The 53041-nt window shown below is 36.8% G+C and overlaps 4 protein-coding genes across 4 annotated transcripts; 3 read left to right on the forward strand and 1 right to left on the reverse strand.

Annotated features, from left to right (window-relative positions):
- The first annotated feature begins 4335 nt into the window (after positions 1–4335).
- fscn2b (fascin actin-bundling protein 2b, retinal) lies at positions 4336–14987 on the forward strand. Its single transcript, XM_058405703.1, has 5 exons — positions 4336–6130; positions 12832–12988; positions 13454–13575; positions 13725–13892; positions 14057–14987. The coding sequence occupies exons 1-5, from the start codon at positions 5311–5313 to the stop codon at positions 14260–14262; spliced, it is 1473 nt and encodes a 490-aa protein (XP_058261686.1). The 5' UTR covers positions 4336–5310; the 3' UTR covers positions 14263–14987.
- A 385-nt stretch (positions 14988–15372) lies between these two features.
- On the forward strand, positions 15373–18480 carry birc5a (baculoviral IAP repeat containing 5a). The gene is made up of 4 exons (XM_058405765.1): positions 15373–15594; positions 15780–15889; positions 16735–16852; positions 18008–18480. Exons 1-4 carry the CDS (start codon positions 15487–15489, stop codon positions 18098–18100), a joined length of 429 nt encoding a protein of 142 aa, XP_058261748.1. The 5' UTR covers positions 15373–15486; the 3' UTR covers positions 18101–18480.
- Positions 18481–20773: 2293 nt separating this feature from the next.
- On the forward strand, positions 20774–25495 carry tmem235b (transmembrane protein 235b). Its single transcript, XM_058407323.1, has 4 exons — positions 20774–21230; positions 21361–21420; positions 21631–21768; positions 24638–25495. Exons 1-4 carry the CDS (start codon positions 21059–21061, stop codon positions 24871–24873), a joined length of 606 nt encoding a protein of 201 aa, XP_058263306.1. The 5' UTR covers positions 20774–21058; the 3' UTR covers positions 24874–25495.
- Positions 25496–27535: 2040 nt separating this feature from the next.
- On the reverse strand, positions 27536–34957 carry tha1 (threonine aldolase 1). Its single transcript, XM_058407322.1, has 7 exons — positions 34553–34957; positions 32146–32229; positions 30630–30718; positions 30180–30365; positions 29910–30047; positions 28703–28895; positions 27536–28127 (listed from the first exon to the last, which is right to left on the reverse strand). Exons 1-7 carry the CDS (start codon positions 34821–34823, stop codon positions 27820–27822), a joined length of 1269 nt encoding a protein of 422 aa, XP_058263305.1. The 5' UTR covers positions 34824–34957; the 3' UTR covers positions 27536–27819.
- Between the last annotated feature and the right edge of the window lie 18084 nt (positions 34958–53041).

Raw genomic sequence — 53041 nt, forward strand, 5'->3', positions numbered from 1 at the left:
AATAACCTTTTAACAAAATACAATAATATATTTTTAACTCTGGCAAACACATATTATATATACTATATTCTATACATATCTATATTCCACTATACCTAGTCTATCCATTATTATCTAGTCCTCATCATACTATTATATAATTTAACCCTTATTGGTTTTAGATTAGTATGGGTCCATCTATTTCTATATTCTTTACTTTTCTATATTCCTGTGAATAATCCAGTGTTGAGTCTAATATATGTCTACTGTTTTACCTCTGCTCTCATCAACACAGACTCCAAATAAATCTGGTGCTGAATCTGATGTCCTATATTGCTTTCATATTACTTTATTTTCCAGGCTCTAGATGTAATTTGATCAGGCTGGCAATAAACATTTATAAATGTTAATTGCATTTAGACTTACATTCAATTAAAGTCAACCACAATCCTTATACAACGCAGAGAGCTTGGCATCCACGTAAAAAAGGATTTTAAAATATTACAAAATACATAGATATAAATTTATACTTTGATATATTTTGTATATTTTTGTATATACAAGATTAATATAAAAATAAACAGATTTAATATTTAATCAAAAATTAAATAAATTTCAATATTAGGTTGTAAACAGTTGGACACTATTCTAAGCAACCTACAGAAAATCTATAACATGTAGACATAATTAAATTCACATTTTGGTTCAAAGACACAGTTTTTCTGAAATGTTTAATTGTTGTGTTGATTTGTTGCAGTAATATTTAAAATATTGCATTTTTTTGGATTTTGTAATTCTGTGCAAGGGCACATAATTACTTAAGAGTATTGCCCTAACATCTTTTTAGGCACGGAGGTAGCACAACTGACAAACCAAGCATTAGTCTGTTTTCTTTTTCTTTTAGAAGTTGATGTATTATCACTTCAACCTGTAAAGCAATAGTGCCACCTTTAGGTCAACTGGTGGCTTGTGAGTGTAGGAGAATGCTCTTGTCATTTACCCTCCATAAATATAGAAGAACACCAATTTGCCTGCCGCTGGTGTGGATGATGCGGTCGTGCAGGTTCTCATGGCTCTAACACTATAGCTTCCAGCACCTTGTAAAAAAACAAAACACTGTACACACATTTCAACTTCTTATCTTTTCTCATTTCTTTCTGCACAACACACCATCTACACAAGCAATTGTAAAATTGTAATCAATAAATGGTTAAGTGCATGAAGTTTATATGAGGCAACATCACTCATCTTGTGGTAGGCTATATTATGACTCCCTTCACCAAAGAGTACAACATAAATACTCTCTGGAGTCTGTGTACTCTGTGAAAATGAAAAAAATAAAAAATAAAAGAAGAAATCAGTAAATAACTAATCTATCTTGCACTGCCAATTATTTTCATTTTCGTTGCTCCATAAATCATGCAACAGTGAACAGGGTGGTGTGAACTGTAGGTTTGAGTCAGTGCACTGGTCATAGGTGACTGAGCGAACTGGACACTGGCCGTGTGAGCCATCTGCCCTTCTCAGCACTGCCACATCTTAATTGAAACATGTTACTGTCATACAAGTCAAGGGGGTGGGGTGGCAGGGGATAAAAAAAAGGCTACACGAATGGATGAGGGTGGAGAATTGATGGAAGGAGAAAGGGGATTCAGAGTCTTTGGCAGGGAAGGAAAGAAAAATAAAGAGCAGACAGAGTGATGGAAATGAATCTTTGGTTTCTAAAGGCAGGGATCATTGGATAGGGGGTTGAGGGGAGGAGGGTGAGAAAAATTGAGGATGGGGCAAGTGGGAGGAGGGGAAGAAAGAAAGAAAGGTTGTCAGAGGGTGGAGGAAAAGATCATGGGTAAAGGGGGATGCAGGAGACAGGAAAATGAAACAGATGAAGAGATGGAATGATGGAGAGATTGACACAGAGACATAGCGTGAGAGAGGTGTACATGAGTTGGTAGTGTTGAGGATAGTGCGTCACTCCCAACAGTGCAGAGGAAGAGCAGCATAGCAGTTAATAGGGTAGAAAAGGCTGGAGGCTGTTAACTCTCTGAAATGTTCATTTTAAACTCCTTTTTTTCTAGCTTTATTCTATTCACTCCTCCACCTCTCTCTCACTCACTATATGTCTCTCTTTCTTTCTTTCTCTCTCACTCTGTAACAGTCACACTCCCTCCCTGGGCTGCGTGGTAATGATAGCTATTTGAGTGTCATCAGAGGAGCAGGGTAATGGGCTCTAAAGCACCATTTCAGAGTGAACCTGGCAGGACTGGCCTCCCAAAAACATCTGCTTGCCTATCAAGAGCCACTGCTGTTGCAGCCACACCACACATACATACACATCACAACATATGACCACTCTGCACCATGCTGGATCAAGTCTAGGTAATGGGCCATGGCAATGCACTTGGTGCAGAACATCAACAAATAGAACAATGCTGGTAATAATTTAGTTGTACTAGTCTGTTGTTGTTGTTTTTATTTGGTGGGGTGGGGAGAATGGGACTCAGAGGTTCACAACTCCAAGGGATAATTTTCCTGTGTCCAACAAAATCTCAAGTTGTTGTGTTTGTCTTCATAGCAGTAACTAAATACTTTGTATCCTATGAGTATATTAGTCCGTTTGCTCCAGTTTAGTTTATGTGGTTCCTGTTATTATAGCTTTTGTATAGTCAAAGGGCTTAATTTATAATGTAGATGGGGTAGTAATATAACCACTTAAACTCCAAAAACCTGCCAAGAGATCCATACTCATTTCTCATTCCCATAACTATATATTTTTCCCCACAATAGTTTAACTGTAATTATTAAATAATTCATAGCAACTGAATAGTGGGCTTTATAAGGAATAACTGAATAATAACCAGTTAGATTAAGGGTCTAAGTGTTCAGTATAAATATTACTCTGTCTTAGTATTTGTCTAAAATTTAACAGGTCTGTATGTTTTTCTGTGTGTATAATATTCATGACAAGAGCCCTGTATGACATAAACATAACTCATGTTTAAGAGGGAGAACTAGATAAGACTTATGTACTTAACACAGCATATATAAACACTTATACTAATTTGTTTCATTTTTATAAGCTGGGTGAAACATCTTTAAAAGCCAACACAGCCAAAGATTTAATTCACTGACAAAATTAATAAATGTGGCCAAATGTCGAGGCCAAATTGTGTCTACTCCTCTCCACTCCTATAGCTCTACTGTCCTCTAGTGGTTATACGAAATATATACTTGAGCCGGTTTTATACTGTACAATTAAAAATACATTTTTTTATCATTGTAATACCTTAGATTATAGACCTATGTGTCAAATATTTGCCAGTGACAGTCGACAAAATTACATGAATGCAGTCAGATAGCATCAGATTTTATAATGTAGCTTTAATGCTTATGTAGTTTAAATGTTTTATGGAGGCCCCACATGTATGATATTGATAAAGTTCAGAAAAGTCAACTCTCTCATAATAGTTTGCATTAGATTGAATAATAAGTGCTCCAACAGAATGTTTAGGCATTGTGCCTGGTGGTGTGTACAGACTGTGTAATCTGGCTTACCGGTCACAGTAGCCTATTTGTCAAACAAGGTCTGTCAAGTGCGCCCTAGTTTAACCCACACAATTAGCAAATCTCCAGCCGTTCAAAAGAGAAAAGAGTTAAGCACATGAAAAAGCCATGGACACCACAATACACTTCACCATCAAATGGCTGTACTGCGTTTTTGGAGGAAATGTATAAGCAAAATGAGAGGCATTCCCATATGCTACTGATAGATATTAAATTTTGTTTATATGAGTGGAAACCTGGTATTTGCCTGTATGCCTATGGTTCAGTCTTATTCATGCACCTAAAGAGAGTCACTGTGAGATAGAAGGCCCTTTATTAGACAAACTAGAGAAGAGAGGATGGAGTAGAGGGCCGTTAGTGGATTAGATGGAGCTATTAATGTAGTGGGATAATTGAAAAGACGATTATGGTGTCGGTCTGATATACCAGTGTTTCTCCCCCTAAACTAATATGTTTGGGATTTTAAATGGATGGACAAGGACCTCAGTATTGTCCCTTCAAATCATGCAAGAAGTACCTTAGAAATGTAATGATTTTGGAAAAGATATAAATAGAAACTCACATGAAAAATAAAATACAGTAAAACAAAGTAACAAATTTCACTTTCTGCATTTTAGTTATCGTTAAAACTCCTTCTGTATAGTGCTACGAAAATGTGCACACACACATACAGATAAAGCCCCTCTAACCAAGAACCACGGAGCTTGAAATCAGAGAAGGTATGTAACTCTATATCAAGTGTGTTCTGGAAAACCGATCACATACTCAGGCCACCAGGGAGGGCTCTAGTTACCCAGTTTTCTGTCCAATCACCATCAGCAAAGAGCTGGAGACTGGGGAACATAATAAAAACACATGAACCACGGATAGGATGGATTACAGAGCCCAAAAGTGACTGTGGTATAAGAATAGCAAGGCGGAAAGAATGGACAAACAGAAATATTAATAGGGAAGAAGAAGAAGAGTCAAGGCTGACAGGTAATACACATTATAAGAGTGGTTACATTTGTGCTAAGTAACAACAAAATTGCCTGGTCATCTTCAGGAGGACAGAAACTGTTCATCTTGCTAAAAGGTCTGCCTGTTGAGATTCAAAGATGCCTTTATCTCAAGACCAACTTGAGACTGGTTGGAAAACTAAGATATGAATAAAGAAGATCTGCAAAGAAGAAAGGGGCAGGAATTAATCAAGCCGACAGGAAAGAAGTGTTGCTATTAAGTAGTACTGTTCAGCATAGCCCCAGACCATGTGTCTTTAGGATTCAGTAATCCCACAAGTGGTTGTTTGTAGGACAATCAGGTTAAAGTTGGTTGAATGCATTGAAAAAGAGGTATAGAGATGGAGAGAAGGACAGGAAGGGAGTGAGTGAGTCAAGAAGAAAAGGAACTGGTGGGATCAAGGTGACGTCAGCAGCTCACTGGATTGAGGTATTGAGTCCTGCTGATTTTAATCTGAGCTGATTAGGAAACAGAAAAACAGAGCCTTGGTAAGCTCTCTTGGGAAGAGACACAACGGACTTTATTAAATCACCAAAAGAAAACTCAAATGACCAACGAACAAATTCGTAAGAAAAGGAGATATATTTGAATTAAGTAAGTTACAAAAAAAACAACAGATTCTTTAGGAGGATTTAGGAGACTTCATGCTGGAGAATTTGTTTTCTTAGTGACAAGCTAGTCAAGACAGGGAGGAGAGGTAATTAGTTTGGTAATTGGTTTCATCTCTGAACTTTTATTATTCTGCTTCTTTCACCTGAGTTCTACGCCACAATGCCTATAAATGGCAATAAAGCCCTCAAGCTTCAGTTTGGGCTGATTAATTATGAAAATCGCTACCTGACAGCAGAGGCTTTTGGATTCAAAGTGAATGCTTCAGCTCCAAGTCTCAAGAAAAAGCAGATCTGGACACTTGAGCAAGATGAGACTGATGGCCAAGTGGTGTACTTGCAGAGCCACCTGGGCCGCTACCTGGCCTCTGACAAAGATGGCAAGGTGAGTTGTGAAGCTGAGACACAGGAAAATGCATGCAGGTTCATAATTGTGGCACAGTCAGATGGCCGCTGGGCCTTGCAGTCTGAGCCACATCTGCGCTTCTTTGGAGGATCGAAAGACCACCTGTCCTGCTTTGCTCAAACCATTGGTGAGCCAGAGCTCTGGACTATGCACCTGGCCCTTCACCCACAAGCCAACTTGCTAAGCGTAGCCCGCAAACGTTACGCTCATCTGTCTGCACCTGACAGTGAAATAGCTGTGGACAGCAACATTCCATGGGGTGTTGATGCTCTTCTAACTCTGGTTTATGTGGATGGCAAGTACTGCCTAAAGACTAGTGATAGCCGCTTTTTGAGCAATGATGGGAAACTGTTATTTGAAAATGGCAGAGGAACGGTATACACATTGGAGCTGAAATCTGGCAAATTAGCTTTTAAGGACTGTGAAGGAAAGTACTTGAGCCCAATGGGACCAACAGGTACCCTACGCTCAGGACGCTGCTCCAAACCAGGCAAGGATGAGCTGTTTGACCTAGAGGAGAGTCATCCACAGGTGGTGTTTCAAGCTGCCAATAACAGATTTGTCTCCATTCGACAAGGTAAGTTGTACTGACTGCATTCTCAGTCTATGTGTCTAAAAGTATTAGGGATTATTATTATTAGGTAACCAAATCGAATACGTTATTTGGAACAAAAAGATATGTTTCTTAACAGATACAAATACAGATATGTTTTAATTACAAATATACTTGTTTTTTTTGTTTGTTTGTTTGTTTGAAAGCTTGCACAAACAGAAAGTCTGGGTGGGACTGTGTGCATCAGGAATGGAATTGGGCGGTTATTTATTTACTGTGGGTGAATGGTCAGGTATGAAGCTTGTTGATGTGAGTTTTAATGGTCAGTTATAAAACTTTTGGGATACTTTAGTTTATATTTTGGGAAACATTTCAATCAAAAAATTGTTTTGAAAATATTGTAAGCAGTTACAAATATTAATAATAAGTGAGTGGGCAGGGTTAAAGAAAACCAATTCTTCACACATCACTGGGTAAAGTTGAGGAACTTTCATATTTCACCATTCTGCCAGTGCTGGCATTTCTCCCTCTGGGATTTTTAAAAGTATTTATTCTGGTGTTTTTTATGTTTCATAATGCAAAGTTCATATTTCATTAAAAACAAACTGATTTAGGCAATGCCTTTGTCTGCTTAAAATCTAAATATAGATATAAATAAGAGTATTTGGAGTTCAGATAGTGATACATTGTGCTACATCTCTAAATTAAATACATGGAGTATTCAGGTAATTACATTCTGCAAAAAAGTAGAAGTAATATAAATAAAGATGTATAAGGTCCGACTGGAAGTTTAAGTTGAAATTAAATGAAACAAGTTTTTATTTTGCTGTCTTGTCAGTGATCTTTCCAAATGTTCAGAAGTCAAGTCAGACATGTCTCTCTCCTTCTCTTTGTCTGTTCTCCTAAAGTAGTTTTATGTGAGTTCATTACCACAGTTTCAGTCACCATCAACTGACCAATGTACAGGATAACTGAGAGAAAAACTTTACAGGATGTTGTCTATTAGTTACGAGCAGTACAGGCCACCTTCATGCATTAAGCATTCTTGGGGTAATCTGTCTTATAAAAACAGGTTTTCTAGAAGGGGTTTTCATTTTCTTTATTTCTATTTTTATTTGCTTAATCTTACCGTTTGTGCCATGAAACTAATAGCAATAGCAAAGTCTAAATGCAAAGCAAACCAGATGCATTAATCAACAAATAAAGAAAACTGTTAATTGTTAATAATTATTTTTGAAAAGACAATTATTCAGCCACTGGTAAATAAAATGTATTATATAAATGAATTATATAAAATGTATTATATTAAATAAACTTCACTGTACAGTTAGCCAAACTGCCTAAGATTTAATGTCAGATATTCAACATGGTCTTGCAAATTTGCCAAAAAAAAAAAAACACTTTCCTTTTTTCCATTTTTTATTGATTTTTCCATTTTTCTACCACAGCCCAATTCTCCCACACAAAGAATAATTTAGTCCCCTACTTCTAGTTAAATAATGCACGTGAGAGGAAAGTTATTGAGACCCTGTAAGTATAGTAGGAAGTTTTAAACTGAATGGTGTAAAAAGGTGAATTATTCTCTTACATTGTTGCCATTTCCAGCAGCTAGTTTGTGTATTTTGTATTTAAGTGCTTCTTCAGGTGTTTCAATCCTGATCATATGGTGCAGTGCCTCATGTACTATCACTTATTCAATGTTAGAATTAGCATCCTTAAACTGTTCTTGGAAAGCCTTCCACACACACACAATGAATATAATTTTCTTTCATGGCTTTTTAAAGTGAAATAGTATTACTAACATTCTCTCCGAAAGTGCATAATTGATAGACTTCTTTGTCTCTGTGTTACCCAAATCATTTTATGATACTCTAATCAGTTTAACAAATTTCCTCACTCTACATCGCAGTTTTATGAGTATTCCAGAATGCATGGTTTTAGAGAACAGAAATGAAGAAAGAATAATACTAAATCTTCTTAGCCAGCATTCTTAGAAGAAATAGATCACCACATTAGTGCAAGGCAAATGTTGCAGTTTCATGAATTGTAATGATATTATAAAGCTGGTGGGGGGAAAAACCCTGTGCATGAGCTTGACCTTAGCAATATAATTTACTGCAACTGTCTCTTCAGCTGGGCATTGCTTTATTGTTTGGCCAGATGCTGCTGTTTTATATTCGCTGGCTAAGTAAACTGATAGCAAGCACACTGCACATTTTTTGTTTTCCTCTTTGACCAGGCGTCTACATTGACTTGTTTGTTGCAGCGATAGTGTAACGTATACTTTGCATGCTGCAATGGTTTCCACTATCTCCAGAATAGTGTTCCTGGTAAGCACTTTGAGCCACCTGCAGTAGATAAATTACTGTAGCAACTCATTGCCTCTGAATATGCATTGTAGGGAACAGAAGCTGATTCCATTCTCTCCAATTCACTCATCTAGAATTCATATAGAAAGACATGCATTCTTGCTCATACATCCTCGCTGAGCAATGGCGTCACTTTCCCTTTTCATCGGCAGTAGGATGATGACCATTGACACAGTAATAGATAAAAACCTGCAAATGCGGACACACACAAAGACGCAGACACTCACATACAGACACCCGGCAGTGGCAAGGTGCAATAAATAATTGAGTGGACAGGGTCATTTCAATGATGGTGGAGTCAGTTTTCAGAAACACAAGCCTTTCACTGCTTTTCTTTATCTGGGGACCATGCTGTAAGAAAGGCCACAACAGGGAGGCAAATCAGAGAATCCTCAGGGAGAGCTGGTCTTCTAGGCCGACAGGCAAAAAACCAACAGGGAAGGAAAAGCAATGGAGAGTGTGATTGCATATCATACTAAATAGAGGCAAGGATGAGAAAACGCACCATGAATTTTAGAGGGTAAAGCTGAATCATATATTGAGACTTGTGGTTTACTTACAGTTTACAAATTACAAGTGAATTTTTGTTAATTTGTCTGTCCTCATTCTATCAACCCATCACATTTTCAGACAACTATGTTACTCATGACTGCATTTTTCTCTCTACTCGGATCAAATTTGAAGCAATTTCTTAGAGGATTTTATCATCAAAACATGTTACAGTGTTTCACTCATATTACCTTTGCATAATTAGCTTTGTTGAGCCACAAACTATCAAACAGTTAGTTCATGATTGGAAATATGTACCTGATTAATACAGCAAAAACATGGGAGGATACATAATTAAGGGTTGTTAAATATCACTTTCATCAAATCTGCAAATAACTTCACAAACTGTAATTTCTTATTTTGAAATATTGACAATGAATACAAATTCTATATTGTGAAAAATGAGGCAGAGATGCATCACCAAAGTTTAGATGTTTGGTAGTAGGAAGGAGAGAGAGAGAGAGAGAGAGAGAGAGAGAGAGAATGGTGCACAGCAGATGGAGTAGTTGTAGCTAATGGAAAAGAAGCATCTCTATCCATCTACTGCATATTCATCCCATACAAAAAGCAATTAAGCAAAGTAATTCTGCTAATGGATGCAGCAGTTCATTTCTCCCAGAGAGTCTGTGCATGATGAAGGAAGGCCAAGATGACTTCCGACAAGTCCTCCAATCAGCACTGCAGGTCTGGGGTTCATTAAGCCCTGGGTGCCTCACTCTAGGATGCAATACAAACTCAGATGATCTTGTAATCAATAATGAGAAGTGACACTGGGCGGCTTTTTTTTTTTTCAAAACCATTTCTCTGATCATTTGGAAGAAATTTGCTTGGTTGGAGACTTTCTTGTATGTGTTGGATTGTAACCAAGATTAGGAGGAAGTGGGTTTGTGGGTAAGGTGACAGGGAGCTTGTTCACTAAAACAGCAAATATGGCACACATTCTAGCAGGAAAATCTGTTTTCAATGTTCTGTACCATATCCGAAAAGTGAAAAGCAGATGGACAAGTAGGTCAAGGATGAGACATCCTGGCTGTTTGTTCATAGTTTAGATAGTTCTCTACTATTTACTGCATTCTATTATTAATTAAGTCATTGCTGAATCTGGCACTTTATTCACACTAGAACTGTGTATTGGTCAGAGCAGCACTCTCTTTTACTGTGCCAGTTGTCCAGTTTTAGTAATTATTGTCTTTGAGTATTAAATATCTTTGATATCACTAACCACTCTAGCAAAGGATGTCTGTCCAGAGGATGGACTCCATAAAGTGCTTGATTCAGGCTCTGGTTTATATGTGTAAATGAACAAGCTCTACCAAGTATGCTCACTATTTGAATCACTTTATTTAATCAAGCTGATGTCTGAAAGGGTCCACATTTACTATTCTACCTGCCCCAGTTTGCAGAAGGCTCTCTCTGTGTCTCAGTATCTTTGGGTACTGTTACATTCCTCAGAAAAGGGTTAGTAAATTGAGAGGGAGTATTCTGTGATGGGCCTGAGGTCATTCTGAAGCGTGCAGGATTGAGCTTTGTGGTCATCACATAGTGAAGGAAAACTGATCAAACGAGTAGATAAGGGTAGAGTCCAGTCACAGCTGGGCTCTCACTTTCTATCTGATGTGTAAAAGTAAAGCAGAATCAGACATGAAATTGGAAAATGAAGTGTAACGGGACACTGAGATGAAGAGTCTGCAGTGAAATGATCAAAAAGATCAAAAAACTTTTCACTCAGATCATTGTAAGCTGGGTTGTGGTTGAAACAAGCAGTCCATGATAAATATAATAAATAAGCAGTTTGTGTTCTCTGTGCTGGCAGAAATAACATAAATTCCTAATTGTAACAGCATGCATGAATAATAATTTGTGATACACTGCTAGGCAACAATTGCACGGAAAGCAGCATACACACATGCATGAAACATAAACATAAAATTGTGAATTGTGAAAAGGCATTCCATGGGTGAGCGATGGATGCCCGCAGGTTGTGCTGATAGCACTGGTTTCTGTCCCAGCATGTCTCAGAAAGCCTGCTGTGTCCCATCAAAACACAGGCATCGCTTCAGCCTCCTTCTTTTCTTTTCTACGCTGCTTGGGAACCTGAGTGTCAGAGCAGAAGGATTGTACATACACCACTCAAAGCTGCTTATTGGGCCCCACGGTGCAGCTTTGCATTTCTCTACAGACGGCATTATGGGAGCACAGAATGAGATGAGGGGAGGGGTTGGAGAGGGGGAGGATTGAAGAGTGGAGGGGTAAGGTTCAAGATCTGGGCTGTTAAAGGATTAAGGAAATAATCAAGGGATATTTTAGGATGCATCTACTTTGGGCATGAGCAAATGCAATCTATTTGGGCCATTTTTACCAAAGTCTTTTGTTTCCCAAAAGAATAAAAGTGAAAACCATTGTGCAACAAGGTTTCAAGTCCCTTTTAATGTGCAGAGCTTGCAAAAAAAAAAATCAAGGAACCAAATCACGTAGGCAAAATGTTATGAATCCCCTTATGGGTTATATGGAATAAATACACTCACATATGTTTGTGGATGAGATTGAGTGTGTATATGAGAATGTATTTGTGGACGCTTTGCTTTTAATAAATGAGCTTCTATTTCTACAAAACAGAAGGAAACCTTTTATTTGAAAGAAACCTTTGTGTGAGCACATTGTTAAAATAATATATTAGATGTGACCCTTTTTTAATTATTGAAATGTAAATGTATTTTTATTGTTTTTAATTCTTAAAAATATTTTTATACATTTTATTATACATATTTATTTATACATTTCTATCTATATATTGTGGTATATAATTTTACTATATTAGCAAGTAATTTTAGTCCTTAATTAAAGTTGAAAAATTGTCTGCTAATGGAATACAAATTAGTAAAATGTCCAGAAGTAGGTTGAATTATTTTGAGAGAAAGACATTATATATAGTTATAGTACAAACAATATTTTTACTCCTTCCTAAGCAGCTTGATTAGAATAAAGCTAGGTGACTGGACCGGTCATTTCAGACATCACTGCCTCCTTGCAGAGCTTGTTTTTAGGTTTATTAGAAACAGTTTATAAAAGTAAAAAAAAAAATCCCAGACTTTTAACAGGGACTATAGATTCTTGTGTGTTTCATGGTTTTACTATACTAAGGATTGCTAATAAGCCTCCTCACTTGCACATGTCACTCAGATAAGTAATAACATAATGAACTCCCATTACACAACTCTAGTTTAATTGAATTAATTAATTGAAACGGCAAGGCTTCTAAATATGCCGTGGTCGCCAACAGCAGATGTATCTATGTAATAAGAGTTCAGCTCTACATTAGAAATAAAATTAAAAAAACATTAATTAGAAACAGTCAAGAAGCGACAAGCCACATGACTTTATAAATCAGATATTTCACAGACATGATACACAGCTAAAGAAAATAGGTAAATAGAAGTGTGGATATAAAAAGTATTTTATATTGTCACTCTAGATATGACAACTGCAGACTGAAATTTAGGATTTTCCTCAGGAGATGACATTTTTCTGAATTTCTATTTCTATGTATTGTATCACAGGTAGTTATGTGAGATAACAAGGGTTTAGGTGGTGATAAACAAAAACCAACCTTTATGGCAGATTAATCTACTTTCTCAGAATTAAACAACAGAGGATAGGACAAGAGCAAAAAAAATCATATTGCAGACAAAAATTAAATGTGTAATAATGTTTGTGTGTGTAGTGTATGTGAAATAGTAGATTAGGGCATTGATGTGCCTGTGAATAATAGAAAGTTTTAGTCAAACAGTCACTTTTTTTTTCGGACAGGGGTAAATATCTCCGCAAATCAGGATGATGAAACAGACATGGAGACTTTTCAAATGGAGATTGATAAAGAAAGCAAAAAATGCAAGTTCAGGACAAATGAAGGGAACTATTGGACGCTTGTAGCTCATGGAGGAATCCAGTCCACAGCCAAAGAAGTGTAAGTCTGACCATTATTATAAAAACAGCCCTCTTTCACAAGTAGTCTCCTGTCAGTCATCAGACATAGTTATTACTTATTTATAACTGTGTGTTAATTGCATAAGAGCTGCACTTGATCTTATAGTGTACTATATATGTATATATATATATATATATATATATATATATATATATATATATATATATATATATATATATATATATAACAAAAATGATAACAGGAACAAACTTGTTTTGTGGATGTTTCACAAAGCTAAACATAGCTATATACAAATATATATACAAACACATATATAATATATATATAAACACATCATTCTTCAATAATTAAAAGAAAATGCACCCCCACAATCACTGATTATTGTTTGTGAATTTTTGTGCATGTGGCTCATTAGAAAGTTTTCCACTAATGGCTCCTAAATGCAAAACTGTAAAAAGTTTATTTCTTTCTCTGCCTTTGCAGAAGTGCCAACACCATGTTTGATATTGTGTGGCTTGGACGACGTGTGGCACTACAAGCTAGCAATGGGAAATATGTGTGCACCAAGAAGAATGGACAGCTTGCTGCAGTTAGCGACTCAATAGGTGGGTGCTGGCAAATACCAAAGCAAAACTGTAGCAGATCCAACAGATTGCACTCAGACATGTTTTTGTTGTTATTAAGTAAACATAGCATAATATGTTATTCCCTTAGAACTGAAAAAATGAATTTCTTTTATCTTTATGACTTGCAGGCGAGGATGAACAGTTCATTCTGAAGCTGATAAATAGGCCCATCCTAATTCTCCGGGGTGAGAATGGATATGTGTGCCACCACAAAAACTCTAACACTCTAGATGCAAACCGCTCAGTTTATGACATCTTCATGTTACAATTCAGTGATGGGGCATACCATGTGAAAGGTGAATGTTTGATTTATTTGACTACAGTGAAACAAAAATACTATAATTATTTATTCACTAAATGTGAGTATTAGTTTTTGGACATTATGTTGAAAATGCAGGGTTCTGACTTTCGGTCAGTGTTCTAATGCAGTTTTCAGGTGTGATAGATATGTCTCTTACAGGTGCAGGCGAGCGGTTCTGGTATGTGTCCAGCACTGGCTTGGTGTGTTCAGATGGAGACACACCTGAAGACTTCTACTTTGAGTTCTTAGAGCATGGGCGCATTGGAATAAAGGGCAAAAATTGCAAGTACCTGCGTGGAGACCAGGGCGGCACACTGAAATGTGATGGAGAAACTGCAGATAGCTCATCTCTCTGGGAATATTGACACCTAGTGGTCATTTTAAGGACGTTCTGTCTCCTGACTCTCAAAAACCTTGTTATTGGTTATTATGGGGCACAGGGGACATGGTATTTTTGAACATGGATTGCTGGAATATTACACCAGTGGGCTAAAACAGATGTTTTCTTTGTATATTAGCATATGTCAATACTTTCTCAATAGCTAAACGCTAATCTCCCAGATTCTGAACATGATAGATTGTAAACCAAAGACTCTTAAATTGAAATATTAAGTTTTTCATTTCTGCTTAATATTTCTAAAATATAAAGTATTAAATTAAGTTACTTAATGTAGCTTTTATCCTAATTTTACACATTACATGTTGTTGATTTTTATCTCTAATTACATTTCCCAAATGTTTATACAGTCTTAAAATCTTAAGTCCTGCCAAAAGGCCTTAACCAATATTGTTCTTTTTAATCATTTGCTCCACAGGCTTAGTTGCCTTTCTCATTTGTTTTATTCTTGCCAATCCTTAAACAAGTGCTAGTTTAAGTATTGTAGATGCAGCATGCTGTGTTTAAAATATTTGGCATGTAGTGCTTACACAAAAAAATGGTTTTATTAAAGGGCTTGTCATGTTTTTACTGAAAACACTGTGATTAAATTGCTACAGACAAAACTAGATAAAAAAAAAATTCCATGAACCATCTGGTGTTTCCCCCTATAACTATATTTATGATTTCTGTTACTCTATGCCGTCTCTGTTTTTCCTTTCTGGCTAGGTAAGAAAAATAAATAAATAAATGAAAAACTATGACTGGAGTGGATTTCATAAGTTGTTAGTACAATAAATGTAGCTTAATTAAATTTAAGATAATAAATATTAAAGTAGAACTTATAAGATATATAAGATATTAAACTATTACCTTTATTAACAGCTGAAACTTCTCAGACAAATATTAATTAACCACGTCTCTATTGAACATGCCTAATGAGTATTTCATGAAGTTTTTGCTGTTCATCAGAAGATAATAAATAATTTGCATCATAAGAAAACCGAGATCTTCCCGTGACGTCATCTGGACGAATTTGCAACGGCTCCACTAGATGTCGCTGTGTCCCGAAGTGTTTCTACGCATGCGTGCCATGCGTCTCAGCTTGACCAATCAAATCTTGTGCTCGGAAATTTAAACATTACCAGCTGACCTTTATCGTGTCCGTGTCTTTCTGCGAAACGTCGTTAAATTATTAAATTACGTTGTAAATATGGATCATATTAACGACGAGCCCACAAAGTTGTATTTTTATGAAAACAGGCTTTTAACCTTTGATAGCTGGCCATTTCAGGAAGACTGCGTTTGTACTCCTGAGAACGTAAGTAACACCACTACAACACCTGTATGGTTAAATATGTAGGCTTACCTAATGAGGTTGTACTAATGAGGTTATACTGATGAGGTTGCTGTTTGCTTAATTATTTGAAGATATGTTTGGATAGTATTTATGTAATTGTTTTTGGAAGGAGAGGACTTAAAGGTTCAAAGTTCTTCCTGTTGTAGATGGCTAAAGCAGGATTCATTCACGTGCCCTCTGAGAACAGTCCTGATATTGCACAGTGCTTCTTCTGTCTTAAAGAGCTGGAAGGCTGGGAACCAGAAGATGACCCTGAGTAAGTACTTTCGCAGTTTCTATCACTGTCAAAGAGTGAGCATTATGGTAATAATCTGGATACTGCAATGAATAATTTGCAGAATGTGGTAGTAAGTGATCCTGGATTTGTATGGCTGACCTTTGTACCAAATATTATTCTTTTTCCAAATGAAGTAAATACTTTTTAAGCATCCGATAAAATATTACTAAACCTTACGTCTGATTTGGCTAGGATTATTTCAGTCTCAGTTTAAAATGTGAAAGTAAACACTGACCTAAATGTATGAGTCCTCTTTCTGACTGTTGTTACTGGGGGGTAAAAACACCCTTTTTCTGCAAGTGGCAAAGAATATTAGATTTCTTAAATTGTGAGGTTTTTTTTGTTTGTTTTTTGCAATCCTTCCTTTTTGGTTTACATTGTTGCACTTTTGTATGTACTTTAGGTTTGTTGATCTGCCTCATGCTGTGTCCTGATTTATTTATTTTGTAAGACCTAACTTTATGACCTAAGTTGCATTCAAAATAAAACAAAGAAACGCATGTATAGAAATTTAAAACATTCACTTTGTAAAAGCATACTTTCCCAAAACACTTAAGAAAAGTGTTGGTTTTAAGAGCTTATTCACATGTTTTGTCAGATACTGAAAGCAAGTTTCTGTCTGACTAATCTGAGACGTGTTTGTTTAAATGCATTTGATAAAATTGTATTTTTGAAACAGACTGAAATGGATATCTGTGAATGGGGCTTTGTTAGCAAACCTAACTATCCTCACATCATTCTACATGTAGTTTGGGTTTTAAAATGATTATATTTATTTATTTATTTATTCATTCATTCATTCATTCATTCATTGATTCATTCAGAAAGGAGCATAAATCACATTCACCCAGCTGCAATTTCATCACATTGAAGAAGTCTGTGGAGAGTCTGACTGTGGAGGAGTTTCTCAGGCTTCAGAAAGAGAGGCAGAAATTTATTATTGTAAGTATCAATGTACAGTTAAACACACCTTGCATCCTTCCCGGACCAGGAAAAATATGATTTGTGATGGAAACTAAACTTTTATCCTAAAATCAGGCACAGATTCTTTACCAAGAAAGATGATTTTGTTTGTTGCAAATTCACAATTCTATTCAACATGGCATAGTATTAAAGACTGGTACTTGCCTCACATTTTTCATAAATCCACTAACGTCCACTGCACCTTTTCTATGATGTTATGCAAAATGGTTCCTTTATGGGTGCAGTTGTGGTCATACAGATTCATAAAAGACACACCAAATGTACACACTGATGTACAAAAATGTAAAGAAACACACAAAAGGTACTCTATACAAACTACCTCTAAATAATACTGTTAGTCATGGTATTTCATTATTTTTCCACTTCCCGGTTTTTGTTTACTTTTATGCTTTTACTATCTTCCCTGATACACTGGTTGATAGAGTATGACATGAATCACACAGTTAATAATTTATATAATTATGTACATGTATAATTTTGCCTCTGTACATCACCACAATGGACTTGCAATGTCCTCAGGATGCAATCCACTGTTAACACTCAAGAACAGAAAGTACATATGAGTTTTTTAGAAAACATTATTTAAAAAAAAAACACCTGGAACAAGATTTTTGGAAAGATGAAATTGTACCAGAATGATGGGAAGAGAATGGAGAAGAAAAGGAAAGGTTTATGTTCCAAAGCATACCACGTCATCTGTCAAACAATGTGGAGGCAGTGTTATTGCATGGCTGCCAAAGGTAATGGGTCACTGGGGATTTTTGATGATGTGACTGCTGATAGAAAAAGCAGGATGAATTCTGAAGTGTATACAGCTGTACTTCTGTTTGGATTCGGTCAAATTCTGCAAAACTGTTAGGTTGGCACTTTGCAGTACAGGTGGATAATGACCCAACGCATACAGCGAAAGCAACCCAAGAAGTAAAATTGAGTTGTCATTGAAAATGAATAAGTTGTCATTGTCCAAAGCTTTATTGACCCAACTGCAGTTCCTGCATTTCGCCCCTGTGCCCTGTTGCAGTGCTTACTGTGAATTATTGTTGCAGTTAAATCTAGAAAAAGCTCTAGAGTGAAATAAAATGTTTACATGAGTCCCTTTTTTTTGTTTTATAGAAAAAGATGTGTGGCCAGGCCATTGACAAATTTGAAGAAGCAGTGAAGTTGAAACGAGGACAGATCATCCAGTCTGCCATGGGTGAAGAATGAGGATAATAAATATGACGCTGCTGTTGTTATTGCTTTCACAAGACATTATTTCCAATTATCCATAATTTGATCTTTTTGATAATCAACTCATTTGGAGTAGGTGAAGTTTGTATATATGTATATAGCCTGTCTCTGTAGACTTTAGACTTTATTTGGACCGGACACTGGAATGTTTCAGTTTGGGTAATTTTATGCATTCTTTCCTGGAAATAAACCTTTGTTTTAAAGTCATGGCTGACTTCTGAGTCATTTTAAATTCTATAAGGATGTCACATTGTGCGTAAGTACTTTTCCTAATCACAATAAAATGGTGCATTTAGAAAATTACAGTTTGGATGTAGAGTCTGAGTTATTATAATGTGAGATAAGAACTAACTGAATGAGCACATGTTTTCTAGTCCTGTGCTTTATGTCCTGTCAGTGGTTACTGGTAGACTTTTGGAGCCAGAATACCTGAGCTAATATACCAAATACTTTGCTTGTCAACACAGCAAATAAAATAAACATGGTGAGTTTGTTCTGTTTTTGACTAGTCTTTTAATTTGTTACAGGGAAAACCTTAGGGAGAATTAATGCATTTCTGCAACCTACTGTTAAGTTATTGTGCAATTGTTTCTGTATAATTTCTGTTTTACACTACATGCAAAAATGTTTGTGGACATTTGAGAATCAGATCCATATATAGACCTTCCCTAAATTGTTGCCATAAAGCTGAAACCACACAACTGACTGAAACCCGGACATCAGTAATGGTCTTGATTAATGTTCTTGCGGTTGAATGGTAACAAATTTCCTCAGCACGTTCCAAATTATAGCATAAAGCCTGTAAAGAGTAGAGGCTATTCTAGCACCAAGAGAAGACTAGCTCTGGAATGTTCACCAAGCACATATGCATGTGATGGCCACATACTTCAGATGTAGTGTATTCTGGAATAAGTTGGTCATAAGCATAAATATAGTACATTGCTGAACTGTTTGAAAACTGCAAAGCAAAATAATATATATATTTCCATGGAAGCAGATTTTTGAAAAGATAGGTTTGAAGTGGAGCACTCATAACATTTTAGGTTGATGCAGGTATATTATGTCAAATACATGTCAAATACATGTGAGTTAGCATGATAAAAGCATTTGAGGAAAAACAAAAGTTTGATAATTGCTCATGAAGATTCAAATTAAATAACAAATCTTAAATTTGCCATTGTATTTTCCATTGCAAGCCTGCTAAGATGTCTTGGGTTGGCATTTAAATTTGGGAATGAAAAAATATATCAGACTTATCAAACCTATTATTGCAGCTTATCAGATCTGTTCAGGTTACAGATAAGAATTGGAATGATGATAATGGAATCAGCCACAATAACAAATGTATATTACAGATGGTGTGAGGAGTACCTATGTTAAATAATATGAGATTTTAGTAAATACAGCTGGATAATCCAGCTGATGTATGGTGTGGTGTGCAGTCAATGTTTCAATTTATTCCAAAGGTGTTCAGTGAGGTTGCGGTCAGGGCTCTGTGCAGGCTACTTGAGTTTCTCATAAACCTTGCAAACCATGTCATATGAGATTTTATAGGTGTTGTCAAGCAGGAACATGGTAAACAGGTTCCAACATCACTCCTTGCTCTTCTTGCTTCAGATCAGTGTAATATCTGATGTGTCCTCAGATTCAAGATGGTACTGGTGATGTCAGCTGCTGTATCTATCTAGACTATATTGCCAAAAGTTTTGGGACACCCCTCCAAATCATTGAATTCAGGTTTAGTTTTTCAGGGGATGAGCTTGGCCCCTTAGTTTCAGTGAAAGAAACTCTTAATGCCTCAGCATACCAAGACATTTTGGACAATTTCATGCTCCCAACTTTGTGGGACCCTGGCTCGCAGTCTCCGCCTTAATTCATCCCAAAGGTGTTCTATCAGGTTGAGGTCAGGTCTCTGTGCAGGCCAGTCAAGTTCCTCCACACCAAACTCACTCATCCATGTCTTTATGGACGTTGATTTCTGCACTGGTGTGCAGTCATGTTGGAACAGGAAGGGGTCATCCCCAAACTATTTCCACAAAGTTGGGAGCATGAAATTGTCCAAAATGTCTTGGTGAAAAACTGTAGAACAACCCCTGAATTCACTGATTTGGAGGGGTGACCCAAAACATTTGGCAATATAGTCTATCTATCTATCTATCTATCTATCTATCTATCTATCTATCTGCCTGCCTGCCTGCCTGCCTGCCTTGTCTGTCTATCTATCTATCTATCTATCTATCTATCTGCCTGCCTGCCTTGTCTGTCTATCTATCTGTCTATCTATCTATCTATCTATCTATACTGAACTGAAATGTGTATCTTTTTTTTTTCTCAGCCACAGGTAAAGTAATGGCATAATAAAGTTTGATTACTCCCAAAAGTAATTAATTTCCACTTGAATTACAGAGACAATGCAATGAATGTCTTAAAGCAACCGCTGTTTATTTACGATACAAAATGTGCATTCACACTGATCAAGTTAAATAAGCTAATCTCTGCCTTTAGCGCTATGGGAAAGACTTCCGTAAAGAGGGTTGGGAATTGAGGCTGAAAGCAAAGGAAGGAGCCTCGGCTTAAGTGCATCCTGTTATGAATATGCATGCGTTTATACAAATATAATGCTCACCATTGGCGGAGAACTTTGAAGACGATTAAGTGTTTTCTGTGACGTTGTGACGATCAAATTGTACACGTTAAAAATGCACAAAATGAGCTCAAAGTGCATGTTTTAGGCAGCAAAATGCCTTCGATAGGTGGTGCTCATTATCCCTGAGATGTTTGACGTTTTTACCCGCCTCGTGTCACATCGTCTTTAATAAGCAGAAATGCATGAAGACTGACTTGAGTGCACTTTATTATTCTGTATGACAAGTGCTGAAGTTTTGCCCCTGCTTTGTATTTTGCTTCTAATTATTATTTATTACACTGATCGATATGAGAGTTGGTTTTGGCTCCGTGGTCCTCGGCGCTGGATTAAGCGCCATTCTCAGCTTCATCTTTCTGGCGCTCGCCGTCGGAACCGATTACTGGTACATTATAGAGGATAAACGGACGAATCACACAGAACCGCAGCATGTGCATTCTGGACTTTGGGGAGTGGAAACTGGTAAGGCACTTTTCTTCTAAATTCGTCAAAAAAAATCATCTTTTATTATTGACAGTGGGCTAACTTCAAAAAAGGGATTTATTTACTAACAGTAAAGTCAAATCATTTCTGAGGTGATGTCTGATTGCAGATGAACAGCCCTTTACAGAAGATCCTCCAAAAATTTCAGAATCAGAAAAACACATGCAGAGTAAGCATTTCCTCATATCTAACTTTATCAATGAATTACCGCAGCTGAATTCATTTCATTGCCACTGATGTACAGAAGCAGTCATTTAACACAAACATGCTCTCTTGTCCATTCTGCTCTGACTTACCTACAAGTAGCATTGTTAGGCTGTACATTATTCTTCACTTGCGAGTCATTTTTAATAATCAGTTGTAATTCTCTTTCATGTAGATATGCATAATGTGATTGCTGTCCTGCTGCCTCTCAGTCTGGTGCTCTTAGTGTTTGGAGGAATATGTGGTATGGTCAGCTCTCTGGCCCGGAGTAGACTTCTCCTCATGGGAACTGCATCCTATTTTCTTCTTTGCAGTAAGTTTGTGCCATGTACAAGTCTGCATGTCCGTGATAGACTAATGTTGTTTCATGTTATTGATTTACATTTGACGCAACTGCTGATATTCAGCATAACATCAAAGCTTATAATTGCGAAGAGCAACACTTCTCATAACTGGCCTTCTAAGGAAATGGTTGTCTAATTACAGCAGCATCTAATTGCTTCACATTTCCATGATCTCTTTATGAGGATAGTGCTTTTGCTGGCTAACTCAGAGGAAACCAAAAGAGTAAATTGGCTGTTTTGAGAGCTGTGTTTTGGGACCAGTGTTATTACAGTACATTATCTTTTAATACCTGTGGGCAGAATTAACAGCTTTATTGAATTCTTTTTTCCCTCCAGCTTGTATATTAGAGTCTTACTGAGTAGATGAAAAAGTGAGGAGATCGGTGCTCCTCTTGGACATTTCTGTAATGCCCCAGAGAAGGTACTAGATTATCCTTACCAACTAAATATGATAATTGTACAAAATTGTATACACCAATTCAATTGTTTGGTTCATGATTTAAGATTGGAAGTGTGGGTTGTTAAGTGTCCTGCCCTATTAAAAAAGAGCACAACAGCTGTGACTACTGACTGTCTGCTTCAGAGTTTCACATGTGGACAATTCCCAAGTCAAAACAACTTTTCTAGGACCTCTATAATAAGAATTGTATGGATGCATGAACATTTCACATGTGGGTGTTCATCATACCACAATAAGTCAAATTCAGCCATTTTAAAAATAAAAGTAGACTTTTGAGGATCAGATTACATTTTATGAATAAGTAATGCAGAAATCAAAGTAAATCTGAAGGATTGAAATGTTGTAACTGTAATATATACTAAACTCTAGAGACAGAACAGTCTTTGGTTTCATGTCCTTTCACGGGGGAATAGGCATAGTGAACTTTATTAACAACACACCTAATAGTTATCCAAAAGCAGGAGACATGCAGTATGCAGGTCTCCTTGCCTTGAAACACAGGAAGCTACCAGAAAATAATCCTTTGCACTTCACAATGGTAATCCAGATCATCTAATAAGTATTTAACTATCTAAGCTTTTAACTAAAGCTTTAGGTGAGCAGTTAAGTTCCTAGTCAAATATTTCAGCCCTCAGTATTTATTCCAGACATGAATTGGATTTGATTGATCTAAATAATCTATATGACAGCGAATTAGGTGTTTACTGTGCATGCAGGAAAAGGTGATCATGATTACAAAAGGTTTACCTTACAGTTGTCCACCATTGCATTTTCATAAAACATGAATATGGAGATGTCAAACTCCTCAGTATTTAAACAGAATGCTGATATTAGCAGTGTATATCAAGTATGTGGGTATTTGGGTAAATATATTTTCAAATATTGTTCATTTTATGGCCTGTGAAGAATTCTGATTGCACCCAAGGTATAAAAGCAGGCCACACACACACACACACACACACACAGAGTCTGTTTAACTGAGCAAATAACTAATTCCTGAAGTCTACCCCTCTTTTTCTTTCCTTTTACTAATTAGAACCTACATCAATTTGACTCTTTATTGCCTATTAAGGTTATGTACTTATTCTGTCTCATTTTGTTGTTGATGGTAAAGACCTGCAGTGACATGCACTAATGTTGATTTGGTTCTAATGCCTGCTGTCTGAGATTCTGAGCGCTTTAGTGATGGGCCAATATGAGCCTCTCTGTGCATGTGATTGCAGCTGTACAAGACTGGTTTAAAGCTTTTGTCATTTTCTATTAATAAATGGTAAACCAGTTTGTTAGACTGTGTTTGTTTTGTTTGTGACACAGCATACCACTGAGACCATCATTTCCTGTGTGTAATTATTAAACACAGATAACTGGCAATTTGGCAGAGTAATAAGTTGGATTGAAGGTGGTTGTATCTGTACCCATGTGGCTCAGTAGAGATGTAAAAAAAAATTAGTTGTAGTCATCTAAAGGCAATTTTAAGCAAATAGAGCAAACAGTACCAAGGATCTCAAATTTATGAGATGTGTTTTAAGCTTTTTAGAATATTGTACAGATTTGTTGAATATCGTTGTACACCCTATATTTTAGATTTAACATCATGGCATTTATTGTACCTAACTGTTAATGCCCAAAACAGTTCAATTAAAAGGGGAATGCATGCAGAATTACAATTTTAGGCATATATTACAGCCTTTGCTGTAGCACAGGTAGATTATATTAATTCTAAATTACATTACAGCTCCTTGATATTCCAAGCTTATTGTCTACATTTGGTTTGAGGCCAAGGGGCTCATGAATCCTGTATCTGAATTAACACAGAACAAATTTATAGGAAATGATTAATTTTAAGACCCTAATGATACTTTAATGTTTTAAAACAAATTACCTTGTTAAGATCGTAATGATATATTTATTTAAATAAAAAAGAGCCAAACCAAGCAATACCAATCCAACAATAGGAAAGCAATAATATGCAATTGCAAAGCAATAATATACTTTACTAAACTGGGAGGGCCTCCTGTAGTCAACAGTGTTTAAAACAAAGAGTCAAAAGGTTTTTGATTATGCAGTTATGGCATATTCTACCATTCCCCAATGGCTTAATAGCCTAATAGTGCTAGTGTTCAGCAGAAGGTAGGAGGCACTATTTTCACATGATTTAAACATATTGGACATGCTTTAGGGTTAAAGGAACGACAGGGAGACAAGAGTGTTAGTACTCTTCTCTACTGCCCATCTGCAGTCAGGGTATAAGACAGCATCTTTGCTCATGCTGGCCTTGTTTTTCTGACATGTCTTAATTGAATATAGCAACTGTTCTTTAACTAACTATAATAATTCTTACTATCTTCCTATACACTCCATATGTTTTTTTTTCTCAGGCCTTCTCACTGTCTCTGGTGTAAGTCTGTATATCAGTTATTCCCAAAAAGCTCTGGAGGAGGCAAAGATAAGGATTGGGTTGGAGCAGATGGCCATGGTTCACACATCCTTCGGCTGGTCAATGGGCTTGGCCTGGCTCTCCTTCATCCTGGAAATGATAACCGGTCTTCTCCTACTGCTTGCTGCCTGGATGGTCCAATTAGTCCAGTACCAGGAGACTGTGGCCCCTATATAATTCAGATCTCCAGTGTGCATGGGTTTGCCAAGTTAAAAAGCAATAGTGCTGTCATTCCAGTAGCGTTAACATCCCATCATTTATTTATTTCACTTGGGTACATTTTAAAGTACTTTTGTTTGATTATGATAAATCAATAATGTTTTTTCTATGCATTTTACACATACTTTATTTAAATTTAAATATAATTTTCTGGAATGGTAATTGTGGAAGTTATTTTTTAAGTATTTTTAAATAATTTATAATTGAAGTGTTGACCAAAAGCATGTTCATAGTATATTGCACAAAAACAAGACCATTAACGTCCATTTTAACACCATTTTTCTACACTTTAATTAACCATAAGCCTAATTCAAAGAGACCCAGCAATGGTTCATGTCAACATACTGGACTTGAGGTGTTCCAGATGCAACACATATGAAAGTTAAGAAACTTTAGCCATCAAAACAACCTTTAAATTATTGCTTTTGTTAAAGTGTATGCAGAGTAAGTACCAGGCCACAGTAGCTTATAATTTTGAGATATGTGCTTTACCTAATGTGCTGGACATTATTTTACTTCATCACCTTTTTAGGATCATCTTTATCTGCCCATTCATATAATTATAGTTATACATGCAGTGGTTGAGACATTTTACAATGGCTTACCCTTTCTGTTAGGTCTACAAGCAGTATAACATATTGTTTATCTCAATGACTTGATAAATAAAAACTTTATAATATAAAATCATCCATGCTGTAAGCGTTTTTCAATGTGTGTTTTCCAAATGATGAATGAAAACACTTGAGATTATTCAATTATGTTAAAAGAGATGTTTATTCACATGAATGTAACACTGGAACATTGTTTTGCTGTGGCGCTCATTGTTGCCATAGGCAACTATTGTTCTAACCATCAAAGTTAATTGAATTCCGTTCATGCGTCCAAGGTGTATTCAATTAGAAAATAGATACAGTGCAATACTATTTATGGACAATTTGTACATAGAATTTTTATTAACTCTGACACTTGTAAAGCGCCTCTTTGTGCAGCTGCTCTCGAACGCTGTGACTAGTGTGTGGCTCAGGGCTCTGGATTGAGATGCAGCACAGCAAATGCAATATCCTTCTGGTCATTAAGGCAATCCATCTTCAGAATGAGTGTGAGTGTGTGTTTATGGGGCATGTGTTACATGTACTTAATATGCAAACCTTGGTGACAGACTCATTATTCCCAAATGAAAAATGTAGCATTACATGTGCTAAAGGACAATCTTATTACAGCCAGAGATTTAGAGACAACATTGTTTATATTAATTTATATGTGTATACAGTGGGATCCAAAAGCCTGAGACCACAATGAAAATTGGATATAAACAGAAGGTTTTGTTTAAGAAGGTTTTAGTTAAGACAAAGAAAGTAAATGTGCAATATCTAGAATATTTCATATGCAACTTTCCTCATTCTTTCTATTAAAGCATGTGTTCAGACGTAACACTGATGGATTTCATCTAAAGTGAATCATAAAGTGAAGGTTTTGCCCAAGCCTGTGGAGTCCATGTCAGTTCACTCAAGCGCACACTGCCATTAAAGCAAAAGGATCAAAGATAATAGGAAACTGAAATTAATGTAAATATTTCAAAGATTCTATTTTTCACTCAAGTTGTTGCCATCAGTATAATTTGTAATGAAAATGATTGGGAAAAAGTGAAAATAGAAGCATTTTCACTAGTGCTTTCAGACCTTTGGTCCTCTCTGTACATTTAAAACATGGACCAATATAATTTGAAGCTTGCAGTAATAGTCACATAATATGGCTGTTGTGTTAAATATATATTGTGTGATATATATTTTATTACAGTAGTAAGTCTCAAATTACAGTATTTTATTGTGGGATTTTTCCACATTTTTTAAATAATTATTTCCAGCTTTGTAATATATTCTGGTAGTTAATGGATACATGATTTATTCATTTTAAGATCAGTTCAATTTAATGTCATTTCTATAATTGTCTTTGTTCACTCTTCCTGCTCATGTATTTTTTCTGTCTTAGCCTTGGGTATTATATGGTCTTGTGTGTGTGTGTGTCTGTCCTCTTGCACACACTGTATTAAAACCTGCTTTGTCCAACTTATATTTAGACTATAGAACGCCCTGGTTGCCTTTGTGCATGCAGTTATTATAATCTGGCTCTTGTTCTCCTGATTCTTCAGTTATTTTACTTTTGAAGAAGCTGCAGCATTTTGATGGTCATTCAGAAAGATTTACAATAATTCTCTAATAATTGTGGGACAGTTATGTTCTCTGTTTGTGCGCTGTGACTGACAGGAGTCTTCAGGGAGGGGGGGGGGGTTGTCATATTTACCCCAACAAATGAACAATCTAGGTCATGTAGGTATTCACAGTATTGTTCACGGGACAGGAACAGACATGCACTTGGTAAAATCACTGGTTAGGGTTTTTTCCCCTCAACTGGACTGCATTCATTCAGACTCCTGATCTCACTTTTTGGCCAAATTGTGCAGGAAGTTATGTGAATGTTGAATGTTCAATGGAAGCTTCAGAGTTCAAAAAGGCCTCCAGCTTCTGGGCAAATAAAATCAGATTTATCAAAATCAGAATTGTGAAAGTCACACCATAGTGGGGTGTTTAGGGCAAATTCTTATTTAAATAAGCCAATGAAACAATGTTTAAAATTCTGTTTTATTTCAAATCCATATAAATTGTTGCTTTTATAAATCAGGACTGAAGGATTTGTAAGCTTTATATAATTGAAATTCACTATTCCAATCAAAATATAAATTACTACTATACAAGTGAAATGTAATTGATGTGGATTGAGTTTAAAGTGCTGGAGTGTAATACAAATGTTTGCTTATTTAGTTCAAAATATCTTGTAACACGTCTTGATTCAAAATGTCTTGCAACATGTAGACAATAAAGATGATTGAAGATTTTTCGCTTGCTTTCATGTACTTTCTGCTGATTTCAACTCAAACTGTCGTGCCACAAACTGAGCTTTCTTTATAGCCAGCTGCGTGTCCTCCTCACTGACATTGAGGTGCCACACAGCTCTTACTGTACCCCCGACATGAGGAAACATAAGCACACGCACTCCCTTGTTCAGAGCAGCAACCTCCTCCTTGCTCACCTCCTCCATCAGCTCACAGAAACGAGCCGGACTCAACCCAGGAACTCGCAAACTAAAGCGCACTATGTTGGTTTCAACAGAAGACAAGTCCACATGGTACAAAGGAGGATCACACTGGGTCAGAGCTGTAAGAAGAGGCAAAGACTTCATATTAGACAGGGAATATTTTATGTTGATTTGTTTGTTATCTATCTTGAAATCAGTTTGAGCAAATAACAGTATCAAGTCCAGTGCCACTGTCTGACAAGTTGATGTAATCACAATAGGTTGAGGTCAGGGCTCACAGGGCAAACTTTTTTGGAACTTGTTTTGTACATTGAGGCATTGTGGGCACATTCAGGCATCATAGAACAGGTTTGAAGGTGTTTTAAACAATTATGCGTCAAAAGTTTTGGGGAAGGGTCACATGCAGGGGTCATAGACAGGCATCCACATACATATAGTGTCTTTTGGGTGGATAATTGTGAGTGAGTTGTATGAAAGGTTAACAGGTCGAACAATTAAAAACAACAAGCATGTCCTGAACTGCTCTCTCTAAAGTGAGTTTCCAATTATCACAATTTTAAATTAATACAGCTTGTCATGTAAAAAAAAAAGTCCTCTTAAAAATAGGCAACTTTTTTTTTAGCTAGAGGAAGTGTAATTTTAGATGCACACGTATTTAGTAGTCACAGAAATGGCTTTGCGGCTCATACATCACCTTTGGCAAAGGTCCTGGCATTTTTGTGGTCCTCCTCCAGTCTAGCCATCATGTCCACAAGGGCGATCTTTCCAGCTGCTGCTAAAAAGCCTGACTGGCGCATTCCACCTCCCAGTGCTTTACGAGCACGCATTGCTCTCTGGATGAACTCTTTAGACCCAGCAAGCATGGTCCCAGCAGGTGCTCCTAAGCCCTTTCAAAGACAGTCTGTAAGCAATCATTGCTAAGCCACAACTATTGCTAAAAACCACTTCTCATCTCTCCCTTACAATTTTTCCTAATCAGTATCTTTTTCTCTCTAGAATTGTCCTCGGCATTGAAATTGTTCTCTCACTGTATTATTTTCTATAATTTTTTATATTTTCCTCCCATGTATTTCATCCTGTTTTGTTGTAACATTGTGTTTTGTAAGTATTACGTTATTTTGAACACACTTTGGTACAGCTTCTGTGTATTTTAGAGACTATAACTCATATTTTTCTGTGCATAGTTTGTGTTAGTTACTGCTGTGTGAGTAGATCCACCACCCACATAGTCTCCGTAGTGGTCCTTTGCTCTCTTTCCATTAATAGACAACAGAGATGTCGCTGACAAATCACAACAGAGGGAGGACATTCAGTAACTGTATAACTATAATATGCATCTACATATGGTACATATGGTGTTACCTAATAAGACGGTCAGTGAGTGCACGTACAAGAGAGTTATAGCTAGTAAACTGGAAACTTGTAAAGTAATTAATTAAAGTCAATTTTAAGAAAAGTTATTTTGGTTTACTGAAAATAATTTTTTTGGTACTGATCATTCAGTACTATTATAAATATAAACTGTTAAAAACTGAAAAGGCATGTCTGCATGCTGATATGTTTTGCATTTCTTATATGAAAGTACAAAAATTCATCTAATGTGCATCTGTCAGCATAAAACCAGTCACGTAAGTCATGTAATTGAAATGCAAATATCTTTACTGGCACCCTGACTCTCATTTACATTATGTTAAAAGTAGGTCTACTTCACCTGGGGGCCAATTCTGGACAGCAGCTCAAGCAATGCAAGTTGGACATCATATCAAGCAAAAATATCTTGAATGTAGTGATATACGTGTGATACGATACATGAACAATCTTGTTTGGAATATTATAGAAGGTTTTATGGAAGATTACATACAAAAGCTTTTTTATATGTTGGCAGTGAGTAGAGCTCTTACCTTAGATAGACACACACTGACCGTGTGGCAGTGTTTGAGTAAGACAGAGGGATGCACACCCAGTGCCACTGCTGCATTCATCACCCTAGCACCATCCATATGCACAGCAAGTCCATACTTATCTGCTATAGAGCGCACCTGACAGGAAAGATGTTGCAGGTCAGATGTTTATAACACCAAGAATAAACTGATTTATGAACACTCGATGCTAAGCTATCAGTCCATTAAAGTGAATAGTGTACATGTAGTATGGAATATAGTGTCTCTAACCTGCTGCAGGAAGGAGACAGGGAGAACACGTCCACCCATGATGTTGTGTGTGTTTTCTAAACAAACCAGCCGTGAGCGGGGATAGTGTTCATCAGGGTAGCCATGGCGGATCTTTGATTCCAGCTGCTCCAGATCGAACGTTCCATCAGCCAGAGTCGTGAGTGTGGTGGAGTGTACACCAGCAAGCTGAAGAAATGTGTCAGAACAAGTGCCTTTCATTAGCAGCCAACACACAACAGTCACACACTCAGATAATATGGCATACTTCAGAAAACACATGCATGCTGGAGCAACAAAAGGATCAAATGATAAAAGTTAGAGGGAAGCTTATTTAATTATCTAGCTACCAAATGATGCTTTAGAATAGCAAGGCAGAAATAACACAAACACATTAGGAAAATTAAGCACATGGTACATACATGTATGCTCTCTGATTTGTGTGAACCATACCTGTGCACTCCCTCCCTGCTCATAGATGTGCAGATGAGAGAGATCTCCCACTATCATCTCATCCCCCCTCTCTCTGCAGTGCACCATGACTGGAGAAGGAAAAGAGAGATAATGTGTAACAAGAGCTGTAAAGCTTCAAACTGTTGAGTTTAAAATACACCTGAAGTCAGAGCAGGGTTTTTAGATTTGGGGGGAATTTGATAACACAGCACTGTTAACACATTTCTGTTTAAACAGAGACTTAAAGAAAACTGAGAGTGAGAACGATTCAGGAAGAAGTAACCTATCTGTTCTGTTTAAGTCTTCTGCAAAAAGTAGTTTGGAATAATAATAATAATAATAATAAATAATAATATTTATTATTATTATTGTTGTTGTTGTTATTATTATTATTGCCTTGTAAGCAACCACATTTCTTGTAATAGAAAAAAGCAGATTTGTACTCCTTATCTCACATACATGAAATTATGCCACTCACTTATGAGAAAATATCCACACTTGTTTTATTTGGAGTACATTAGACCTGAGGAAAACTTTATTAAATGATTATTAAAGATAATCAAGTTAAAAGATAAAATTTCTAAAGAGTGGCCTAAACAACATAACTTTATTTGCTATGCAAACTGCAAAAGTTCAATCCTATTATGAGGCAAATGAACGGTGCCTCATAAAAAATTAAAATAAATTAACAATTTTCAACATTTCATTTGCAAATATATCCAACATTTGCAATCACAATGCTGTGTGCAATGCAAATATATGTCTAATTCATGTTGCTAGGGTTTTTTCCTTGTGTGTGAGAATATGAGCTCAGCTGTAACCTGATGGCTTTAAATAGACCGAAAGGGCCTTAAATTCAATTTAAAAAAAATCTTTACCTAGATACCATAGATGCCATTACTGTTATTAGTGAACTAAATTGGTGTGACTATCCTGCTCTACTTTGACAACTGAGACACTAAAACAGACACTCTAAAATCTTTTGAAATGAGGTAAATGTGTGGAGATGGTGTTAGGCCATTGTAGTATTCAAAATAACATGTTAAAAAGCAACTCCAACAACCTTTTGTTTTCTGTCTTTGTTGTCTTTAAATGCAAGGTGATGGGGTCATGTACTTATATTAAAGTTAGAAGCCCACTGAAGGAGTGATGATGCCTCTATATTCTTGTGGTAATTACAAAAGCCTCTTATAACAGATGCACATTCAGAGCACAAATTACGCAACTGTGCTAATAATCTAACGATATACATGCGTGGGGATTTAATGAGATTTTTTTAAAATATGACCCTAATATAGAAAACTTAGAACGAGAGACTTTATGTGAGTTAGGCCAAACTTTGGAAAAATTTAAATGCATTAAATAAACAACAGGGGAAAAAAGAATTGATTTAATGTAACATGATACAGATTCAAAGAAGCAACCTTGCCAGAGACCAAAATCATTTCAGTGTGTAATCTACCAGGAAAATGCAGGAATATATGCTTTATTTTTTTAAATACATTGTACAGCTTACCTGCTATCAAATTGCTCATGGTTCCTGTGGGTACAAACAAAGCTGCCTCCATGCCAAACATATCAGCTGCCACCTTCTGCAGTTCTGAAATCAATCAATCAATCAATAAATAAATAAATAAATAAATAACAACTTACATGCAGAAATTTCACAGTTTCAAATTAGGGTCTATAACATCGATATTTTGATACCCTATAAGGAACTAACTTGTTTTGTGGCCATTCCATACATTAATTGTACCTACAAATGGATAAAATGCAAGATATCTAGTTTTTTAATAAATACAAATAGTAAGTGTTGGCAAATTATAAATAAATAAAACAAAGTACTAAAACACGTACTGCTATAATAAAATAATCAACTGCAGTGTGGTAATGGCATCACATCACAGTGGTTTATTATTATCCTAAAATGACATGCTATGTTGTGTTTTATTCCTTACATACTATATTTTATGTACTACAGTATTATAGTATCTTAAGTCTTATTTTGTATTTTTTTTTGTATGTGTACAGTTAAAAAATATAGCACTACATGTCAGGTTTTGGTGGACAGTTTATCTTATTTCTCCATTACCCTTCACTCAGGATTCATCTCAGTTTCTTAGGTAGGTCATGATCCGTAACATCTGCTCAACGTTGATCCTACGATGTTCTCTTAACATTGATAGATAGAATAGGGGCTAAAGCAAAAGATGGCCTACAGTTGCTAACTATATACCAAGGTTATCTATATGGAAGGTGTATTTGATAAAATGGTCAACAGGTGTAAATGGGCCACATTAGATGATTAGAAATGAAATGCACAATTTGGCCCTTGTCAAACTCGCTCAAATCCTTACGCTTGCCCATTTTTCCTGCTTCTAACACATCAACTTTGGGGACAAAATGTTCACTTGCTGCCTAATATATCCCACCCACTAACAGGTGCCATGATGAGGAGATAATCATTGTTATTCACTTCACCTGTCAGTGCTCACAATGTTATGCCTGATCGGTGTATGTTGCATATTGGATCCTATTATTATTGCCAGATACTGTAAACTTATGAATGTTATTATATTTATTATTACGTTATTTATAGTTATTAGCCGGTCTGTTTGGGATTGATAAATCTTATAGTAGGTTTATAAAAATGTCAACTATGACATATCTAATGCCTTCTGTTGGTCTAATAACAACCTGGAACTCAACACCAGGAAAACAAAGGAGGTCATCATGGACTTCAGATGTGCTGGGAATCACACTCATGCTCCCAGTCACATCAACGGAGCTGCTGTTGAGCGTGTACCCAGCTTTAAGTTCCTCGGGGTCCACATCTCAGAAGACCTCACCTGGTCCATGAACACCTCCTTCCTAGTTAAAAAGGCACAACAGCGGCTTTATTTTCTGAGGAGACTGAAAAAGGCCCATATCTGCTCCAAGATTCTTGTGAACTTTTACCGCTGTACCATTGAGAGCATCGTCACCAACTGCATCTCAGTCTGGTAAATGCACAGCTACAGACCATAAAGCCCTTCAGCGGGTGGTGAAAACCACCCAACGTATCATTCAGCTACCCACCATCAATAGCATTTACAATAAACGCTGCCTGCAGAGGGCTAAAGGCATTACCAAAGACGCCTCTCACCCGAATCATGGACTATTTACCCTTCTCCCATCCAGAAGGCGCTTCCAGTGCCCTAGTGCCCGCACAAACAGACTGAGAAATAACTTCTTCCCTGTGGCTGTTTTCTTACTGAACAGCTGATCACACTTATACACTGTACTATCTGCGTACATTTACTTTACCTCACTGTTATACACCTGGCATCTTTGCACTATAGAAATAAAAAAAACAGGTTTTGGACTACTGTACATTTTTATTCTGTACATAACAGTACTATACATAACTATACACACTGTTATACATAACAGTGTTATACATGTTAATTCATTACTATACAGTGATTGTACATACATATATACACTTTTTTTTTAATACCTATTTATATTTCCCACTACACCAGTACATAAGACATCCATTGTCTTGTACATTTCACCCCCATAGCTGTATATGCTTATTGTAATTTATTGTAAATATGCCACTTATGCACCTCTGGTTGGATGCTAACTGCATTTCATGGCTCTGTACATGTACTCTACAATAAAGTTGAATCTAATCTAATCTAATAAATAGCCAAAAAATGAGGATCTGTTCAGGTTAGTTGTTTTACATTTAAAGAGGCTATTTTAAGAACTCCTGCTGTAGACAGGTCACTGAGCTATTCCACAATCTTTGGCAACCTTGTGGAATCTAATAAATAATCCGTCATTATATCAATTTAATTTTGTGATCGGGTTTAAGGTCGTGCCAGACCAAGTAAAACGAGTTGTTGTTTAAAAAAAAAATAATGACATCCTCTAACCATTTACGGTGGGATCTTCCCCGAACACATCATCACCGACCCTGGCCTGTACCATGGCAGTGCGCATGGCTGCTCCAGGTTCAGTCACCGTGTCACTGCGCAGATCCACCGTGTGCATGGGCCCGGGGTCTCGAACCGCCGTGCTGCTGTTCCCGTGATAAAACCGGACCTGATTCACTACACGCAAACAACATCCGCCATAACGGATTCGCTCTGAGACCCAGCGGAATTTTACACACCGCACAAGGGACCGAACTGACACGGACATCATCTCTGCAAACTTACAGAATGAAATCTACTCTTTACTAAACCCGTGAACTTTGTGTTGTTACACTCGATAATCATTCACCATACAGTTTAAAATCAAGACATGCACAATGGAAAGTGAATCATCGATGATGCGGGTTGCCATCCCGATTGGATTGAATCCTTTTTGAGTGAGTCGTGTAAATGAACCGGATTATGTTGTGTCTAAAAGATTACTTCAGTGCTTTGCAAAAAAAAATAAAAAATCGCCAAGTATTTACTATGTATAAAATATCATAGATACACAATTTATCCTGCTCTAAACGATTAATCATATGAATGAATGAAAATTCACGTAGTTTGATTCATCTGAACTGGTTGTTCAAAAGAATCGAATCGTTCAAGTGAATTACTACTTCAGATCACTGATCCGTTCAGAAGCCCTATAAACTGTGGCTAAAAAAAAATGAGCTTGACGTGTTCAAAAAAAAAAAGCGAAGTAAAAAACTGACCAGTCAGTAAAACCATTGTATTGCACACACTGGGCATCACAGTTCCACCGAAGTTTCACAAGTTTGGCAGCTCTGTTCCTCTATTTGGAGAAGAGTGGATAGGGTGTTTCTAGCTCTGTCCACACGATGACGCCATCAGTCCACTTCCACACCACATTGTCGTCATCTATTCCTAACCCCAGAGTTCACTAGAATTGCATTTGCAATAATAAATACTGTAAAATCATATGCATTACAGCCATCCTATTCAGTGATAAGCTTCCTTAGGTTTGTTCTTTTTGGAACTATATAACTTTCTGAAACTGTCACAAGTCATATACAAGGAACAGACAGACAGATAGATAGACAGGTCAGTCTTAACATCTTGTGATCACGTCACAGATCATATGACAGCAGAAGTGACATGCCTGCCTTTTGTGACACATTTAAATAGCTGGAGTAATGTGTTCTTATTTACAAGCATACTGGCCAGTCAGGCCTACCCGGCTGATGTAGTGATGTCACACAGCCTGGAGTGAAGGATTCCAGGCCTTTGGAGGCGGTGTGTTCACAGGCGTGCTTTGTCTGTTTGATTCTAATAAAAGCCAAGAGGAGGTGTTCGCCTCCACTGTGAATGTGAGGAGAACAGCTGCCCAGGTTTCCAGTAAGAGGCATGACGACAGGGGAGTGGAGCAGTGGGTGTGCCGGCTGGCACCTTGTGCTCAGATTGTATTCTAATGAGAATGTTTGTCCTGCTGGTGCAGTACTATGGCAAGCTCCTTTGCTCATGCCTCTGTAGGCTGGAAATGACCCAGAACTGCAACATAAAACTTTAAATAGCTTTTTACATGAAAGTCATTTAGCAGTGAGGTAAATTCTTTTTTAAAGTTATATGCAGCATGAGTGGCAGGATACTGTAGCGTGTGTAAATAGTGCAAAAAGTCATTTTGAGATAGTTAGGACTCTAAAAGCATTGTTGTTTGTTTGAGATAGTTAGGACTCTAAATCTCTCTGCTTGGACAACTCATAAACCTCAGCATACTTTTTAAACTGCAAAAGCCTTTTATTTCATGCAGATAAGGTTCATGAGACTGAAAGAGGATCCAGGCAAAAAAAAAAAAAAAAAAAAGATAAGGTTCCTTTGCACTATTTTTTTTTTTTTTTTACCCCTGACCAAAGTTTATCCAAAATGATGAGCTGCTTGAAAAAAAGGTAATATATTATTGTCAACTTGCTGTATGTGTGTCTCTCCATGTTGTCTACATAATCATTATATCACCTTTGCGATATAAAATATCACCTGAGCTATAATTTTTTTTTCTGTTAGTTTGTTTGTTTATGAATTGTTTTTGCATTGTTAAATGATTTCACACATAAATGCAGAAGACAAAACTTGTTAAACAGAAGATGTTTGCACAGCACTGTAAGTGGTTAGCCTTTGGGGAGTTTCTCAGTACATTGGCTTTAGTTGTTCTCCTTCCTAAGATCTAGCTATGCTTCTGAATTTATACTTGTGCAACTTACTACATGTGAAGGAATTAAAAAATAATAATATTAACAGTTTGCTGTAAACACTTTCATTTCAATACAGTAAGACAATGGTTTCAGGTTTATCTGAATAATGAGATACTCTCACTCTCACTCAGATTGCAATGCATATTTGTCTAAGAAAAAGATATTGTATATTTGACATATTTACCTTTTTCAGTTTGTTTTTCTATTAACTCTGTAGAAAAGCCTTGTGCAAACTGGTAATAGTTACTTTACTTTTTGTAGGTCATTTACTTTTCCTGCGGCATAACTATTTGTTCACTGAGTTGTCCAATCAATATAAGATATATGACTAGATTCTCTACTGCATAAATACAGAAGACATTATGTTTAGTTGATTATGTTATCTGTTATAGCTGACCAGCACTGTGAAACCCAAAATGGACAGTGTGTTCTGCGGTGCATCATTTCCCACTTAGAGACTAATACAGGCTAAACATAGAGAAGATGTGTGAGCACTTTCTAGATCATGACATAGCAGTGGATGGAATCTAATGGATCTATTTTTGTGGAGTGTTTACAGCAACACATACACAATACAAACACAAATTTAACCCACTCACTTTTCTAATACCACGGTCGAAAAATTACTTCCAAATTAAAAATTTGTCACATCATTGCTATAATGATACAGAACATAACAACTGAACCATACTTCTACTCGCACAACAATGAGCCATAAAACAATGCTGTGCCTTTTACAGTGCTATGTTCATGGCGTAACAGAGGAAGATCTTTTTTAAAAAATAAATAAATATTCTAATTAGCCTGTTTTAAAGCCATATGCACATTGTTGTACTTCTCCTCTCTTGTGGTGCTTTTGCAGATGACAGCTGCAGAATGGATCTTTTATTACTGGTAGACCTTTGATGATATCAGTGTGATAAAAGGGTAAAAAATAATTTCCTGTCACACTGCTTACAATGACTGTCACCAGTTTTAAAAACAACAATAAAATACTCCTGTCATATTGTTCCATCTAGAAAATATTTCCCCTTTCCTTTTGGAAAAAAAAACGTTTCTCTCTCTCTCTCTCTCTCTCTCTCTCTCTCGTCTTTTTCCCTACTTTTTTTCTCCCTCAAGCCCTGATTCCTGGCAGTACATGGGATTCCACAACAGGTATTCCAGTAAAGGCTGGACGGCATTGTTCAGTGTTATAGTTATAGTAAAGCCCAGTGTGATAGCAATTCAGACTAATGCTTTCAGACTCTGATTATTTATTTTATCAGAACTCTCCAGGAATGTTACATAAGTAACACTGACTTTCACAGTCCTTTTCTTCTCTTAAAACTCTAATCCCTTCTCTCTTCTCTGTGGGTGGGTTTGTGTACTTTTGCATGTGTATGTGGGTTCATCGTTGAAAACTCTGCAGAAAGCCTTTGTCTGCATCTTCGAATGAAACAACTTTCAAAATTCATCTGCTTCACTGTTTCTGGAATAGGATCTGGATCCACCTTGACTCCCAAGAAGCAGTTACTGAAGATTAATGAAGGCATGAATATTCCATTATAATTGCTTTATTAATTTATTGACAAATGTCTTTGCATTTTTTACATTTGCATTTGCATTTTTTATTGTTAATTTTTTATTTTGCATATACTGCAGATAACTGATATACTGCAGACACAACAGTGTCAAGGAAAAACATCCTCAGATGGCATTAGGAAGAAACCCTGAGAGGAAACAGACACAAAAGATAATCCACCCTCTACTGGGTGACCCCGGAAAGTTGGATTATAAATTATTACAGTATACAGTGGAGAAGAGGAAATTCAAACAGTAATAAGTGTGTTGAAAAGAAGTTTAGTGTAACATATGTCTTGACATGAGTACAGGATAGTCTTTACGTTATCAGAAGCATTTATTTGGTGTATGTCTACATGAAATTATCCACTGAAGAAACAGGGTTGGATTTGGAAATAAGCATTTCTGTAGAGTTCAGTCTTTAAGCTATGTGGGACCATCCACAACAGCAGAAGGGACAGAAGCTTCATGTGGATGTAGAGGTAGAAGATGATGACAGGTTCCTTTTAATCAGTTATATAAGTGAGGAAAGAAACCCACAGTTACATAGTTTCTTGTCTTTGTGTGTGTGTGTGTGTGTGTTTGTGTGTGTGTTTGCCCACATGCTTACTCTGTACATGCTTTAGAAATGTGCTGGACCTCTCTCAGCTGTGCTGTTTTTTTTTCTGACACAAAATTGGATTAACTGTGAACAGAAGAGACAGAGAAATATTGACTCCTTCTCGGAAAGCAGAGAAGGGATGACGCCTTTCCAATAACCATAAACCCTAGGGCTGAAAATAGACCATACAATTGTATATATCACATATGAGCACAGATGGAGGCTGGTGCTGTTCCACATTCTGTGTCAATGAGGAAGTTTTAAATTAACAAACTCCTGGCAATCCTCATGATCAAAAGCAAATATGATAATTAGTTACTAATCATAGCGCACTAGGGTGCATGAATAACATTGTCATTGCTGATGAATGGTTGTGAATGTAATGGTATAAAGTATTTTAAACAGTGAATGTGATGTGAGGAACAGTGATGTTGGGAATCTTACGTATGTACACAGGGTGTTTACGCAGACACATGACGAAGCAATGACATGCTATTCTAGTAAAAGACATTTAATAGATGTTCTGTGTGTGAGACATCTGCTCTCTCACTGTTTATGTCACAATCATACTGTGCCTCATTTCTCCGTTTATTTAACAGCCATTAACCAGATCAAGGTTTTCCGGTAGAACCCTGAGGCATCACAATCAGTCACCTGCCTAATGAAAACCTCTTTTCTCAGACTGGAACATACACACAGGTCTGATGCTAGTGTTTGACACCTGCTGTTCATCAGTAATGCTGTCCATCAGTACTGACTGTAAATAAGGTAGATAGTTTTCTGTGGTGGACAAATAAGCTTTTTAGCATTATACACTTCTTATCCAACAGAATAAATGTTACTATCTTGCCATGCATTTGCTTTTGACTGTATTGTACTGATCAAACACTTTAATATCTCAAAAAGGAGTGATTTTACAAAAGGAAGACCTGCCATCTGCCAGGACCTGCTGAGCCTTTACTATTTTTTTCCCCCTCCTTTATTGGTTCCGAGCAGGAAGTCAATCTCCAAGGACAATGACAGTGCCAAACCCAGCTTTGTTTTGCAGACAGGTTTACGGTCAGGATTGTCTCTCAGCACAGAACCATGTGACTGCTATGCTACTATGCAAATATTTGTATTTATACAGAATGCGCATATTATATTTTCATAGCACTGCTTATTTTACCAGAATGAGCAGACGGCTCAGCTGTAGGGTTACTGAAGGTCGTTTCTCTAGAGCAGTTTTTTTTTTTTCAGAATTGCTTAGCCAGTTTTAGATTTTTGTGCTACTTTGTAAAAGAAAAGTGGTTATGTATAGCAGTAATTGCTTTCCCAACAACAGAAATATTTGTTCCTCATACAGGTTATATTTTCCTACTGTAAACCACAAGCACCAATTAAAAGACCAGACGTGTTGAGTTACGAGCACAACACACCTGTCACACCAAAGCAAATGATCATTCATCAAATTATTCCTAAGTCTTTTTAAAAGCTCACCCAGCCACATTCCTACAGCATATTTATTTTACTAGGCCTAATTTACCAGATAGCAGCTGTATAACCTTAGCCTTAATTTACCTTACAGTAGACAGTACAGAAACTGTAAAATCCTTGCATTTTGTCAGTATCTTGTACAAATTTATTATCTGCTCAAAGGATTATCATTTCTCATAATCACTTTCTTTCTATCTCGAATTCCTGCTTCAGATCATATTATCACACACACACACACACACACACATACGAAATAAATAATTAAAATAATCTTTTTTAATAAAAAAAAATGATTATTTTTATTTGATCTCTCTGTTTGTAATCATACTGTGATCCTCCAAGCTGTAACATGATGTAATGAAAGCGTCTCTCAGCTGTGCTCCTTTCCGGTATATGCTCACCTTTCACACAGTCTCTTTGTCTTCTTTCCTTCATCCTAAATTAGGTATTGCACTGTGACTCTCCTGTCTCGTCTCCTCTCCTCATCATTTTAATCTTTCTGTGTTTTCACACAGAATACCTAGCTGTCAAAGGCGTCCTTGTACCTCCATTGATCCCCTTCCCCCTTTTCCCCCTCTTCTCCTTCTGTTTTGCTATGTGGGAAAGTCACATGGTTTCCGTGAAGTCGTGCACCATAAAGCACTGAGTATGGGGGGATCGGTGGGGGTCTCACTGGCAGCATTGCTTTCAAACTCAACAGTAGTAGCCTTCCAAATGGTTCCCATGTTGCAATGCCTTAAACAAGACTGCCTGCTGCATCTGTACATATTTGCAGAAGAATGTCGTACTAAATAAAGTGCAGCACAAAAATGGTAGCTGTAAAACTTATAGCCAGTATAGCACAGGGAAGTAGCATGCATTAGAATATCTCTAGTGCAGAGCTATAAAGGATTGATGATTGAAATGATGACTGAGACAAAATCAATATGGACACAGTTTAACCTCTAGCTTGTCCTGTTGTTGTTGTTTTTTTTTTTAAATATCGCACTGTCTGATGCAGGACCTACTGAAATATTACACAGATTGGTTAATATAGGGATTGGCTGTTTGATCACTGTTTCACATCTGTCTGTTTCACACCCTGGGTAGTGTACGGGATGTATATCAACCTAACAGGAAATAGCAAGAAATATTTTTGTTCACAAAACTTACAAGAGATATGCATTCAAACTGCATGTTTACTTTGTGATTTAACACAACCGCAAAATAGTTTCAGTTATTCATTCATTATTCATTCTTAGATGCATATGAAATTATTCATAGATGCATATTTTATAATTAGACACTCCATGTATTGCATCAATGTATTTTTGCATTATACAGAAACTATAATGAATTATTGCCAAAATCATGGCCTTATTGTGATTTTTAATATATAACAGGCATCTTTGTATCATAAAAAAGTCTACTCCATAAGTATCTGTAGAAGTTACAAAACAGACTAATCTGTGGTTTAGATATAAGCTAAGATCAAAAGTCAAAACTAAAGCACTAAAAGCCTCCAATCTTCTCCTTATCAGCACTGTGTATGTTTAAGAGCATTGTATTACAAAATAAAGTCGCCAAAGGCGTTTGAGTTTATATATGGTTTCATATTAACATAAACTGTTATTACGAACACATAAAGTACTTTGTAGTTTCTACTGAAAACTTATCTCCATACCATCAAGCAAAAACCCTGCTAGAGAGACGTTAGTATCAGTTAGTACACCAACAAAAACTGTACAGTATTTATTTATTTATTTATTTATATTCAGCTGTGACTAGGTTTACTGTAATATAGTGTGTGTGGCAGGAATGGGATAAAATATTAAAATCATTAACAATGCAAAATACTTATTAAAATGTTTAGTCATTAACTATTAACAGTGCACTCCACAAAGACACAAAGTTAGGTTGAATGCATTCATTGTGCTCTTTTAAACCGAGCCTTTGGCTCTAAAAAGTCTACTGACTTTTTTCTGTGGAACAGCATGAGTCCCATGACAGCAGAGCTATAGTCAATCTGGCAGATGCTGATGCTGTATGAAGGAATGTGGCTGAAAGTACTTCTAGTTCCTGGAATGCCTCTGGCTTTATCTGCAGTGACTTTAATGCAATTACCTCAGCTCAGGCTCACAAAGAGGGTTTCCTGGAACTCCAGAGGGGCCTTTGTTATGACAGGTTTACCGAGTTAACATAAGTACACCTGTCTGCAGTATTCATGTTTTATGGTAGTTACTCATTCATACTCACAGAGAACTCGCAACGACACACACTCCCTCTGATAAAGCCAGAGATATGATTCACTGAAGACTTTGATTCATTTAAAACTAAAACATAGATTTGAAGTGTGAAAGTACAGAGCCAAGCTTTTTTCAAGCTCTTCCAAAGAACAGCAGGTTAAATAAAGTCTAAACAAGGTATTAAAAAAAAGGGGGAAACTAAAAAATTACTTTTTTTTTACTTTTGCTAACGTTTGCTTAATTTAGATGCAGCAAAACAAAAAAGTACAACATTCAAACCAAAAACAACTAAGAGAAAGTGTTTCTAGTCAGGTTTCCTAAGGACTTAACAGAGAGTCAAGCTAACAACACTTTTCCATAGCTGAAACGTTTGCCTAAGGGAGGAATTCACCATAGTTTTGCACTGCAGGGAAGCCATGAGTCATGCTTATTTGGCTTGAGCTGGACGGGTGGCTTTTCCTCTCTACATTTCTCATTCTCAGCAGATCTCTCATTACTTCAGGCAGAGCAGGAAAAATAAAGTTGCTATGGGGACAAATTTTATTTGTATTTATTGCCTTTAATTCAAATCCAAAACCTCTTTGTATAGGCCAAAGAAATACTTTAAATAAACAGCAAGTATTGAGAATGACCCACAATGAACATCTACAGAGGTGGCCAACGATTAACGAGAACTTGAAACTACATTCCAGAAATGTTAATCAGATCATCACTCAGTAAAGCTTATGCATAGTGTTTTACTTTCCTGTAACAAACCTTGATTTTACGGTACATTGTTGTTTAGTGCCACGTTAAGTATGCAGTTAATTGTGCAGGTATTTCTAACAAAAACTGTGTCTCTTCCAGAGGACGAATGAGTAAAACACCACATCATAATATGAGTCAAAAGATGGTGTGATTCAGATATCCTCTTCCTTTTCTTTATACCCATTTACCAAAAGTAACCTGTGTGACTTACAGTATGTTAGAGTTCCATTCATGATGACTTAGACTAGAGACTGAGCCAATGGCCGGCCCAACAAATGCCTTTTCAGTCTTCTCTAAATGCCAGCCATATCTGTACTGTGATAATAATAGATATTAATACATGAATAGTGGGGGAAATATTAGCAGCATATATGTAGAAAGAGCTATGCATTATGCCATGTATAGTTTCATTGACATCATCCTAATGAGAAGAGCTAAGGGAGGAGTGTGGTCAACCACAAGGGGAGGTGTAAGGTGACCCACTGCTAGTCACACAGCCTAGCCTGAAGTTAGCAATCTAGCCTTACAGGACATGTCTTGCTCAAGGCACTTTGTGGTAAGAAGGAAAAGGGCTTCCTGACATTGAGTATGAGTCATCTTCTCAGTGTCTGCATGCAATTCCTTGAATGGTTGGATTGGGCAATGACTGGTTAGAACATCTCCTTACCCACATGTGATAATTGCACCCCTTCTTCCCAACCCTCCTCTCCACCACACACACACACACACACACATAGAGCATTTATAAAGGAACAGCTGATAAACATAGGCAGTGTATTGTGCCTCATACAAATGACTGGATTATAGTGGGTTACAGTGTAAGTGGACCTCCCAAAGAACCAGTTAAATGATTTTTATTTTATTTTATTTTTATGTAAAGATAACAGATAAAAATAGCACTACACAGGATTATCACTCGGAATAAAAAATTATCCTTTTTGTTTTAAACTGTAATTTAGTTTAATACAAAGTGTACACACAATGCTTGAGTATGCATTTTGGCAATGATTCAGTTCAAGATTGAGTCGTACCAGTTGAGGTTATTTGCTTTGAATCATGAATCATTTCCCCTAATATTTAACTGTTTCCATCACTCTGTCAGAGGTTAATCTTTACCATATCTGTCAAAAAAACTTTATCCTCATACAAACTTTTAGCACACTGTAACCTGTCTTATTTTTATTTGACACAGTGATAATTTTAGAAGTCTAAGAACACACTTGTTTGTTCTGTTCTTTTGTAGTAGTATATGACTTATTTATGCCTGTATCCTGTGTCTTAATCTGTTTAGCTGAATTTAGTTTTGAATAAATTAAATGCGCTTTATATAGACATGCACTGCAAATGACATCTGACATTAAATCTGAAGTTATTATTTAGGCTAGATTTGCTCATAGCATTTTCAGTCAGCTATCCCAGCTCTTTGGCGTCAGAGTAAACATGGACTGTCCTTCCCGAAAACAGTGTCTCAATCCAGTAACGATCTATGACCCCTCACTCAATTTCAACAACAGGATACAGCATTTACACAGAGCTGTAGCACCAAGATGAAGCAATCTGAAAAACAATAACAAAGAATTCATAGTGCTTACTGAAACTGGGACCACAATCAGGCGTAACTTTCAGCCACAGGGGTTAAAGGCAACAAGTATGATGAATCATTATATTTCTTTTCACAGAACAGTGCATGAAATAGCACTATACAGCATATGTGTAATACCAAAAATGTATATACCAAAACTGGATGTTTGAAAAATGGAAAAAGACAGGTAAAGTTTTTCCAATCTTCAGCTAAGCAGTTTCAGTGAGCCTGTGTCTACGATAGCCTCATCTGACAGGAGTGGATTCCAAAATGTCCTTCTGTTATTGTAGCCCATCTACCTCAAGGTTTAACGTGTTGTGCTCATCCCATTGTAAAAAGAGTGATAATTTGATCTACCATAGCCTTCTTGTCATCTCAAAAGGCTGGCCCTTCTCCTCTGACCTCTTTCATCAACAAGGCTTTCCCACAGAACTGCTGCTCAGTGGATGACATTACGTAAACTCTATAATCCTATAATCTATGTAAACTCATACAATTCTGTTTAAACTCTATAGACTGTTGTGTGTGGAAAAACCCACATGTTCCTAATAAAGTGTCTGAGTTTGTAGTGTGTTTACACACACACACACACACACACACACACACACACACACATATATATATATATATATATATGTATATATATATTTTAACCCATTGCACATGTGACAAGTCAAGTTGCCTTTTACACACACAAACATACTTTTCCAGAATTATTATCTGAGACTTGTCCGAAATTCCAGTGATGTTGATGCTGTAAAAGGGCTTTAGTAATGACGCATGGTGTACGCACATGGAGACTGAGTGTAGCGTGTGAGGACACATCTGCTCCTGAAGGTGACTCACACCATTCTTGTTCTCTCCCATAGCCATTTAAAGACTGTTCAAATTTCATGCAGTCCTGTGCTCATCTTCAAATTGAAAGCACTTTATAATCCTCCGAGAAAAGTTACGAGAAAGCAGTGGTCTTGCTTTTTTACTCTGCTACTTCAGACTTTGTTGTCTTTAGTCTTTCAAGTTCCCATTTCAGTAACATAAATAATTATTCTTTAGGCTGAGGGAATATTTTCCACATTGCGTCAGCCTGCATATCTAAATTAGTGTAGACGATTAGTTTGTGTGAATGAACAGATCAAATGTTCATTAAGCAAGAGGTTTACCATATATCTGAGAGTCTTAATGACTTTGTTCTTGTCATTTCCTACTGTAGTGGTTAAGCTGTAGTTTCTCTGTGGGTTTAGATATAATCTGTACTCTACTATGCTACCAACTGAATGTGCAGTTTATAGTGAGGTGCAACTGCTGGATCACACGTGTGAAAGTGAGTCAGAGGGAGCCTGTGAGTCTGCCCCATGGCCCCCACACAGCCTTGGCCATGACCTTATTTAAACTTTGAATTAAAGCCACAGTGTAAACAGGAGCCTAGTCACCAGCAAGGTGACAGACAGCCCAGTGTACCTCATTTACTGTCACAGCGTTGTAGCTCTGTGTATGGAAGGAGCTAAAGGGCGGAGCTAAAATAAACTGAGTTAAAAGTATTAAAGTGAATGAACAGTTTTCATTTTTAAGTTTAGTCACTTCTACCTTATTTAACAACTAACTTACTTACTGAACACTTTGAAGATTTGAGGAAAGCCTTGACATCATTGCTCAGCTGCTTCTGACAGAAAAAAATGATACCTATGCAGCTAAACATACAAGGATTCAGTGCTTCTTCTTCGTCTTCCTTCTTTTTATGCAAAAACATGGATGATGTCCTTCCAGTGTAACATCCCAGAATGCAATGATTCTGGGATGATTCTCTATTTAACTCATCCAACCTTACAGTGCGGGAAATCATGCATCATCCTGGAACTCATTTGTGTTTCCGCTAACCCTGCTGTTGCCATAGAAATCAGTGGTGTTGTTGTTTTTTTTGAAGGTTTCTATACATTTCCAGACAGATGGATTCACAACTTTTTCTTGGCTGTCCTCCTGCTACACTGACACTGAGAATATGGTAGTTTTGGCATTGCAGCAGCTCTCCAAAACCGAATGAGTCATTGGGGCTGTGTCCTCTGGAGTGTGGTTTACAGCTAAAGATGTGTGCCTTGCAGGAACCTTCACTTCATCCGTTAAAAATGTGATTAGTCCACCTTTAAAAATGTGTTTCCATCACACATTCAGTCATATGGTGTTTCTGATAAACTAGTCTATTGTCAAAAATGCATGTGTACATTAGCATAGCTAGTGGCACAAATTTCCTGTTGGTCCTAACGTGACTCATCACCACCAAGGCCACAATGACCATTTAGCACAGCCAGGAAAATATGCTCTGTTCACTGAGCAAGTCATTTCCAATGTGCTTTGTTTCATTTTCCCAACAATAAGCTTCTTATATCTAAGTAACTAACACACCCTCACTCCACAGGGAAGAATCAATGAATCAAGTCATTCTGTCACATAACTAACGTAGCATCTGGGAACATGCCTGACTGATGAACTGATAAACGCAGTGTTTCCAGGAAAACTGGCAGAGTAACAAGTATTTACAATTACTAAATAGCACATTGTATTTACCTAGTTTTCAGCATTAATTCTGCATTATTTATTGCATTAAATGTTGTTAATCTAGTTCATGGCCCTCTTCATAATTTATGCACTTCATATTTGCAACATTATTTGTTATTTTGCCTGTTTTTACTTACATGTTGATAACAGATTTAATGTAATTAATTTATACCACTTAAAAAATAAACATTGTTTCAAAGCAGCTTTGCAGAAATCTGGATATAGATTGATATTCTTAATGAACAAGTCACAAGCACTCATGGCAGAAAAACTTCCTAGATAACATGCAGTGAAAATCCTTGAGAGGAAGCAGACTCAAAAAAGAGAATTTATCCTGTTCTGGGACCCAATGTATAGTGGGATTATAAGTCTTTATACTTTCACAGATGTAGACTATATGCAGCATCAGGGTCCTGGAGGAACATTATTTCATTTCACCGTGGTTGAAATGACAATAAAAGTCTTTTGACCTGACTATAGTTTGAGAATCATGATCTTTACGAGTACAGCAGATGTTTGAAGTACAGTATCCAAGTGAAACTGTCCACGTAAGAGAGTGTATTTCTTGTAAGTGCAATCTTTGGGGTATTCATGCGGGGAAGGGTTCCAGTAGGAGATTCACATTAGTGTGTGCCTTTTTACAGCAATAAAGTCCCTGTATTAGTAACGTAAACGACTAAATTCTTCTTCTTCTTCTTCTTCTTCTTCTTCTTCTTCTTATTATTATTATTATTATTATTATTATTATTATTATTATTATTATTCACATTCCAGGATGGAAAATTAGAAAGAAAAAGATGCAAACACTTGTATTTAATAATTGCTGTTCTCCATTTGCAACAGTAAATTCCACCACTGTTTTCAACTGATATGAACAGATTTACACAATGATAAAAAAGAAAAAAAAAAACAATCTTGCCAACAGCTCATTAAAATTCATCCGTTTTTATAGGTTTCCTTGCATGCAGGACCATATTCAGATCAAGCCTCAGCATGTTCGGAAAACTTCATAATTCTGCATGTTTTTCTGTAGACTGCAGTGTTGATTTACATTTGTGTTTTATGAGTCATTGTCTGATCGCACCACATTTGAATAACCACAGGTTTGTCCAGGCCCAGAGACAGCAAAGCATCCCAAAATATTTGATTTTATAATTAATTAATGCAGAAATATAGGTAATTCCAAACGGTTCAAAAAAAAAATATTCTACACTACACTATATTACACTACAACATCCAGTGGTTATTTAACTATTTTTAAGAGCTCGGTGTTATCCACAACAGTCTGAGTGCCTTTCTATTTTTATTGCAGTTTTAGGGTGTATTTAGGAAGGAAGGCACATTGTCTTACAGATATTCCGTTTGCGTCAGTTGCCGCCTACATCCACACCAGCATTCATCAGCACTTTTTGCATCACTACAAAAAAAGAGAAGAATATAAATTGTGAAACTTTTCAGAGGAAACACATCTTTTTGTGCATTTGGAAATGTTGATTTCATGAAAAGCAGTAAAAGCTAAAAAATAATATGATTTCAACATTTGCTTGTTGTCTTTCTCTGTGTGTTTGATGGAACATGCAAAAGCTCTTTAGCAATCCAGTGGTTGTTTTAAATTAGCTGGACAGTGACATTCTGCCAAATACTAACCAGTTTTTTAAGGAAAATGATGATCATATTATTAAATCTTATTAGCAGTTTTGAAATCTTCCAAAGAAACAAATTCCAATTACATCACAGTTAGACTTGGTGTGCTGATCAAATTACAAATTATTGTGCATTGTGTAACCCTAAATACTATACCCAGAAATACACCCTAATGATTCCACCCAGTTATGGTTTTCATGAAAATAAAGTATCCAATGATAAAGCTTCATGGATGGTCAGACTATTTCGTGTTCGTGCCATAATCCATAGAAAGAAGTAAACTCAGATCAAATTAATATAGAGACCAAAATGTTATTTATGGCCAGAGTTTTTTGAGATGCTCAAATGTACCACTGAGTACAAAAGTGTTATTTCACAGCACCATGGCACATTACATCATGCAGAATGATTTAGTAAACTAATCACAAAGTGGCAATACACTTCACTGGCTAGCAATGCTAAATTTGCAGAAATGCACAACTAAATATTTTTACTTGGCTCAAGTGCAAATGACCTAAACATTATTCTTTGTACGTTTTGAAGTTACACCAGTGCTGTGAATATTGATAATTTAGTTACTGTTTAATAGAGATGCGTACATGAAGGAAGACACAGAGTTTAACAGACTTATCCACAAGTCTCAAACTTCATTGATATGTTATCAGTTATACATCTTCTAAGAACAAGGATCGCCATTCAGAGGATAAACATTAACAGAATACTCATAATATTTTTTTCAAGGCATTAAGCTGTTTAAACATATCCCTTTCCAGCAAACTATCAAGTATTCCTGTAAGGGATCAAGCTCTAGCTAGCCATCACATATATCTAGGAAGCAGCGCAGTGTTGCGGCTTCTCCATTTTCAGGAAATACGGGGGTTCAGATGTGGCCTAAACCAAGTTTTTCTTTAAAGCTGTAAATGGGGGTTGTGGTTACTGTTATACGAATATCTTTGGGAATGAGAGAGGAGAAAAACCGTGTCACATATCAGCTTGAATAGAAAAGCTGTGCACTACTCATTGAGGTAAGTTCTTTGTGTTCCAGTAAGCTGAATCACCCCCACCACAGGAATAAAGGTGAAGCAGATGTCAAGCAAAAGTAACAGCTTTTGCACATACCATTTAATCAAGTCTTGTTTTATTTATTTCCCTCTTTTCTCATATTGTCCTTCTGCTTTTGTCTGTTAAACTATCATTTCTGTCGATGCATGTTGCTGTGCAAGAATTCTTCAACTTTCTCTCACACACACACAGACACACCTTTTGTAAAATACTGCACAAAGGTGCATATGTGTGTTCACTGCATGTGGCTTTGTGCTTGTATACACATTTGCACTTGGTTTCTTGGTACAGCCAGCGTATGTTGTTTTGATGGTGCTGTAGGTGTATGCGGTGAGTAGTTTCATGCTTATGTGTGAAGAACATTACTCAAGCTTTCAGGTGTTACCTGTATTCTTTTCAAATGAGCAGACAGGAAGCCCCTTTCATTTCTCTGGTTTCCTGTCCGCTAAAGTCTAGAATGCGCTATGCTTGCAGTATCTTTCTTTTTGTCTCTGCCAATTAACTAAGACAGCTTTTCCTGACTCTTGTGCTTTGATATTTTGTTTGCAACCTATAACACTGACTCAGGCTTTCTCGGGTGGTTATATTGTAATATGTATCATCTCTGTTAAGTTGTTGCACATCATGGTTTAATGTAATGAGATCACAAGCACAGAAATCATTTTTGTGGTAAGGCGACAGTATGTATATGGACTTCTTTAGTTAGTGTGCAAGTTCAAAAAATGCACAGTGGACAGTTCTGGTGGATCTCTATGCAAAGTCAGTAGAGTATGTGACAGTGGTTTGTCACTGTCAGACACTTGATTTGTTTTTCCATCAAGTGAAGGTCACTAGATTTTTAACTTTCACTACATGTGCTGTAATTCACTTACAGTGTGATGAGCCTGGTCTGTTAGAATTTATTTATTTATTTATTTATTTATTTATTTATTTATTCATTCATTCATTCATTCATTCATTCATTACCCACAAACACCCAAGACAATAAAATGCACCTTAATTAATTATCAAATCATTGATTTAGGCTGTCACAATTGATTACGTTGATGGATATAGCAGGGTGACACACTTGACAAATATGAATAATTTTCAAGTGGTGATACACACTCTAAAGTGAAAACATATCCGTTGTCAGGACATTGTTCAAAACAAAGAGAAAAGAAAGCAGGGAGTAAGGAAGAAAAAAAGTGAGCGGTAAGGAGGGGGAAATGAGTTCTTACAGTAAAGGAACGTGAGTTAGAGCATGAGCTCCCGCTCTGTACCTCCCCTTCCTGCCTGTGTCCTCTCTCTCTCTCTCCCTCTCTCTCTCTCTCTCTCTCTCTTTTACACACACACACACACACACACACACAAACACACACACATTTAAGCTCTCTCAAACACATACACTACTTTTATTCACTCCCCCTCTTTCTCTCTCTTCTTTTTCTCGCTCGCTTGTGCAAATACAAATTATATATACTTTAATCAGCCTCTCTTTCTCACAGGCACACAAACACAATATGCAAGCAGTAAAGAGTCAACTCAATTAAAAAGCCTCTTTCCTGGAAACCAGGCTCTGATGGCACAGGAGGTATGTAGGGAATGGGAACCATGTGTTACTTGGGAAGGGTTGGTGTGTGTGCGCGTGTGTGTGTATGTGTGTGTGTCTGTGTGTGTGTGTGTGTGTGTGTGTGTGTGTGCATGCGTGTGTGTGAGAGAGAGAGAGTGTGTGTGTGCACAAGTGTGTATTGGGGGTGGGAAGAAGTTGAGAGACAGGTTACAATTAAGGCACTCAGTGATAGGCATGTAGCTGTATTAGGCAGGGAGTTTGAATGATGAGAAATAGGAGGAGGGGAAAATCGCCCTCACAGTGTGTGAGTAATGTGGATTCACTGTCTCAGCTTCACAATTACCTTGAAAGTTGGCATTAGAGATATCTTACTTATTCTCCAGAACGTGCCTTTCTCCCACTTTCTCTCTAGCACACTCACATAATGGCCCCAAGCCATTAATTGTTTGGCCACAGAGTTCCTATTGTAAATCTTTCCCATAAACCATCTTTCATCCCAGGCTGCACACAGTGACCTCCCACAGTACCAGCAATCAACAGACCTTGCACTAGGATATCACAGGCCCCTGGGAATAAAGTCTTAAACAGGCCTGCTTTAGGCATATGTAAATGATGTGTGTATTGGTTGTGTGTAGGTGTGTGAGTGTCTCTATGCAAGTTTTGTCTGGACCATGCCACTGAGTTCAGCACTGTTTTCATAGCAATTTCCTGATGCTGATGTCACTGAGTCTGCAGAAATGACGGTGAAGCTGAACTGCTTTGTAGATTCACATTAGCCATATTTGCATAAAAAGGAGAAAGGAACAGAGACACAGTAGGTTAGCATGGCTGAATTTGGACAATCCTTTGAGAATAGTCTTTTATAATATAAGGTGAGGTTCTTCTCCTCTTTGGGGTACTGTTAATAAGTCTTCTGTTTCCACTCTTACATTAAGATTCAGACATCCTAGCCTGTGGTACAAGAGTATAACTGGTTGGGTGTACCCAGCTAGCCCTAACCATCAAACTGTATAATGCTGGCAAAAAGCATGTTTTCCCATAGATTTTTGTTTTCTGCTGAGGCTATTTTTTCAGGCGGCATTTTGGTCTGTTTGAACTTTATTATAGTAATTCTTTTTTGAATAATCATTGATTTGGGGTGCCACATAACAAGCACTAAAATGGTTTTTCGAAGAGCTTTAACATAATAATTCAAGAACAAGTCTGATTTAGCACCTTATATTTAACTGGTTCTGATG

This window comes from Hemibagrus wyckioides, linkage group LG13, assembly GCF_019097595.1.
Source record: "Hemibagrus wyckioides isolate EC202008001 linkage group LG13, SWU_Hwy_1.0, whole genome shotgun sequence".
Taxonomy (NCBI): domain Eukaryota; kingdom Metazoa; phylum Chordata; class Actinopteri; order Siluriformes; family Bagridae; genus Hemibagrus; species Hemibagrus wyckioides.

Coding starts and splice junctions, on each gene's coding strand:
- tmem235b (XM_058407323.1), top strand. CDS start 21,059: ATGAGAGTTGGTTTTGGCTCCGTGGTCCTCGGCGCTGGATTAAGCGCC. Junction 21,231..21,360: donor ACTTTGGGGAGTGGAAACTG/GTAAGGCACTTT, acceptor GTCTGATTGCAG/ATGAACAGCCCTTTACAGAA. Junction 21,769..24,637: donor ATCCTATTTTCTTCTTTGCA/GTAAGTTTGTGC, acceptor TTTTTTTCTCAG/GCCTTCTCACTGTCTCTGGT.
- fscn2b (XM_058405703.1), top strand. CDS start 5,311: ATGCCTATAAATGGCAATAAAGCCCTCAAGCTTCAGTTTGGGCTGATT. Junction 6,131..12,831: donor ATTTGTCTCCATTCGACAAG/GTAAGTTGTACT, acceptor TTTTTCGGACAG/GGGTAAATATCTCCGCAAAT. Junction 13,893..14,056: donor TGGGGCATACCATGTGAAAG/GTGAATGTTTGA, acceptor TGTCTCTTACAG/GTGCAGGCGAGCGGTTCTGG.
- birc5a (XM_058405765.1), top strand. CDS start 15,487: ATGGATCATATTAACGACGAGCCCACAAAGTTGTATTTTTATGAAAAC. Junction 15,595..15,779: donor GCGTTTGTACTCCTGAGAAC/GTAAGTAACACC, acceptor TTCCTGTTGTAG/ATGGCTAAAGCAGGATTCAT. Junction 16,853..18,007: donor AGAGGCAGAAATTTATTATT/GTAAGTATCAAT, acceptor TTTGTTTTATAG/AAAAAGATGTGTGGCCAGGC.
- tha1 (XM_058407322.1), bottom strand. CDS start 34,823: ATGATGTCCGTGTCAGTTCGGTCCCTTGTGCGGTGTGTAAAATTCCGC. Junction 32,230..34,552: donor GGAAGATCCCACCGTAAATG/GTTAGAGGATGT, acceptor GATTGATTTCAG/AACTGCAGAAGGTGGCAGCT. Junction 28,896..29,909: donor TCAGTGTGTGTCTATCTAAG/GTAAGAGCTCTA, acceptor TGTCTTTGAAAG/GGCTTAGGAGCACCTGCTGG.